Source organism: Vipera ursinii (assembly GCF_947247035.1).
Source record: "Vipera ursinii genome assembly, chromosome: 4".
NCBI classification, from domain to species: domain Eukaryota; kingdom Metazoa; phylum Chordata; class Lepidosauria; order Squamata; family Viperidae; genus Vipera; species Vipera ursinii.
In genome coordinates, this window is record NC_139514.1 from 27,081,886 (window position 1) to 27,153,974 (window position 72,089).

Consider the following 72,089-nt stretch of genomic DNA (forward strand, 5'->3'; position numbering starts at 1 on the left):
TTATGATTGCTAGATTTTAAGCTGTATTTTGCAGCCTGCTGTTTGGTTTGGATGAAAAACTGCATGTTGCTGAGAAATATGTGAATGTTAGAATTAGAAAAAAATAACCTGTGGTTTGGTTGGCATGCCTCTTTATGGTACGATAAAGTTAAAGTTGATGTAGATTTTAAAAAACCATTTTGTGAGAAGTGCCATATTAAAAATATGGCTTAAATACAAACCCAAGCTATTTCCAAGAATACCTTTTCTGGTCTCAGAAAAAAATATACAGAAAGTAAATAGCAAGCAAGAATCAGTTAACATACAAACATTTGTTAGCACAGGAACATGGAGAACCTATGATGAAGTCAGGAGAACAACTCACTGCAGAGGGATATAGTTTTCCAAGTTTTTCATATGCACAAAAGAGTACTACAATGATGCAATGTGACCTGGTTACATTGAATCATTAATTAATTAATTAATTAAATCTATTTGCCACTCATCTTGTATCCAATGATTCTGGGCAGTTTACAGCATAAAAACATTAAAGCATAAAAAACATTAAAATCAATAAACATAAAACACAGCAGATAAAATCATTAATAAATACAAACTATTAAAGCCAGATGGGAAAAAGAGGGGGCAGGACATATGGGGTATGGGGAGGTGTGATTAAGTTTTAATTAATTTGAAATTGAATAATGTAGAAATGATGAAATACAAATAGAAAATGTTTGCTGAGATATGAAGTGGTAGAAGAAGTTAAAAATGCATGATAAAATGAGCTAAGAATTTTGGTTATAGCATGGACCAATGGAAAGGAATATGGTAAAAGGATTGAAACTTATATTGTGTTATGATTTAAAACAGAATTTTTTTATAAAATGATGTACCATTGGTGTATGGCAGCAAAGGAATTATCTATAATGTATAAAGTGCATTTAGTCAATGCTGGAAATATAAAAGAACATGAAGGGAGATTTTATCATGTATGTGGAAAATTAAAAAAGAAATGAATACAAGTACATATCATGATGCAAAGAATTTTAAATATTAATATTAAGATGAAACCAGAGCATTTTTTACTGGAACTAATGGACAATCAATCAGAAAAGACTTATGGAAAATTAATTTTATACATATTACTGAAGAAAGATTATTCTATGCACAATGACAGAGAAAGACTGAAATACCCACAATGGAGAAATGGATTGTGAAGGTGGCAGAATTAGCAGAAATGACAAAACTGGCTTGCCTGATCAGGGATAAAAAAATAAGTATTTTCATGAAAGATTGGGAACTTTTTATGGACTTTTTGCTGAAAATGGAAAAAAATGAATTTGTGATTATTGGATTTCCTGGTTGATAAAAAAGGGTTGAATATAAGGCAGAAGGGATCTCTATAATGTAATTTGAATGAGAGGGGATATAACAATTTTTTTTGTAGTTGCTGCATATATTGGAAGTCTTTCATCTTTCTTTTTTTCTAACACACACAGATATATGTTCTTCCATATTTAAGTCTAGTAGTACAAACACACACACACACACAAACACACACACACACATACTTAAATATGTAAGGATTTGTAAAAAAAAATAGTGGAGCCATGGTCTTATTAATTCTGTTCATGCCATTAGCCATAAAACAATTATTAAAATAAAAAGAATATTGAATCATAACTCCATTAGGAATACTTTCCATCTTGTCTATATAACTGTCATCTGTATACAGTTCTTATGTTAAGCTGCCAGCCAAAACCGTCTCCATCGGCTCTGAAGCAATCCAAAATCACACACACACTGAGAGAGACAGAAATACAGATATATAATCCACAGGAGAGCTGAAATGAAAGTGATGAAACAACCACTACAAAAAGAAAAGAACATGAACAACCCCCACCAGATGTGCCAGTGACAATATTTGTTTAACAAATATTGGAATGTGCATGTGTTCTGATCTCATGATTAAGTAGTATCAACAATTTAATCACAAGCTCAATAATATTCTCTCCATTGTTTTTGTTTGCCTGGAGATGTAAAGTAGACTTTTCCCCCACCTTGACATTCTTTCTATTCTCTTAGGATTTAACTAGTACACTAACTTTTTGTTCTTTATTGTGCATCAATATATATATTTTTTAAAAAAATAAAATGTTTTGATATGCATATTTTGAGTGGAAATGCAATTGTCAGATAAGGTATCTTAAAACATTTTTCCCTTCAAATATCAAATTTAATAAGAACACAATAATGTTGGTGGATCAAAAGATGTACCTCTGGGTATGTTTTTCAATTCTTTAATTTAACTCTCTGTTAGATTTATTTTGTTTTTATTTATGCATACATACAAGTCTTGTTTGGGATATTATTCCCCATTAATTGTGTTTAATCTTGTCACAAAATTAATTCAAGAGACATAATGAAGCATCATAACAAGCCTCAGAATTAGTCAATTATGCAAGCCAACTTGAGATCTTCAAATGGTATCAGTTCCTCTGTAAAATAGAAATGGGATGGTTGTGATTTGAGTAGTCAGGAGACAAAGAGGAAAACAGAGGAGATGAAAAAATGAAATGAAGGGTTAAGTTGGTGGAAATAACAAGTAAGAAATAAATGTAGATCCATTCTTATGGATCTTTTGGAAGACAGAGACAACAGGGCTAGGGAGGAATATGGAAACAATAGAGAAGATGGAGACAACCCATATTGGATGAATGGGGGATCTGGGGGTTAGCAAAGTATGGTTAACAATGCAAGAATGTGATTTGATTGGATGGGGCTGATATTTTTTAGCCTTTTGGGTAGATGGAGTTATGCTTTATTTTAGTGAATAAAGTGGATCAATAGCACTTCCAAAAAAAAAAGACAATGAGCTATGTATTGTTAATTATTTAGCCATCTGAATTTCTCCAGATGTTGATAATGCTGATTTAATGTTTGCATTGTAGATGTTTTCCTGTAATGACAATCTTATTAAACAATAATTGAGTCAATATCATTGGGTAGTTTAGAATTAATATAAGTAAATAATAAAAAAACATTTCAGCAGCCACAAAAAGAAAGACAGTGACGGGGCAGCTGCGGTCTATGGTTCAGCAATATCTGAAAGAGGACTAATTTCCTGTTCCTGAAATGCACCCTACAGGTAAACTTTCTTAGAGAGCACACCCTCCCCCAACATCATAAGTTATGTAGGTTAAATTATTAACAGGTGTTTATGTTTTATTACATTTCATTTAGTTAACAGATGAAAATTAAATTAGTATATCACTGTTGGCTGATCTGAAGAGTAAGAAAAATTTAGAGAGGTTTGTAAGTTAGGTGGGAAGCAAGACAAACTGACTAATTTTTGAGCCAATTGTCCCTACCCAAATATTCCAGGCAGTTTAATTTCACAGAACACTTAAAGCCTTAAAGTTGCTGTCATCAAATACAATCCAGTTTGAACAACAGGTATAAACAATTTTGGGAGAAATAAATAAAGAACTAAAACTTGAGTTTAAACCACTCCAAATTATCTCATATGTTCCTTAAAACAAAATTGTGCTGCCACCACGTGGCTGTTTTGGGAAATTATACATTATGCTAATTTGGTCATCCAATCCCTTCCCCTTTGTCATGTATTTCCCCTCTTTCTGAGCTAAACTTCCTGCTGCTTCTTTGCTCCGTGCCTGATCTCCTCCATAACTGGCAGATACACGTGCTCCTCCATTTCACGTGTAGACACTGGGAGTTGTAACTGTCTTTTGACCTTGAATACCGTCCATACATCATCTGTCTACACCTTGTCTGCTGTAATCTCATCTGCATGCAAATAAAGGTATTTCTGGATGATCAAGGTATTTCATGAGTTCTGCTATCTGGAAGAGAGCTGTTAACAGTGATAACATTTGCTTATAGAGACCAGCACAGGGGTCTTAACAAAGGGATCAATCACAATACAGCAGTTTGATCCAGAATAGTCAAAAGACAATTAAATTCCTTCTGTCTGCAATCCATATGTGTGCATGTTATCTGCAAGCAAGCTTAGTCAAAGGCATCCTTTGCCATTCAATTTTCTATCCAGCATCTTAAAGTAATTTGGAGATACTTTGAAATGCAAATGAATTTCTGCTCAGATCTACTTTGAATGTTTACAAATATTCCTAATTGCAAAGAGAGACTGTTTGTTTGTAATCTTCAAGCCTTTGTGAAATCGAATGCAGGATCAAAATTTCCCTGTCTGTCTTCTCCAAACTGCCTTTGACAGGGAAGATCAGAGATATCCTGTGTTGCAAACCCAATTGTGTTCAGAGCTGAATTTTACTCAAAAGGGGAGAAAAGTTTGTCAGTTTGCTAAACTCCCTTTAACAGAACGCTGAGAGAAGCAATAAAAGGGCCATAAAACAATTAGTTACCTTGGTAACTAAGACCCTGGTCCACTGCTAAGTGAAAGAGGCCCCTACCCTTGGAATGCAGAAAGTATACAGCAAGCTTGGATTTATGTCAAAGCAGGCAGCAACATCTGGTGGCCAAACTGAAATGTTTATACTGTCTGCAAATTTAAACTGCATGTGAAGCTGTATAGACAGAGAAATATATTGATTCACACTTATGACAAGCCATGAAAACATCTTTATATGGAAAAAAAAACAAGTGATTTAGCTAACAATCCTAAAATATATGTTTTGAATCTCCAGAAGGGAGATTATTCAGCAAGCTTACAGTTAATTTTCCTGCAACTGAATGCCTAAAGCAAAGCAATCCTACCCAGTCCTGCTAGCTCTAAACAAAGGAACAAGGAGCAAATTAACAGGTTTGCTTCCAAACAGCAACCTCTAGTGGTCAACGGGTGAACTTCGTTGAAGTACCCACTTATGCAAGCAGCACCCCGGTGGCTGCTCAGCAAATATAAGGCTTGTCCCCAGACACATGTAGAGTGCCCCCTAGTGGCTAAAGGGTGAACTTCCCTGAAGTCTCTCACAATGCAGAAGGTGTCCCCTGGTGGTCAAAGAGCAAAGTTCACTGAATTAGTTAAAAATACCTAGGAAGTTTTCTGTATCTATCCTAGCCATGGCGGAGTGTCCCATTGATTCAGAAGAGTTAGTTCGACCAGACAACCCTGATTTGTGCAAAGATTCTGCTGTAAAACCCAAGCGTACAATAAAACCTACCCAGAAACTCAGGGAAAATTATGAGCAACTAGAGATGAATTTTCCAGTAATCTGTCAGAACGATGCAACAGAACTGCATACAGCATGTCAGTTATCCAGAATAAAAATAGTCCCTTTGATATCAATGAACCAATAAGAAAAAACAGAGGAACTACCAGAGGACTGGAAAAGAGCTGATGTTGTTCCCATCTTCAAAAAAAAGAGAAAAGTAGATCCAGAAAACTACAGTCCAATCAGCCTGACCTCAATACCTAGGAAGATTCTGGAAAAGATAATCAAACAACGAATCAGCAAACACCTAGAGGCAAACAAAGTCATTACTAAAAGCCAACATGGGTTTGTCAAAAACAGATCATGCCAGACAAATCTTACTGCATTCTTTGACCAAGTGACAAAATTAGTGGACCAGAGGAATGCTGTGGATATAATTTACTTGAACTTCAGTAAGGCATTTGATAAAGTAGATCACAACCTACTACTTGATAAGATAGAAAAATATGGGTTAGACAGCATCACCACCAGATGGATTTGTAGCTGGCTGACAGGCCATACTCAGCATGTGGTCCTCAATGGAACTGTATCTACATGGAGGGGACTGTGTAGTGGGGTGTCCCAGGGCTCTGTTCTAAGCCCAGTGCTCTTCAACATCTTCATCAATGATTTCAATGAGGGGATAGATGGGGAACTCATCAAATTTACAGATGACACCAAGCTGGCAGGAATAGCCAACACTCCAGAAGATAGGCTGAAGATACAGGAGGATCTGGACAGACATGAACACTGGGCACTATCTGAAATGGTATATAGGGTTTCCTGCCTGAGCAGGGGGTTGGAATAGATGACCTCCAAGGTCCCTTCCAAATATTATATTATTATTGTTATTATTATTATTATTATTATTATTATTATTATTATTATTATTATTATTATTATTATTATTATTATTATTATTATATTAGCTGAGTCACCAAGTGAGCTCAGTGAATGAGCAGGACATGAACCTCTTCCAAGTTCAGTTCTAAATATGGGCTGTTCTTGTGCTTACTTTTCTTCTGCGTCAGAAAGTGTAATATATTTCACAAGCCAAAGTTAACAAGCTATTGTTATGGAGAGTCTCCTTGCAATTATTAGAGAGATACATAATTTTAAAGATTATGAAAGCAGTCCATTGAAATATTTGTTAATATTATTTCAGTAATTTGTTACACCAAATGAAATTTACTGGACAAATGGTGTGTATGTATGCATGTGTGTCCTTGTGTGCATGTAAACATCCATACACACATGTTTATACAGACATATGCATAGTATACTCACGTATGCATGCATATACAAACATTCTATATTAATTTGGAATCACTGAGACTTAATATCAGAGTTAACATAATAAACATGTTTAAGATTCAAACAATTGTATAATTGGAATATAAAATTCTGGAATATTGTTAAATAATGTTTAAATATATGTCTGTATGTCTGCTTGTATCTCTGTTTGGGGAGAAAATGAAACAGAGAGACACCAATGAAGTATAGCACAGCAAATGAAATATAAATTTACAAAAAGTGAAATTATTTAGTGCAATAATATTAACTTTAATAATCAAACAATTTACGCTGATTTTTCATATCAGATTTTCAATTATTTATTACTTTAAATTGGTGTCTTCTTTGTTTAATGTTAATATTTCTTAACATTTCAACATCTTTTGCCTCTAAGAAATTCCTTTTTTAAAAAAGTCCTGTTGACATAAAATTAATTAAAAATGTGATTTAAAACTAAAATACTAATGATAATAAAAATGTTTCTTGCCCATATCAGGCCACATCTAAGAAGGCTAGGGAGGCAAGAACCTAATTGGAGTTAAGAACAATATAACTAAACAAAGCTAATTAGCCGATTAAAAATACCTTGTCATGCACTCTTGGAAGTCAAATAATTTAAAATCCTGTTGGTTAATAAGAAAGGCCAACTAAAGTATATATTCAATTTTTATTTCATTGTGATGTGACAAAGCCAATCATATAGAGCTGTAAGACAAAAATCAGCATCCAGAAGGATAAGATCTATCTGATCAGCTTTATTATGCATTTATATTATTCACAGTCTTTTTCCCAGATGAGAAAAATAATTTATTTAACAACTGAGCTAAGAAAAGTGCCACAATAGTTTCTTTTGCTTGCTGACTTGGGAAATAGTCTCCAGGTGCTATTCCTCTTAGTTGTGCTACAAGAAGGCTATCTCAACATCCCTATTAATTCCTGCTTATTGTCACATTTATCTCTTGAAAAAAATAAAGAGCATACCTTGTCATTCTAAGAGTTTGACATTGTCCTTGTTTCCATGTAGCAAGCCCATACTGATTCCTGAATTTGACCTATTGTTTATTTTCCAAGAAACAACATCACATTTCTACTTTATGGTCTGTTTCTCACCTTTTCAACAGTACTTCTATACATTTGCCTATTGCAACTAGATTGTGGATAATTGTCAACGATTTTCCCTCTTCAGAAGTGCTTATAAAATGGAGGGGATCCAGATTGATAATACACACAAAGAATTATGGTCAGTAGGAATTTGACACCTTCTCTGACAACAAATATTTTAGCAGACATCTGCTGTAGCAGAGTAGCAACAGAAAGAAATTTGGCTGAAGGTTAGCTTCTCATACACAGGGAGGATACCTGTGGTGCATTGTAACCCCCTGAGGCATGTTGTGTGCTTTGGAAAGACTGAGATACCTGTCCAGTAACTATCAATTCAATCCTTTTGATTTGCACTAGGACTAAACTAAACCATTGTGTGAAACTATTTAATCTCTTCCCCGTTACTTTTCACATTAGTAGGATTCTGTCATTTTAGGTAATATCAGTATGTACAATGAACAATATTGTTGATTTTATCTGCATCCTTTTGTGCCATTCTATTCATACTAAAGAAAAGACAGTTGTCTTGTTTCTTTTATCTGTCTTCACTCAAAAGTCACAACATTATGCTACATGGCTCTGAATATTTAATCTAACAGAATATTTAATATATTTCAATTTATAATGAATATATGAAATAATTTCTACACGAGCAATGACAATTACCGTATTTTCCGGCGTATAAGACGACCCCCTACTTTTCCTGTTAAATTATAGGGTTTGGGCTATACTCGCCGTATAAGACTACCCCACTGCATACAAAGTCTGCTTGGATTGGGTGGGTCAGCTCTCCCTCCCTGCCTGCCCAGCCCTCCCGACGATCCAAGCAGTCGTACGTAATTTTTTTTTAAAAAAATCCCATTTATATCCTGCCCTTCTCCGAAGACTCAGGGCAGCTTACAATATAAAGCACAAATCAATGTACTTAGCAATGTACAAAGTACACTTCCGGCATCCAGAGCCTGCCTGCATTTCTTTAACCTCCACATGCTTCCGACTCTCGACAACTTCAGCGTTGTAAACCTTGCTGCTGTTAGTATCCTGGGTGACTCTTCTCCAAACCCCCTCTACCCCAACCCGGGAGAAAATGCTAACGTGCTCCCAGTATGTGCCTATCCCTCTCCAACCAACTGCCCCCCCTCATCCGTTTCTGGCTCCAGCAGGCTCATCCACATGTCCCAGGGCCGCCCTCCAGCAGTCCCCAGCTCCAGTCCATCTGACACCGACGGAAAACAGCCGGCCCTTGCCTCCAGCACGCAGGCTATAGCATGCAGTCCCGGCACAGGTCAGTTGGCAGGCAAGGGAACAGCTAGCATGTTTTGTAGTGCCCAGGCTCCCTGTATGGCAAGGCAGACTGGGCTGTCCTCCTGAGTGCCTGCGGGGTCCTCAGCAAAGCACTGCGATGCAGGCACATGCAAATGCCGTGAAGCAGCTGGTCGTTGGGTTTGCAGAGCCAGGAACCGACGATCAGCTGATAGTCGGGCTTACTGATTACGGGCGACCTCCTCCCTTGTTTGTCGGAGCACCAGGTCATGGAGCGAGCCATATGCAGTGGGGGGGGTGAGTAGGTGAAGCAGGGCTTGCTTTTGGAATGAGACCCCCTGCATAGTGTCGGGCCCGCAGGACTCGACAACGGACAGCAATTTTGTGATTCCCTCCCCCTTCCTCCCCCCCATCAATGAGGTTGCCTGCGTGTGTGTATGTGTGGAGGAGTGTTGCCTCTGGTTTTTCCTGTAACATCGGACAATAAAACTGCCCCTAACCCTAACACCTGGCGTATAAGACGACCCCCGACTTTTGAGAAGATTTTCATGGGTTAAAAAGTCATCTTATATGCCTGAAAATACGGTATTGATTTTCTATTTGCAACCAACAAATCTCAGGCTAAATAAAAGCAACAAATATCCTAATTATGGTGAGCCTGTCATCATAACATGGAGGGTATGCAAGGTATTCTGAAATGGATCAACTTTAAGAACCTTGACAGTACTGAAAGTCAGATTCTGGGCTTTTGTTCTAACATTAATAATAGTGGAATATATCCTTAGTTAATCCTGAAACTGCTGTAGTGGTCTATCTTTTAAAAAAATCTATTACCCAAAAGTATGATATCTGATTTTTTTTAAAGGACTAGCATTTTATTATAGGGACTGTATTAATACTTTAATATTTCTTTTTTTAAAGAGCAAGCTTGGTGAAGTGGTTAAGACATTAGAAGTTGGGAGACCAAGAGTTCTAGTCTTTCCTTATAAAGCTAGATTCGTGACTTGGGGCCAGTGATTCTCTATTAGTCCTTCTCTATTAGTGCTTCTGAAATCTTTCTAAGAGAACTGCAAGGGCTCATTTAGGCAATTGCCAGGAGTAAAGACTGACACAAAGGAACCCCCTCTCCCTTCAAAAAAACTCCCTATAAAAACACAACAATGGTAAAAAAGGTAAAGATAAAGGTTCCCCTGCACATGTGTGCTAGTCATTTCCGACTCTAGGGGCCAGCGCTCATCTCTGTTTCAAAGCTGAAGAGCCAGCGCTTGTCCGAGGACATCTCCGTGGTCATGTGGCCGGCATGACTAGACACCAAAGGCACACGGAATGCTGTTACCTTCCCACCGTAGTTTTTCTGCTTGCATTTTAACGTGCTTTCGAACTGCTAGGTTGGCAGAAGCTGGGACGAGTAACAGGCGCTCACTCTGTTACAATGGTACTACAATTCATATTCTTTTTTCTACATGAACTTGTGGTTTTTATTCACTTTCCTATATTGGATCAGTGTATGGATCAGTAGATATTCCAAACAAGACTTACAATAGTAGTTGTTAAGGAACTCTTCTTAGACACACAGTATTGGCTAATTAAAAACACACTAACTGTTGAAAATAAAGTTCCATAACAAGTTCCTTAATCATACTGAACCAATAAAATCAGGGTGATGAAATTTAGAGGATTTTATGGATTTCAGTATATTTTCACCACATCTTGCTTTATGCATATGAAAGGATTTTCTTTTGTTATTTAAATGGTAAAGTAGAAAGTAGAAGCATGAAGTTGACATTGATCATCTTGATTGTATACTGCTAAATAGATACACGTTATATGTATAAACCTGGAGTCATGTGTAGAGAACAGTGAAATTTTAAGATCAATTCAAAACACTTCCTGGGTCAAAACAAAGGCTTAAGAACGATTCATTCTATGGAGCATGAAGGTGGTTGACTAACAAGACTAATCTGAAGACAAGTTTCTGAATGGCCAAATGAAGTGCAGCATTTTCTATTGAAGCAATTAGGGTTAATGTAATTCTGGATAGTGAGAAGGTGATGGCCATGATTGTAAATTAATATTTTCCAGTGGCTACCCATGTACTCAAGTGTCAGTATCGATCAAACTTACCTCTGCACAATTAATGTTGATAGATTCAGCAGCACTACACACTTGCTCATCTGTTAGCCAATTAAGATAAGCTCTGGATTTCTCCTAATAGCTGTATTTATTGTCATCAGAAATATTGATATGTCTAAGTGGTAAGCTATAACCAATACAAGCTCAAACCATGATAATTCTCCAAGTTTCAACTTAGGCCTAATAAGCCTTAATGAGGTGAACAGCTGTCATTTCCCTTCCACTGATGAGGACAATCTTGACCAGCAACAAATTTTCCTGAATCTTCCTCCTCCTCTATGCATACTGACAAAACAGAATAATTAATGAATTATGTCCAATATTGTCAATGACAGGGTTTTGCAAATAACATGACAGAGAAGGCACCACATTTCAGCAAGTGAAAATATTGGCAGCCTTCATAGTCCTTTCTGTCATGGTTCTGATAGATGAAACCAGTAAAAGATCATCAAGGCAAGAATTTTTCCTTAAAGAACCTTAGGGAAGTATCGTCACTTACATAGTTGAACCCAAAACTGAGATTCCCTCCTCCCAGATACAAAGTAACAAGTTGCAATTCCCACCCCACAAATGCTGTCATAAATCACATTTCTCAACACGTGGGCTTTTCTCACTGGACCCTCAGCCTGCCAAAACCTTATCAGACCGTGTCCTTGAGTTCCCACACTTCTACATTGTTATGGCTAGCTAAACCCTCAAGCATTTACCCGATCCCCATTTCTACATCTGAACTCTAAAAGAATAGAAAAGGCACATTAGAAGCAAAAGTAAAAATGGCTGCTGATTCTCAGTTTTCAGTGACGACATCCATTGTCACAGCGTTGACACTTTCATAATTATGCTGTACCTAGTTGCTATGTTTTAATGAACCTCATTTGTTTATTTATATACACAAGCATATATACACACACATACACAAAGATACACATATATATTGTGTACACACCTCCCCGTATATTGTTGGGGGTGTAGGCGTGGGTACCAAATACTCTGTGCAAAGTTACTATATATACATATAATCAGTGTTATCAATACAATGGTGCAACAATTATTAATCATGGGCAGTTTTTTTCCAAAAGAAAAAAGAAAATAAAGCTTCAAATCAATAATCCTCCGAGATTCCTGTCTTTCTTCAATGCACATTCTATCACAACATTGTTTTTATTTTTTTGAAAAGTTTCTGTCTGAAGATTTTATTGCTTGAAAATTAACTTTTCAAAAAGTATATAATAGTTCCTGTTTTCATTTTTTATCAACTAATGTAAATACCAAACACTAGCTGAGCCAGCTATTGAAATCCTCTATTATCATGACCTCTAACTGAGCTATTATGCAAGATATTAGTTTGCCTGAAGGTTTGGGGAGTGGAGGAGGAAAAGCAAGGAGCTAATAGTTATATGTTGATTAAATTTTTAGGTCAAACAATAAGATAATAAAAGTAGGCTATTCCACCAAAATCAATGGTCCAATAAATAGAGTGTAGACCTAATGCAAAGTACTGAAATTACTCTGGGACCCAAGGTTATATTTTTACTGATCAGTATTACTAGTCTGTCTTAGAAGATAAAGAATGTAATCATTTCAAATAATAAAACAATATAGATAGATAGATAGATAGATAGATAGATAGATAGATAGATAGATAGATAGATGGATGGATGGATGGATGGATGGACGGACGGACCGATCGATCGATCGATTGATTGATCGATAGACAGACAGACAGATAGATAGACAGATATATAGAGATAGAGATACATACAAGTGTGTGTGTGTGTGTGCATGTATGTATATATTATTACATACCAGGGGTATTACATGTCACAGTACATTTCTCCATTCTCCAATATACGATCACAAATGTGGGCTAGTATGAAGAAAAACAACCTCCCAAATTTATGTCAAAAAAGTAAGGGTGGTTATTTTTGACAAAGTTTTAGAGCAGAAACAAATAATTGGCACCAGTTCATGTGGATAAGAGAATATGGTAGTTGTCTTCTTCTTTTCATAGCTCCCATATAAATGTGTATGTGAAATTGAGACACCTTACCATGGATATGCTTCCTCCAATTCTACCAATATATACTGAGCTTGTTGATCAGAAGGTCGGCAGTTTGGCGGGTCGAATCCCGAGTGCCACGTAACAGAGTGAGCGCCTGTTACTCGTCCCAGCTTCTGCCAACCTAGCACTTCGAAAGCACATAAAAATGCAAGTAGAAATATAGGGACCACTACGGTGGGAAGGTAACAGCGTTCCGTGCTCCTTTGGCGTCTAGTCATGCCGGCCACGTGACCATGGAGACGTCCTCAGACAAGCGCTGGCTCTTCGGCTTTGAAACGGAGATGAGCACCGGCCCCTAGAGTTGGAAACGACTAGCATGCATGTGTGGGAGAACCTTTACCTTTACCTTTTTATGCTTTTTATGCATGTATAGTAAGGCCCAAAAGGGAAAAAAAAAACAATTCATTCCCATTTTAAGATAAAAAAACAATTGAAGTGAAGCATATAGAGTTCACAACATCTTTTATTAAGTGACCTCATCCCCCACAACCATAGCCACCTATGTTTTAACAGGCACAGATAGTTTACTGTTGTTTCTTTAATTTGATTTAACTCAAAAAAATGTGTAAAGCCAATCATTGGCCTCCAGCCTGCAAACTGGTCATGACATAGGCTAATATTTTATACCCTGCTGTGCCTTATTACTTAACTAATGACAATATTTGCCCAGGGTTTTCAAAAGCATTTTAGACATGTTTAAAGAAATCTTGATTAAAGAATGACAGCCAAAGTATTAGATACTAAATATAAATAAGAATAATATGAAGAGAGCTTAAGAATTGGGCTGTTGTGGTTTGCAATATATCAGAGTAATGTGCAACTCAGTTTTCTACTGAGGTTTCTCAATTGCTTAGGCTGACAGATGCTGCTGGTCCCTTTTTTCTCTCACCTAGAAAGAAAGATATTCTGGTGAGACATTTTTTTAATCCAAATACTATCTTCAGTTCTAAATCAGATTGCAGAATTATCTTACTGGAATCAGTATTAGACCTCCAGCTCAGCCTTCAACCAGGACACTTCCAGAAAGTTAGACCTTTTCTTCTAGTGTCCCCCAATCAACATGGCCATTTGTATATGATTATTGAATGTAAATGGAGGAAGGAAAATCTGATCAAAGTAAGATTGCTAGTAGATAAAGACAGTAGAAAATGTTAGGAATTAAAAATGGGTGGGGGGAACACTTCCCAATATTCAATCCTAAACAGATTATTGGCAGACACAGAACACCAGAAATTAAATGAAGGCAAAGATCAGGACCATCAAAAAACAGACTAACCACTTTTTTTTGATTACTTCTTTTTATTGCCAAAAAATTCCAGAAGAATAAAAGTAGTAATAAAAGTAAAGGCGGACGATATTGAAATGGATTGTGCCATCAATTAATTTTCATTTAAATTTTATTATAGCACTTGCTATTCCCTCCCCCCCCACCACTTTTCTTGCTGGCATTGTTTGAATTGCTGTATATCAAGATGTAATGTAATTCAAAAGGTCTTGTTGAGAAAATTTATGATGTCACACTTCTCACCTAAGTGATTACTATAGATTTTCTGGCAGTTTTAAACCAACAGTTAATTTTCCTTTTCTTTTTCTCTGTAGTCCCACAGTTGACAGTGACAGTTGCAACTGATATGTTGCTGCCAAAAAAGCCAACACAGTGCTAGGCAGCATTAACAGAGGGATAGAATCAAGATCAAGTGAAGTACTAATACCACTTTACAATGTTTTGGTAAGGCCACACCTGGAATACTGTATCCAGTTTTGGTCACCACGATGTAAAAAAGATGTTGAGACTCTAGAAAGGATACAGAGAAGAGCAACAATGATTGGGGGACTGGAGGCTAAAACATATAGGGAATGGTTGCTGGAATTGGGTATTTGTAGTTTAACGAAGAGGAGGGTGAGGGGTGACATGCTAGCAGTGTTCCAATATCTCAGGGGCTGCCACAAAGAAGAGGGAGTCGAGCTATTCTCCAAAGCACCTGAAGGCAGGACAAGAAGCAACGGATGGAAACTAGTCAAGGAGAGAAGCAACATAGAACTAAGGAGAAACTTCCTGACAGAACAATTAACCAGTGGAACAACCTGCCTCCAGAAGCAGTGAATGCTCCAACACTGGAAGTTTTTAAGAAGAGACTGAACAGCCATTTGCCTGAAATGGTATAGGGTTTCCTGCCTGAGCAGGGGGTTGGACTAGATGACCTCCAAGGTACCTTCCAACTTCTTCTTCTTCTTCTTCTTCTTCTTCTTCTTCTTCTTCTTCTTCTTCTTCTTCTTCTTCTTCTTCTTCTTCTTCTTCTTCTTCTTCTTCTTCTGATGCTATAATCAGTTTCCATCTGTAATAGATCTAAAGCAGACATGTCAAACACAAGGCCCAGGGGCCGGATCCGGCTCGCAAAATGGTTTCCATCCTGGAAACAGTGAGGGAACGGCCCCCACTGCCTTGGCCCTGGCCCAGAGACCCTCCTTCTGCCAGAGACCCTCAGATTTGTCCCACTCCTGCCCAGGCCCCCATAGGCACCCTTGATGTGAACGATGTAGAGCTGGCCATACCCACCCAGTAGGCCATACGCACTCTAGCCACGCCCACCCAGTAGGCCACGCCCACCCTGGCCATACCCACCCGGCCCCCTGATGGCAACCGCAATGCTGATGCAGCCCTCAATGAAATTGAGTTTGACACCCCTGATCTAAAGGCACCTTTGTACCATCTGAATGCAAAGGTAGAATTTTACTTTGTGACTTAAGCCTTTTCATTGTGTAGACAAGATTCTAACAATAGCCATACTAGTTTAGGAATTCTGGAAGTTGAAATCCACATAACTGGATAATTATTCTTGTTTGGGAACACTTATGCAAATCATGTTCTGTACTTCATTTTAATTCTTGACAAAGTGGTCTCTTAGCTTAAATGGGTTGCAAAGGTGCAACATGAGTTGCACATTAATAATCCAAAGTAATTCTATCCTGTTGTTGTTATTGTGATCATGATAATTAGTCAAACTTATGACAGCACCTCAGGGAAAAGGAGTCCTGGGCTGCGTACTTTCCATAGGAAATGATGTCTAAATACGCATTTCCCAAGACACCTAATATCCAAAGTCATCTGTTTCAACCTTGAAGGTAGCAAAGGACAGATGCTTTACAAAGAATCCCTTCAACTCTAGCTACAGTCACAGAATTTTCCCTTGCACCTAAACATAAAACAAAATGGTCTTGGCAAGTGTTTTTTCTGCCTTGTCACATGTTATTGCATTATTTTTGTCCCCTCCTAATTGGTCAGACAGTTCTTAGTTGCTGTCCTTAATCATCACAGTGTTGGGTTATTTTTCCCCTTAATCTGTTGATATTAAAGAGCAGCTGTGGGGTGAATCACATTGCTTAGGTTTTGCAGGCATTTGGAACACAGGAAAGGGGGCTAGAAAGATAATACAAGGGGACAGAAACCTTCATGCTGACATTGTTTTCTGTTTACTGAAGAATGAGTCGAGAACAGTTCAACTCAATAATTGGAAAAGCTCATAGACATCTGAATTTGGGGAGAAAGAAAAAGGTAGCAGTAGAACATTGTGACAGCACATGGTACATAGGTATAAACTTCTGGGTTTCATTGCCATCATCAACTCACATGGATTAAGGTATTTCCAATATATACTTAAAACATATAGACTTAAACTAAACCAAACCTTTTAGATGAATCAGACAAGGATTCAGATTATCAATGCACAACTTTTCACTCTCTACTTTGGCCTTCTATCATACTATGACTTTATTTACAATCTCCTTTTTATCACTTCCCTAAATGTAAATGATATCATTTTTTGTTTTTAATTGCATATGTTTCCTTAACACAGAATGTATATCTTTGTGATTAATTATAGAGTTAGAGCAAGAGGGAAAATCTATACCAGGCAATTTCTTTTTTAAAATCAGCTTGGTGTGCAGTGAATATACTGACAATGAATAACATTATTTCTTAGATTACATTATCTCCATTACACTTTATAATATTTATCAACATTCTAAAAATAGAAGTCCCAGTGCAGAAAATCTAACCTAATGTAAAAGTCTGAGATAAATTTTTTAAACTATAATGCAGAAATATTTATTTTTTCAGTTTATGTCCTATCTAGTCACTTGAGTACTTAAAGCTTCTAGAATAAACTTAAAAAACAATTTAACACCCAGGTTAAAACGAAGACGTGGTTGAAACCTTTACCTTTATTACTTATTTTTGCTCATTAGTGGCAAAGAACATATGCTTTTCATGTATTACTTATTTTTTTCAAAATAAAATAATTAGAATGATATATGGTTCAAGGTCAGCAGCTTGGAATGAGAAGCAGTGTTGTACACTGATATTTAATAGGATATTCTGTGGTGCAAAACATCTGTGAGAATTTCTTTAGATATTTTTCAAGTTCTACTGGGCTTTAATTCATTTTGTGATTTTACTTTAAAAAAATTTAGAAGTGGGCACCAATGACTTTCTGAAAAATTCCACCAATGTTCTACATTTGAGAAATATTGTGAAGTTTCTCAATGGCAGGACTCACTTTATTAGTGAATGGGCAATTGAAAAACAGAAAGAGAGAGCTCATAATAATTTTGATTTAATTGCAGTGTAGGAAGCTTAGATAAGTAATGGAGAACAAAGGCAAGAAATTACACATATATCACGGTCCTCTTTTAATGTGCATGAACATCTCAATGTACCACTGATATTTTTTCAATATTTTCTTCTGCTTTAAAAATGATGTTAAAATCATTTTCACCAAAATCAATAAGAATTATTAAAGAAAAAAATAGCAGAACTTTTCTGCATGGTGTTTTGTCTCTCAACAATTGATTCTCTGAATGCCCTTCCTCAGACCTATTAGTTGCTTTGGCAGTGGCATGGTGAATGGTATGAAGGACAGGATCTTCTTTTCCCCAGCATGCTGTTATGTTGGACACCAGGTTGTAAGTACAATGTACTTAGTCATCCTAGTGTGGAAAATATATGTCTTTAAGGAATACCATTAGACAATCTAATTTCGAATTCAGACTTAATACCTAATTTAGTTCAAAATGGTAGAAATATGTTAAATATTAAAAGTTTTTATACTGAAAAATTCTAGATGACTTTATCTTAGCAGTGGTCTCAATGGAGCAGAGATGTTTTGTCATTGCTTGAGCTTACATAACTACAATTGTTAAGCATCTTTGGTTCACTATGATTGCCCTCTAACAAATTATTTTCCATCATACTGACAGAGCAGGAACAGAACTGCAGGGCGAAAAAAGACCTACAGTAGCTTTCATTTCTTAAAACATACTAAACTATGATTACCACAGGCAAGTAAATACAAATTCTGCATCTGGATGGGAAGAGAGATATGAGTACACATATACATTCATTTTTTTTTACTTTCTATGTTTAAAAGAAAATAGGATCCATTTTATTCAATTAACTAATTATATGTCATCTAGTTGGTGTTAATTGCTAGTGACAACACTGATAGACTTTTTCCAGGATGACTTATCCCCTACCTTGACATTTGGGTTTTCCATCATCAATATAATCAAGTTTACCCCTCTTTTGGCTGGTTGGCTGGTTTTTCCTTCTTCTTTCTGTCATCTTTTTCAGCATTATAGACCTCTCAAGAGAACAAGGTCTTTGTGTAATGTGTTCAAAATATAATAATTTGATGTCCCTCCAGTCAAAATTCTGCAATTATTTATTTATATCCTGGCTATCTTCTGTATTCTCAAAAGTTTTCTCCAACAACAAAGTTCAAAAGCATCAATATTTTATCCTGGTTCTTTAAATTTTTCTTTCATATAGTATCACAGGAAAAAAAAATCATTTGATCTTTTTTTCTAGACAGATTCTATCTAAATATCTAAATCTTTTTCAAGAGCTCCATTGCTGTCCTACTAATGGCTAGTCTTCAATGTCTTTGCTGATTCCTTTATAGTTGATAATTGATTTTGAAAGACAGAAGCTGTACACTCCTTCATGTCTCATTGTCAATTTAAGGCTGATTATTATACCTGTTGTCATTAGTTTGATCTTCTCTGTATTTAATTATAGTGAAATATATTTTAAACATGCATGTTAACTTTCATTATAGAGTTTACAGATCATTTGTATTTTCAGGTAACAGTAGTATCATCAGCATATTATACGTTATTCATACTCCAATTTTAAAAGTGTAGCCATCTTATTCCAATCCAATCTTACTTAATATGTATTCAACATATAGTTTTAATAAATGGGGACGTTTATACAGCCTGGCATCACTTATATGCCCATGTTCTGACCAGGCTATGGATTCCTATCATGTATACAGGTTGACATAGTCAATCAATCTAAGGCCTTTCTATAAACCATAGATTGACTTCCTTTTGTTTATTGACTTTTCTTAATTATACCATCAATAATATATCTCCTTCCTGAAGCTTTTCTAAAATCAGCTCCAAAATCTGGCATCATGCTACCCATGTAGGCAGTGGTGGAATGCAAATACCTGAACAACCGGTTCTCTTATTTGATGCAAGCCTGGGACTCCGAGGCGTAGAACAGACTTCTGGAAGTGGCATCCATGCACTTTCAGTGCACAGTTCTAGGCCTGGGAAGACTCCATTGGGCCTCCAAAGCCTAGACTAGACTTCTGGAAACCAGCCGGCTCTACAAATGCAGCAACATTTAGTTACCGGTTCTATTGAACTGGTGGAAACCAGCTGAATCCCACCACTGCATGTAGGGCTCTAATATGTTTGATTATTCTTAGCACAGCTGTCTCTCTCGGTCCTTGCCTCACGCTAGTTCACTATTTTTCTTATATGAAAATTAAAAATAGTTTATAATAACTTGTATACTTCACTAGTCATTTTTCTTTTATTGGCAATTTCCATATTTATTCTGACATCTAGTTTTCTTCTAGGTCTTCTTTCTAGTCTTTTTTCACATTCATCCTTAAAAAAATTCTTTGATTTTATTCTACAATTTCTTGGATTACTTATCAATTTGGTTTAGAACTTCAAAGCAATTCCTGATATTCTTTTTCATAATGGTGGTATACAAGGTCAGATCATGTAAACTGGTTTTCTTTAGCTCAAACTGGAACTTGCACATGATATGGTCAACTGTCAGTCCTTGACATGTCTTTGCTGTTGTAACTGAGCTCTTCCATGTCCAATCATGCTATTAATTTGATTCTGAGTATCAGTGTAGTGATGTGCAAGTATGTATATGTGTGTCCATATTTTGCTTGTCTGAATAGCTTGTTAACAATGAAGAAAACACTGGATTGGCAGAAATTAATGTTAGTCCCCTACTACATTCAGTGTTCAGCCACAAACAACACATCTTCTTTGCATGTTCTATAAATTTTAGATTAAGCTTGATGACAAAACAAATCAATTCATTTTCTTCTGCATCAGTAGCTGCAATATAAACTTGGCTATTCATCACATTAAAAGTTTTCTACAAAGTCTGAATAATATTGTTGGATTATTGGCTGCATTATATCCTGTGTTCTTTATATCTTGCATGACTATGAAAGTAGCAGCATTCATTCTTTGTTTATCATGTTCTGAGTAGTAAATAATATTATCTTCTGATTAAAAGTGTCTAATTCCAGTCCATTTCAATTCTCTGATGCCCCAAATCCCTGTTTATAATCATTTAATTTCATCTTTCATGTGTTGCTTGTGTTTCTTAGATTCCAGGTTGCCACTATAATTCCTTCTTTGCAGCTTTGGACTTTCTTTTCCTGCATAGCAGCATAAAGTAACTAGACATCTTGAAGGCTTTAATCTGGCTATATTATAGACATGATACTATTCCAAAAATATCTCAGCTTTTCCTCTGTAGTATGTTGAATGTCACCCAAAGTGAAAAATCCATATCTGTTGTCAATCACTTTATACTGTCTGTTCATGTGGTTTGCTTGCTAAAATATAGTAGTGGTTTACCACTGCCTTCTCCTGGCACAGTGTTAATGGATGCCTTTGCTATTGTAATTAACATCTATCTTCAGCATTTTCCTTTAATGCTACTGCCTGAAATGTGTTGGGATAACCTTCATGTCTTAGATGTCCCTGCTGAATGTACAGATTTTTGGCATAGGCTACTGATGTTCCTCACTTATTCTTCCAGGGAGAGTTCCTGCCACAATTCTGCAATATTGTTGGGTCTGAGAAGGATCTTGTTTAAAAGTTTCATAAAAGCAAAATAAAACAAAAACTTTTTAAAATCTAGATCCATTTTTACTTTCCCAAACCTGTGAGACATGGTTTTCCTTAATGTTTTTCTCTTGTGTAAACTCCCCCCAACTTTTTTTAATAACATGTGGAAAAAATAAAGGTAGTAAAAATGATTTTTGTGATCAATATCTTTGCTGTAGTAGATTCTATTTTGGTGAATCTTTCAGATATTTTTCCATTTGATTCCATGCTTTTCTAGATCTCTACAATCATGCTCCCACAGATGACCTAGGAAAGGCTAGAAGACTGACAGAGGTCAAGAGCCAGAAGATCAAATAAGGAATTGGTCCTTGTTAGTGGGAAACCTGAAGCTCTAGATTGTGAGTGAAACTCCTATGAGCATCCTCCAGATCCCTAAGAACAATGACAATAATACAGACGTCTGAGTTTGAAATGGCAGAATATGGGAATAACATTAGGAAATTTCTGTTCCTCCTGTATAGACCTGCATTCTGAACTGAAAAAATGCAATCCTGCGAGGCTATAATGAAGGTTTTAAAACCCAGTACATTTAGCTTACTGTTTGGAAATGAACCACATTGGAAATAATATCTTCATTTTGTAAGCCATGATCTGGCTCTTAACTAACTTTGGAGTCAGACTAATGACATGGACCCAGATCCAGCTTGTTCCCTGACTTGCTCTTATCTTTTATCCTATGATATTCAAACACTCTTATATTTTGCCTGAAGCCAGAATTATTGTTAAACCTTGTCTCAATTTGCTAATATTCTTTCCTATTTGGCTAAAAAGAAGAGTCAATATAAGTGAGCCCTATTTGTCTGCCAAGACTCCTGTGATATAATACTTCTGTGTAGGGCCACTTACTCACCATTAAATTATATTCAAATGCTACATCCTGTCATTCAATATTTCCAGAATTATCACTCAAGTATTTGCAGGGTTTTTTTTAGTACAGGAAAAAGCATAGCCCATGTTCAATGTTCGATACATTTTATGTCTTGGAAAACATTTACAAAATGTGAGCTTGACATCTGAAGGCCAGATCATAGGCCTCTGAACTGGGACTTCTATTATCGCAACCCAATTTGAGTTTGACAATTCAAATTATACAAATTGACTAGTTGCTTCAATTGTAGAATTACTAAGTGGAATCCATTCCAAGGACAAATGTCTCCTTAGAGTGACAGAGCACAGCAATCAGAAGCAGCAGGCTTCAAATACCCAGCCACATTGCATTAAAGGCAAAGAAGACAGAATATATATATATATAAGTGAAACTATTTAACAAGGAAAAATCATCTTCTGAAGCTTTATTAATAAGTCTAAGACACCCATCTGCACTTTTAGAAACACTGCATCAGGAGACCCACTTAACATATTGCTCCATCTGGTCTTGTATATGGGATTCCAGCCATGTTTCTGAACCATGCCAAAGCCTTGGACATGTTCAGAGTTATTGCATATCTTAGGGATATAGCTAATGCCTCTTGGTCCTATCTATGCTATGAGCCAAAGCTGCCCTAACTAGATTTTCTGGTACATCTGCAAAGCAATGCACTGATATTATGAAGAAAGACACAAAGGTAGTTTCTCCAAGGGTGGAAAAAGGAAAACAACTGAGCCTTATAACAGCTGGCATTGAAACAGTATTTTCTGAATCTTGCCAATTTTTTTTTTAATTGCCAAAGAGTTCCACGTTACTATTGGAATAAAATGTCTTGCACCTAGGCTAAGAGTGTAACAGCATTTTCAACTCTGTCATATATATATTCTGGGTGCCTTATTACTATCTCAACAGAACTTCCTCCCGACATTTAGAAAGGGAATAGAAACTCTCCACGCTTTGCTGGTTGTTAAAAAGTGTCTCTTTTCTCCTTGTTTAGAAAGATATATAAAGTGCACATGGGGCCAGATGCTGTTTGAGAAGCTGTTGGATTCCTCGTGGAGGGATCTATCCCTTTATGGAAACAGACCAGGTGATCAGGCTAGGGATGAAGATAATTACCCAGCTGAGAAGAATGATTGGATGCAGGAAGCAACCCTATGTTAATTGCTGAACTAGCAAGGAAGTTAGAAAGGAGAAGATACAGTTAGCAAGAGGAAGCTTAGAGGTGGCTCTCTAAATATGCTAATTAACCTGGATGGCTTCTGGGAGGAGAAGATGCTGACTGGCATATATGCATATTAAACTATTAGAATCATTGCAAGAAAAGGCTCTCTCAGGGAGGCAGCATGAGAAATTACGCCTTCGGCTTAAGTGGCTTGGAATAATGAGTCCTGTGCAGGCATTTAGTCTGCAGATGTGATAGCTTGTAGGGGGCAATAGTGTACATTCAATCCCAGCCCCATTAGCTACCTCTCTATCCTTCTTGTTCATTATATCATACTGAGCAGCAAATTCTAGATGGGAGTTATTTTTCCAAATGTTTAAATGTGAGCAAAGTACAGTCATTATGAATTCGATGGAAAGGTCTATTTGGTTCAATGGTGAATAGGGCAAGGCCAGCTTATGTGTGTATGTGTGGGGGGTGTTTGGATAGGTCTAAAGTATAAATGTGCCCTCATCCTGATTGTGTCACCTTTCTAGCACCTGCTGTAGAGGCAAAATGTGGCAAATGGATATTATTTCCAGAAAAGGACTGTTCAACCTCTCACGATGATATCTAACTAGAGGTTCCTTCATGATGATGATAGTAGGGTAAACAGATATTCTTGGTAACTGCTTGAAAATGCACAACACAGTTATGTATAGTTTTTATCTTGAATGGGGCTAACCACGGAATTCCAGGAACTCTAGGCTGAGAAATTTAAAAAAAATCTTAGAATTTAATGGCAAACTATCTCTTTAAAACTACATGGATTAGTCCATGATATCATCAGGAGTCAAGCTTCACTTAAAATTGGACATCTCCTTTCTAAAATTGTCTGTTAAAGAAAAATATGGTGAACAAATTCTAAGTTTTTAAAAACATATTTGGGCAACAGAACATCATAATTTCATGCCAACATATAAGAGCTATAATACCATATGACCGTAAGAACTATAATATATTAATCATCAATATTTTTTAAATTATTCCAGGTAATTCTTACCTGTGGAACCCCTTCTCCTTGAAGGTATCTGCCCCTCTGCCCATCTTACTGAGAGAGATAGATAGATCCCCTGCATTAAATGTTGCCATCTGATGAGACCTTGGAGGCACACTTTCTTGGTGGCTGCCTTACCCCTTTAGAATACTAACTGACCCTTTTATACTTCTGAAATGCTGTGGACAACAGGCTCTCCTCTCAAACATGGGGCTAAGATGGGGATTGTATTATGAGGATATTTGGTCTGGTGCTTTGGGTAGCATTCAGTGAAGCAACAGCAGAAATATTCAGGAATAGCATTGTGTATGTCTTGCAGATTATTCTATACTGTTTAGGCAATGCTGAAGAGTGCTGTTACCTTGCAAGAGCTGGTTCTGAAGACAATATTGTTATGTACTGTATTGTAAATATGCTAAGCCATTGACCCCCCCCCCCCCTATTGTGGAGAAGCTAAGCAGGTATTTCCTGCCAAGCGGAGGCTAGCCCTCAGGGGACCCTGACAGTTAGTCCCAACCATTTCAGCAGGAACATTTGTATTTGGGTGGGAGATTCCAGGCAGGTAATTGGGTGAACTCCTGAGGGCTTAAGTGTATAAGTACCGACCATTACCTGTCATTCTTTTAATTCTGTTCTTGTTGAAATAAAGCTATGCTATGATGCTCTGTTGCTCCTTGCTTATCGAAGTAACCCACTACATAAAAAATATGGTTGGACTTTTGTTTGTAATTTTTCCATTGAGAGCAGCTTGGTGTAGTGGTTAAAGATATTAGTCTAGAAAATGGGATGCCATGAGTTCTAACCCTGATTAACCATGAAACCAGGTGAGTGACTGGCCTAGCCACTCTCTGTCAGCCATAAAAAAGCAATGGAAAAACTGCTTCTGAAAAATATTGTCAACCATAAAGTTCTCAGGAGTCTTATTTGAACAAACACAAAGCATTGCCAATGGTTTTGCTGTGGGTTTGACCCCAAAAATTGTAAGTTCTAAGAGTATTAGAGAAATTGGTAATCATTTTTATCATAGAAGGGCTATTTCAGTTTTAAATTATTACAAAGTTGGTTTAATGAGGCATATATATCTATTTCTGAACAAGACAATGGAGGCTGATGCATGAAAAGCATGAATTTTTATATGGAATTTCTCTTAGATTCTGCAGTTCCTTAATCTTGACATTGCCATGACCTGAGATGGTCGACTCTGTGTAAAATTATACTGAATAATATTCAGATCAAACTGGTTCACCTGTCATCATCTATTAAGAAATGCAATTCTCTCTCGTTTGGTGATGAAAGAGCTTATTTTATATAACTGATTTAAAAGAAAAGATGTATAATGTTTGCTCTTCCCTTGAATCCAAAGCATATTTACATAGTGCATAGATGTTTTGCTTTCAAATTTAGGAAGAAAGATTAGTGCAATCTTTCAGGTGCTCAGATAAACACCAAAATAGGTTTCCACTTTAGGTTTCCACTTTCTTTAAAAGGATTTTTAAGTTTTGGATTTTTGAGAACTCTGGAAAGAAGTGCTCATGCAGGGATGTCTGTTTTATAATCAGTTTAGATATATGACTGGAAGACTATGTCAATGATCTACTATAAGTAAATCACTTCTGCAGAAGTCAATACTAGTATGATGCATTGTATATCCACCAGTTTCTTTCATTAAAGATCTCTTTATTACAAAAAATGAGGTTTTAGGGTTCTAAAATATGGACGATTTCATCCTGATAATGAAGTGAATCAATCTTTAAAACACTTGTCTATTTCTTCAATGTTTCCATTTAATATTTTGGTGCCCATAAGATTCTCTGACCTAAGTGATTTAAAAGATGGTGGTGGCTTTTAAAAAATTAGGAAGTAGTAGTAAAGTGGTATGCCACCAAACTGTTCTTTCACACTTTTTAACCTCCTTGTTTATAGGATTGCATTTTGACCATGTGTAGACCCCCATTGATATTTCTAAAAAAATGAAAACTATGAGTAGCTTTGTTTGGAAGTCCCTTGTAGGACTGGGTCTGGAGAAGAAAATCAAAATTGAATTTGAATATTATAACATCCCATGGAGTTATCAGGGGTAAGATTAATGAATTCTATTGGTTTGTTTTACACGTAATGGATGTTTTATCATTATACATGCCCACAAAGACTGCCATTTTGCAAATACCTTTCTTGTACAATGGACAGCTCAGGACGTGTTATGAAAATTCCATAACTGCCAATTGCGTATAGACAGTTGCATATGTTTGTTTGGTTCTGCATTAGAAAGAATACTATAGATCACTCTCCAACTCAGTTTGGAATGATATGACTGGAACCTAACAGCAAAAGGTATTGATAGTCCTTCTTTTACTGCCTTGTCGTGGCGAAGGGGCTTGCGTAATTCAATGAAGCTATGAGCTATGCCGTGCAGGGCCACCCAAGACGGAAAGGTCATAGCAGAGAGTTCTGACAAAATGTGATCCACTGGAGAAGGAAATGGCAAACCACTCCAGTATCTTTGCCATGAAAACCCTATGGACAGTACCAAAAGGCAAAACGATATGACGCTGGAAGATGAGCCCCTCAGGTTGGAAGGCGTCCAATATGCTACTGGGGAAGAGCAGAGGGCTAGTACTAGTAGCGCCAGAAAGAATGAAGCGACTGGGCCAAAGCCGAAAGGACGCTCAGCTGTGGATATGTCTGGTGGTGAAAGGAAAGTCCGATGCTGTAAAGATTCTTTCTCCATAGGAACCTGGAATGTAAGATCCATGAATCAAGGAAAGCTGGACGTGGTCAAACAAGAGATGACAAGACTAAACATCGACATCTTAGGTATCAGCGAACTAAAATGGACAGGAATGGGTGAATTTAATTCAGACGACCATCAGGTATACTACTCCGGGCAAGAATCCCTCAGAAGAAATGGAGTAGCCTTCATAGTCAATAAAAGAGTAGGAAAAGCAATACTGGGATACAACCCTCAAAATGACAGAATGATCTCAGTTCGAATGCAAGGCAAACCATTCAATATCACAGTAGTCCAAGTCTATGCCCCAACCACCAGTGCTGAAGAGGATGAAATTGACCGGTTCTATGAAGCCCTACAGCACCTTATAGAACTAACACCCAAAAATGATGTCCTTATCATCATGGGAGATTGGAATGCTAAAGTAGGAAGCCAAAAGATAACTGGAATAACAGGCAAGTTTGGCCTTGGAGTACAAAATGAAGCAGGGCACAGGCTGATAGAATTTTGTCAAGAGAATACGATGGTCATAGCAAACACTCTTTTCCAACAACCCAAGAGACGGCTCTACACATGGACATCACCAGACGGTCAACACAGAAATCAGATTGACTATATGCTCTGCAGCCAAAGATGGAGAAGCTCTATACAGTCAGTAAAAACAAGACCAGGAGCTGACTGTGGCTCAGACCATGAGCTTCTTGTTGCAAAGTTTAGGCTTAAATTAAAGAAAGTAGGGAAAAGTGCTAGGCCAGTCAGGTATGAATTAAATCATATCCCTGTTCAATATACAGTAGAGGTGACAAATAGATTTAAGGAATTAGATCTGATAGACAGAGTGCCTGAAGAACTATGGACAGAGGTTCGCAACATTGTACAACAGGTAGCAACCAAAACCATCCCAAAGAAAAAGAAATGCAAGAAAGCAAAATGGCTGTCTGAGGAAGCTTTGCAAATAGCTGAAGAAAGGAGGGAAGCGAAAGGCAAGGGAGAAAAAGAAAGATATGCCCAATTAAATGCAGAATTCCAAAGAATAGCTAGAAGAGATAAGAATGCCTTCTTAAATGAACAATGCAAAGAAATAGAAAAAAACAATAGAATAGGGAGGACCAGAGATCTTTTCAAGAAAATTGGAGAGATGAAGGGAACGTTTAATGCAAAAATGGGCATGATAAAGGACCAAAATGGCAGGGACCTAACAGAGGCAGAAGAGATTAAGAAGAGGTGGCAAAATTACACAGAAGAACTATACAAGAATGAGCTTAACGTCCCTGATAATCACAATGAGGTGGTCACTGACCTCGAGCCAGACATCCTAGAATGTGAAGTGAAGTGGGCCTTAGAAAAGCTGAGCAACAACAAAGCTAGTGGAGGTGACAGTATTCCAGCTGAGCTATTCAAAATCTTAAAAGACGATGCAGTAAAAGTGCTACACTCAATTTGCCAGCAAATTTGGAAAACTCAACAGTGGCCACAGGATTGGAAAAGATCAGTTTACATTCCAATTCCAAAGAAAGGCAGTGCCAAAGAATGTTCAAACTATCGCACCATTGCACTCATTTCTCATGCTAGTAAAGTTATGCTTAAAATTCTACAAGCTAGACTCCAGCAGTATGTGGATCGAGAACTACCAGATGTACAGGCAGGATTTCGAAGAGGCAGAGGAACTAGAGATCAAATTGCTAACATACGCTGGATCATGGAGAAAGCTAGAGAGTTCCAGAAAAACATCTACTTCTGCTTCATTGACTATGCTAAAGCCTTTGATTGTGTGGATCATAACAAACTGTGGCAAGTCCTTAAAGAGATGGGCATACCAGACCATCTTATTTGTCTCTTGAGAAACCTATATGCAGGCCAAGAAGCAACAGTGAGAACTGAACACGGAACCACTGATTGGTTCAAAATTGGGAAAGGAGTCCGGCAAGGCTGTATACTGTCGCCTTGCCTATTTAACTTATATGCAGAGCACATCATGAGAAAGGCAGGGCTAGATGAATCAAAAGTTGGAATTAAGATTGCCGGAAGAAACATCAACAACCTAAGATATGCAGATGATACCACTCTAATGGCAGAAAGTGAAGAGGAACTAAAGAGCCTCTTGTTGCGAGTGAAGAAGGAGAGTGCAAAAGTTGGGTTGAAACTAAACATTAAGAAAACCAAGATCATGGCATCTGGCCCTCTCAATTCCTGGCAAATAGATGGGGAAGAAATGGAGGTAGTGACAGATTTTATTTTCCTGGGCTCCAAGATCACTGCAGATGGGGGCTGCAGCCAAGAAATTAAAAGACGCTTGCTCCTGGGGAGGAAAGCCATGGCAAATCTAGACAGCACACTAAAAAGCAGAGACATCACCCTGTCAACAAAAGTGCGTATAGTCAAGGCTATGGTCTTCCCAGTTGCAATGTATGGCAGTGAAAGTTGGACCATAAGAAAGGCTGAGCGCCAAAGAATTGAAGCCTTTGAACTATGGTGCTGGAGAAGACTCTTGCGAGTCCCTTGGACTGCAAGGCGATCAAACCGGTCAGTCCTAGAGGAGATCAACCCTGACTGCTCTTTAGAAGGCCAGATCCTGAAGCTAAAACTCAAATACTTTGCCCACCTAATGAGAAGGAAGGACTCACTGGAGAAGAGCCTAATGCTGGGAAAGATTGAGGGCAATAGAAGAAGGGGACGACAGAGAATGAGGTGGCTGGATGGAGTCACTGAAGCAGTAGGCGTGAGCTTAAATGGACTCCAGAAGATGGTAGAGGACAGGAAGGCCTGGAGGAACGTTGTCCATGGGGTCGCGATGGGTCGGACACGACTTCGCAACTAACAACAACAACAAGAGGATCAATGAAATTGTTTACTGTTTTCCCTAATGAGAAAAAAAAACAACCCAACAATTATGATGTATTCTTTCTCTCCTTCTCTATATTTGTAATAGCCAAAGATTATTCTGGTAAATCAAAGCAAAGTAAAAACATTGAAATAAAAAATAAAAATAACAACAATCAAATCCAAAGCCAAAAGAAAGAAAAAAAAGAAAAAAGTATGTATGTGAATATCAACATTATAAAGACACATGCAGATATTTTAAACATACAATTTTTCTATTCTAAATTGACATTTGAGTAAACAAAAGCTTAATTTATCAATTGTGTAGTTAATAATGGAGATCAGATTTGAATGAAATTCTTTGTCATTTTTTTCCTAATTCTTTGTTATATAATTTTTTCAGCCAGAGTAATTTCCTATACTTTTCAAAAATGTCATTTTAATGGAATATGTATTTTAGGTTCCCAGTATTTTGTTACAATAAAGTCCCAAATCTCTTAAGCCTACTATAACAACAGATACAAGAATTACATTGATGCATTTACAAAGAAAGCCATTTAGAAGAAATGTTTACTCCTTTCCTGCAAAACTAATATGTCTAGCTATACAGCAAAGCGTAATAATTTAAAGTTTGAAAAAGAAGCATAATTTTAGGCAGCACAATGTGGGACTTCCTATAATTAACAGTAGTGTTTGGAATTGTTAAAGCAGAATATAAAGATTCATGGTAGATAAAGTCGTCAGTGGCTTCTTGATCTGAGAATATTACAGTATGTTTATTTCTGGTAACAGAGAAGACACAATGTCTTTCAATAGGAGCTGTTAGAAAGTGCAATTGCATTCATGATGCATTTGCATGAACATTTGATTAGCCTTGGTGGGACCAAAAGCCACTAAGTGATCCAGTGATCCAATTGCCCAAGGCTGAATGTATATTGTTTTAATCTTAATAGGTGACAGGTTATTCAAGTCTGTGACTCCTTTGTATATATATTGAAAATTCTCCTCATATATCTCCATTAAGCCATTAGTTTGACAGTTTAAGAGTTCTTGAAGAAATATAATCAAAATTTCCTTGATAGCAGTCTCATATATACAGCATCTATTTTTAAATGTTATGAGGCAAAATGTTTTTTCTTTACTAAAATATAATTCTATCACATTTTTAAAGGCTATTTGCAAAGTAAGTATAAAAGTAATTTAGTATGCAGGATTTATAGAGTGAAATTATTAACAGATTTCTGTACCAGGAGTTTTAAAGTATTTGCTTAATAGGTCAATCTGAGCTAAATATATAAAAAAATGTCCTATTCTTTGAAGCTAATGAAATAGATGAAGTTTCTTCAACATGATTTTTTCTCTTTTGTTGTTGTTAGCTGTGAAGCCATGTCCGACCCTTCGCGACCCTATGGACAACGTTCCTCCAGGCCTTCCTGTCCTCTACCATCTTCTGGAGTCCATTTAAGCTCACACCTACTGCTTCAGTGACTCCATCCACCCACCTCATTCTCTGTCATCCCCTTCTTCTATTGCCCTCAATCTTTCCCAGCATTAGGCTCTTCTCCAGTGAGTCCTTCCTTCTCATTAGGTGGCCAAAGTATTTGAGTTTCAACTTCAGGATCTGGCCTTCTAAAGAGCAGTCAGGGTTGATCTCCTCTAGGACTGACCGGTTTGATCGCCTTGCAGTCCAAGGAGACTCGCAGGTTGAAGCACATGTGCATGCAGTGATGAGCAGCCCCAGAAGAAGGGAGCCAGTGAGGTAGATATTGGGGCATGGGAGGCCTGGCTGCAGTAGTAAGCAGGTATGGGATGCGTAGCTCCACCCCCCAACCCCTCCCTAACTTGAGTTTTAGGCATGCACCTCACCCCAAAATATGGCTTATTTTGAGGGTAGTGCTTATATTAGGCCTACCCCCCAAAATCAAGGGTTTATTTTTGGGGTAGATTTTATTTTTGGGGAAACATGGAAGGTGAACCCTCTGTGACAGTTTCCAATGGAATTGGAAATGGGACTTCACATTTCTCTTTCTCCAGGTCACTTTTAATATTAATTCAGCTTGGCAGCTTGGACTGTAATTAATTGATGATTTACTGATGATTTACTGAACTGATGATTTCCTGGTGTAGGTTTTTATTCTTCATCATTCTGCAGAGGTCATCCACTTTTGTAGACATCATAAAGAGTTTGATGTTTCTTTTTATTATTATTGAACATTCTAGGAGGAAAGAAAGTAACCCTTTAGAGCTCCTCCCTCAATGACAGAATGTTTGGCATCAAGAATCATGGGAATAAATGCCAAAATGGTCTGAATAAGAAATCTCAGTGGGAAAATAGCTTTTGAAGCTATTATAACTGGGGCCACATGTAAAATGAGGCTCTTGAAGGTCAGTCTTAGGATGACATGCAATAAATTTAAATGAAGTTACTTAATAGAAGTTTTTTGAGTGGTCTGAAAAAAAATAAAACTGTAAATAAAACAATATAAACATGTTTTTTGAGAAAAAAATAGAGAACATCATGTATATATAAGATGCAAATCAGAAGAGCTGTAATAAAAGCAACAAATGTAGCATAGTCATATAATGATTATATGTGGTGAGAGAACAGACTCAACACTGTTATTTCTGCAGTGGTCATAGGTATTCATCCAGAAGAATAAATTGGGTGAAGTATAACTAAACCTGACATACAGGAGCCAGATTACTATTTCTGGGCATCAGTTGTCACTTTTATTAAAGGATGTCCTCATCTTAAAAGGGTTGCTCTTCTTAACATCATTGTTTCTTAAGTCTACAATTTTAGAGCACACAATAATTGTCAGTTACTGCAGCTCAGTTCAGGTGCATTCCTTTTCAGTAAGTGGATAATAATTAGATAATCTAATAGTGGATTTTCTGTTTTGCAAAATAGAGTTGCAGAGATTTTTTTTTTTTAAAAAAAACGTGGCTAGTTGTGCATTCCCAAGAAGTCCATAGGTTTGGGTGAAAAAGGGAGACAAAAAGTCAAGTTGGTTTCTGTGATGATGCAATGGAAACTACATCCAATTTTACATGCATCTCATGTAAAAAGTGGTGGGGCTTCAATTGTATTTTCACAACTTTTTTTTAAATGACCCTCCCCAACGCACACCCTGCCAATGGGTACTTTTAAATATGCCTCTGAATTTTTCCAGTGCAGTCTAGGAGGCTTTTGAGAAAAGTACTGTTTAAAGTAGTTTTGCCACTCTAACATTTGCCTGAGCTTCTGATATAATCTCTCTATATAGAATTAGCACCAAGCCATTTTTACTCTCTTTTTAAAAAATAAAACAAGTTGCTGTGAAGGGAAAAAAAACAACAACGCTGGGTGAATGAAGCAAATAAAAAGGATAAAAAATGATGCGGAAATTTATTTTGTATTCCCTTCCCCTCTCAACCATATACTGAATCATGCAAGCATGAACAAGATGTATTGAGTCTCAAAGGAAAGGAAAGAAGTGGAAAATTAACTACAAATGAAAATACCCTCAACGTACCCCTGAATTCCTGCATATTAATAATCTCTTCCCTTCCCTACTTGGAGTGATATAGATAAAGGGTCAGGCATGAATACTTCAGAATGTGGTAAGGACAGAACTAAATTGTTAAAGGGGGCAAGAAAAAGAAGCAAATGAAAAATGAAAAAGAAGAGGCAGTTTCCAGGCAGGACTTCATGCCTGCATCTACAATAAGCATAATGCACTCAATATATTATCATTCCTTCCTCCTTGAGCAGCAGGTGGAATTCCAGCAAATCTGATAAGCAATCAAAATGTCAGTACGAACATCAGCTGAATCTTACTAAGATCACTTTAAGACAGAGAACCTCAAATTATGACCTTCTCATCCAGTTCTGCTTCAGAGTCCTGCATAAATCCTAGTCTGTGCTCAACAGCACAAGGTGGGAAGCTGTCTGAGAACTGGTTCCGGATCAGACTGTGCTCCTTTATGTCTCTATTATTATGGCTAAATAACAATCATCAGAAACTTCAGTTCAGTTCTAGAATGTGTGAGCTGCCACCTCAGTAACCAATTATGTCATCATCAGCCATGCTATTTGGTGACCAATTGCATGGAAAGGATTTACATTTGGAAAGCAGTTTACATTTCTATAATGCAGAGTAAAAAAAAAATCCCTATGTGCCATTTGTGTTCAGTGAGTACTTGCTGTAAAACTATTTTAAGTTTCAAATTACTGAATTTGATTTTGCTGAAGTAAAATTTCCAGTGTACTATCACTATTTATTACCACTAGTACTAAAGTGATTGGTTTGGAATATATTTCTATTATTCATATTGCAGGGCAGACTCTTTGCTACCATCACACTCCTACCTCATTTTCTGTTTATTTCTTCATATAAAAATGACTCATCATTTTTGCTGAAGAACATTTATTCTAGAGTTGTACAATGCACAAATCATGAAAGAAACATCTTTTGTTGTACATTAAAGCAGCTACAAGGTTTATACAGCTGCTTGCTGACTATTCACATACATGGTCATATTCCTGAATTCAGAAAATAGCAAAGTGAAGGAATCAATAAGCAAAAGCAACTGGATAGTTCCAAGCCAAAAAGGAGAAAAGGCCATAAACTTGGTATTTAGTTTCTCACATGATAGTGTAGAGAAGAAACTCTTGGTGGAAAGTTAGACTCTTTTTAGTGATAGTCATCAGCACATATTTGTAGGAGGTTCTGACATGGTGTATCACTTCCTGAAGAAAGTTCTGTGTCACCAGAACTCCTGAAGGAAGTGTGAAGCTTCAGGGATAGGCAAAGATCAAGAGGGGGTTAGAAAAAAATGTTAGTGATATCTATATATGGATGTACAATAGGTCATCCATCCATCCATCTATCCATCCATCCATGATCCTGTTGGTTCTAAGACTTTTCTGAGGAGAGGAAGATATTAGAAGAGACTCTCAATTTTTTATGCCACAGAATATACATATTCTGGCATCATTTTCTTACTTATAGAATAAAATAAACCTGATCGTAAAAACAGGAAAAAAAGTATTATCCTAACCTGGCACAGAATGAAAGTGTTCAAGATTCTTGTGATTTCTATGAACTACACAATATTGTCTTCTCTTGTGTGCTTGCTCGTGTGCATCTGCTTTAGTGAGAGCAATCCCGCTGCTGTGCCTCCACTTTCTTCAACTTGGATGGAGCCAAGGAGCCTCTGGTGGCAGCTTGACAGGGGAGGACGAGCTTTGCTGCTGCTGTTGGGCCGCACCTGGGCTACGCCCTGCTGCTGCCTCCCAAACTCCACCTTTGCCACTGGGTGTGAGCAGCGGTGGGGTGCTCTGACTTGAGGGGAAAGCAGCAGCAGACTAACTCTAACCCCTGCCCTTCCCCCTGCCTCATCTCAGCTCACCCTGCAGGGCAAGCCTCCTGCCCACTGCCCCACCTGCCAGAGATCTCCTGGATCTCCCCCAACCCTGCCTGGCTCCCATAGACTTCCCTCCCCATGAGCAACATCGAGGTGGCCATGCCCACCTGGCCATGCACACCCAGTCTGTCGTGACCACTGCAGCCATGCCCACCCAGTGGGCCATGCCCACCTGGCACCCAGTGATAAATAAGTTGGTTTCGGGTTGCAGTTTTGGCACTAAGTCTCTAAAAGGTTCGCCATCACTGTCTTAAGTGATATCTTTTGGTGCTAAAGAAGTTATTTTAATGAGAAATGGATTGGATCCTGTGATTACACAAGAGTAAGTCCATCGTTACATTGCACATTTAATGCTAGACACCAAATGGAAAGCCAAATTTATTCAAATTTACTTCATGAATTCTCAATATGGGATAGAATTGAGAATGGATGTACTCTTCAGTGATGGAATTCAATATAATATTGGTGAATTATTGGAAGGGGAAGGAAAGAAGGAAGGAAGGAAGGAAGGAAGGAAGGAAGGAAGGAAGGAAGGAAGGAAGGAAGGAAGGAAGGAAGGAGGGTCTCTGCTTTTTTGCCCATTGGTGGTCATTCTTTTTCTCTGTTTAGGTAACAAAATATGTCTGAAATAATGACCCAATAGTGCACAATCTACTATCTTAGGAGTGGTGGTGGTGCAGTGGTTAGAATGCAGTACTGCAAGCTACTTCTGCTGTCTGCTGCTTGCTTGCACTTTGGCAGTTCAGTTCTCACAGGCTCAAGGTTAACTCAGCCTTCCATCCTTCCAAGGCGGGTAAAATGAGGACCCAGATTGCTGGTGGCAAAATGCTGACTCTGTAAACTGCTTAGAGATGGCTGTAAAGTATATAAGTACTATTGCTATTGCCATATAATTAAAAGGTTGATAATCCAAAGTTTTGGCATCTTAGTGTTCTGATTTGGTGCTTCTAAGCAAATGAATAAATTCATTATGAGCATGTTCATTCCACAGTTCTGACAATACTTAATCATTGGCATTGAAAGAAAGTTGCTGCTCTCATTTTTAAAGTAAAAACATTTAAACTTTATTTATTAGTATCCTGTCTTTATTATTTTTACAAATATCTCAAAGCTGTGAACATATCCAACACATCTTCCTTCTCCTATTTTTTTCCACAAAACAACACTGTAAGATGAGGTGTGTTGAATGAGAGTGAGTGATTGGCACAAAGTCATCCAGCTAGCTTTCATGGCTAAGTGAGATTAGAACTCATGGTCTCCCATCTTCTAGGTTGATAACTTAAACATTAGACCAAACTGCCTCAGTGAATTAAAATTGAATTTTATTCTCAGAGTTCTAATTCTTGCACGTTCAAAAGTTTCACATGGACAATGTATTCAGTTACTTCAAATTACACTAATAAGGAGAACAGAGACTAACCTTTCAGCAGACAGGATTCAGAACTCCAGCAACATGTACTAATATGTTAAAGGAATACTCTTGCTAGGATTTAAGAGGATTTTTTTTAATCGCTCAGGAAATACTGGCAGAGAAATATATAATACATAAGTTAAACAAGTCCAGCAAATTATTAAGTTTAGTTTAGTTTAGTTTATTAATATTTCTATACCGCCCTTCTCCCGAAGGACTCAGGGCGGTGCACAGCGCAAGAATAAAATACAAAATTACAAATATTAAAAGAAGATTAAATAAATGCCCATTAAAACAATTAATACACTGCATTTATAAAAACCCCAAAAATACAACAATAAAAATACAAAAATAAAAACCCCACCAATCCCCCATCAGGCCAGGCCGGCTTGTTCGAACAAAAACGTCTTCAGATCGCGGCGAAAGGAGCGAAGATCGGGCGCCATCCGGAGCTCTACAGGTAACTGATTCCATAGTTCCGGAGCGCCCACAGAGAAGGATCTCCCCCTGGGGGCCACCAATCGACATTCTCTGATCGGGGGCACCCTGAGGAGACCCTCTCTGTGGGAACGCATAGGGCGCAGGGAGGTTGATGCCGGCAGCAGGTGTTCCCTGAGGTACTCCAGACCCCTGCCATGTAGGGCTTTAAACACCATTACTAGTCTCTTGATTTGTATAATTTCATTCCATAACAGAGAAGATCTATTTTATGAAATACAAAAGGCAAAGCATAGCATCCAGCTTAGCAATGCATTACCAATGGGTTTATTTGGAAAGCCTATAATTATTGCCTGTTAATAAAGCACCAAACAGATTGAAGGTTACAAATGATTTATGTTAAGCATAGAGAAAGCTCAAAGAATGGTTGTATAAATTGATTGCAAGATGATTTAAAGAAGGAACAGCATAAAACATTTGAAATGCATGCATAAATATCTCTTCCTTTGTTTTCTGTGGAGTAGGGGAACTTCTCATCCTTCTTATTACTAGAAGGTATCCTGTAAGGCAGGGGTGTCAAACTGCTGGCCTGCAGGCCAGACGCATCATCCAGAAGTCGCACCCACCCCATTGCCAGCAATGGCAAAACCATCCTGATACGTTGCATGATGTCACGTGACATTACAAGTTTGACAGGTCTGCTGTAAGGTATAGGCTTTAAAATTCCTCAAAGTTTTGGAGAGATACTTTAGAATGGTAAAGTTTTGAATGAAACACCCCTTCAAAGCTATTTCATGAAGCATGCTTGTGATCCCCTCAATCCGCAAAGCAAACATGTTGCTTCTCCTTACTCCATTTCAGAGCCTCTTCAGTATTCTCTTCTACTGTTTTCATAATGAGAGAATGCTTGGGGGAGACTTGTTTATTGAGAGTATTTGGAGAAGGTTCAATTCTTCCTCAGCACTGGCTACCCAACATTGGTGCATGCTTCAGTCATTCTGCATTGAAGTTGCCCAGTCTGAAGCTTCTCAATGCTACTGGCCAAAAGCTTAGTTGAGCACTTTGGAAGAGAATAGCAGTGCATCATTCAAAGCTTAGGCCTGAAGCATAGCATTGTGGATGACTTGTGGCCTGAACTGCTTTGTTGAAATGAATTAGCATTAACAGAGGTTTTATAATCTATGACTAATAAGTAATATTTATGCTACATATGTGTATAGTTGCTGAATACAGTAGTTGATAATGTCTAGCTCTATTACCGAAATGTGATTCTCAACACCATATCATTATATTTCTAGTTATTCTGTGTCAAAATTTATACTTAGTACATTTCTATGGGACACTGGTCACAGCAGTTTTCAAAAATAAAATTGCTGCTCAGAAGGCATATGGTGAACAGAATAAGACAATATCTGCTGTGTTTTGAGCATGGGCATAAGGCACATATCTCACAGCTTGAGTTGTATGCAGCATGTGCTTTATTTATTTATTTATTTTATCAAAGTCAATTTATATCTGCAAGTTGGTACAGGTTTAAAGCATTGTTCCTTTATTAGCATTTGAAATAGCATTTTTTTTCATCCATTCCCCTCCTACCAAACCCTTGGGGAAATACAAATGCCCTTCTCTTTTATTGTTAGCTGGGCTCACTGCCCATTCTCTAATCAATTTCACAATTGGATTTCAAAGGGAAAACCAATCTAGTTAATTTCATAGCTTCTCAGATTCACAATGTCAACAGAAAACTCCACTGTTCAAGTAGGTAGGAACATTTCCCCCTAGTTGTATTCTACAGATAAAGTTGAAAGTACTGTAGCTCTCAAGCACATCAAGCAGTGTAATGCAGGATTAAGAGAGGAATGCCTTGTATTCAAATCCATCCCCAGCTGCAACACAGGGTTGGAGGAAAGATTATTATGTAAATACTTCAAATCTTTGAGTGAAGATAGGGTATAAGTCCAAAAAATTATTTATTTGCACAGAGCAATACATCTTGAAAGTCCTAAGAGCAATCAGGATTAAAAAAGGCCTTTTGAGAGAAAAAAAAGTTATCAGGATGAAGAGTTGGAAGAAATGTGCAGTTAACATACTGATCTGATATAATGCATATGTAGGTGTACCCAAGATATTTGCATGCATTATATGTCAGGAGGTTGCAATTCTGAGTGACTGCAGAACATTGTAACTAGAACACAGAGAGGAAGGTAATGGAGCAGGGGCCTGGGTCATCATGTAATCACTCAAAACTGCAGCCAATTTCAGGGGGGAAAATGCTAGGAAAAAAATAGAAATAAAATAATTATTTCTACGCAGTGCATATAACTTAATGTATTGGCTTTCAATCATTTTCCACACAGCTTCATTTGAAAATGCATTTTATCTCCAAAAGCAGAATGATACCAAAGCTATAGATTTAAGAGGGGGAAAAAATTAAATGTGCTGGCCTAATTTTATGATGCAATACATATGGATTGAGATCCTTTAAAATACAGGGGCCCTATTCATTAACCTTTTAGGAGAAAAATATTCAATGTATCCATTGGGAAATGAAATTCAATCCATGGGTATAATTTATTCAGAGTGCTATAAAAATAAACACTCACAAAATGAAAGGAAAATAATAAAGGTGAAAAAAAACAAATGAGGCTAAATCATAAAAGCCAATTTTCCCCAGAATAAAGGATATAAGCACAGTTTGTGGAAGCAAGAGCATTATTCATTTATCCTTCTCAACCTCTCTCTTCAGCCACAGGTTGTAGAAGAGGTCAGCTGTCAGGTAAGATAAATATCCCTTTGGAATCTTCCTATCACAGCACAGATGTAAACATCCCTGCAGATGGCAGGGCTAGGTCTGTCAAGTTGGATGAGAGAGAAAGAAAGAGATGATCTGTCTCCTTCTTTCAAGCTTCTTTCATCCATTCAGTCTGAATCCTGGTGCAGGGGCTGCATTGACTTGCACTCATTTGGCGGATGTTGGGAGTGAACTAAACTTACCCAGTATTTTATGGTCCCTTTCTGATTTACAGCCAGTTCAGCATTTTTGTAAACGGCCATAAATTGGACTGAAGTGATAAATCATAGCCAAAGAGAGGCTCTGAGCCCCTGTTCCAGATCAGCTTGCATTTATGAAAATAACCATAAGTATACTTCTTATCCAAGTCCGTAAAGACCTATAGTAATCTATAGGTATTATTTTGATGGTAGACTACATTCTAATGGGCTCTGACTTTCAACAGTCAAGACAATATCTTCCTGGGAGATATTTACATTTGATTGCCACCCTGAACTTACAAATCCTTGTCTTGCACAATAAATGCACAACAAAACTGGAATCCCCCAAAACAATTCAAGGCATACAGTAGATGTATCTGTTATATGCGTTTTGGCTCCAAAAACTGGATTTTTGTAAAATTCTGTTCCAAAATATCTTAATTTATACATGAAACTAGGACTAATTCATGTTTTTGAGGTTGTTGTTGCTGATAATTTTTTTTAATCAATGCAAAACTTTTATTAAGAGTGTATAAAAGCATTTCAGGCAGATTCATCCACCCCGATTATGCACTGCATCCTAATGTCAAAAATCAAGAAATGAAGTTTCATTAGTCTTCAATAATACTTCTTAAATGTTTTCCAAATATTAATTAAATAGGCACATTTAGAATAGTAAGAAAACAAACTTTTTGTATTTAAAGTATTTTTCCCAGGAGTATTTGGGAGAAACTTCTAAAAAATATTTTATTCATTATATTTGTAATCTTCCTAATAACTGAAATGTTTTATTACATTATTTCTCTCTCCCCCTTTCAAAACAAACCCATATAAACCCCAAATGGAAAAGAACTCTACAAATGAAGACAAATAAAAGAGAAACAAAAGCAATGTAACTAATATGCATTTATGGTAAGAGTGTCAAGCAAATAATAAAAATATTATTAATAACAATAATAAAAATAATAAACTTTTTTTTAAAATGAAGGACTAGTGAATTATCCTGAAGAACTTCATATTTTGATTGGCATTTCTACAAAAGTCCATCGGAGCTGTACATACATAGGCTCCAGACAGAAGAACTAATCAATGAATAAAGGTCAGAATTAGGGTCAGGAGAACATCTTGCCTTGCACACATATTGATTTTCCCTATATTCAACTTCAGATTTCAAATGAATTCATGGAAGAGGGAACCAGTATAATCTATACTTCTTTGAAGATTTAAAAAAATCTGCAACAGATTTGAATGGAATATGACACAGACTTCAAAGTAGAGTTCCATGCATTCAGATTAGTGGTAATAAATGGATCCAATTAATATCTGTCATTATCAAAAATTCAGGCAAAACACTTGTACATGGGTATGTGTGTTAAAATCTCTATTATCTATCTATCTATCTATCTATCTATCTATCTATCTATCTATCTATCTATCTATCTATCTATCTGTTTTAATAAGATGAAATTGGTTTGTCATTGCCTTCATCCATTCTTTTTTTTTAAAAAAAAAATCCCTTCTAATCTATAGTCCTACATTGTCTGGAGGTCTTCCATCCAAAGATTAGTTAGTCCCAAAGCCTGTTAAGATTCCTGGCATAGGAAAAGTTAGTTAAGCATTGCAATTGCATTTTAAAAAGTGTTTATTATTAAAAGTTGAATACAAAAGTTTTTTATGTTAATGAAAGGTATGTAATATATATACTTCATTAATGGAAGTTGTAAATTACGATGTAGACAGTTTCTGTTTTCCCTCCGATAATGCTCTGTTCTTAATATAATAAAATAAGAGAAAAATTTAAAACTAATCCAGAACAGATTGAAACTGATCTGCACATTCCTTAGCACTATGTAAGTTCTGAAAGCCCATGTGTGGACCTTAGCTATTTGCTAAAGCTATTGGCCTAGGTTAGGATTTTTTCTTTCCATTTTTGAAATTTTCATTCAACTTTCATACTTACAAAAATAAAAGAATACAATTTTTTAAACATACACATTACCCTTGACCAACAGTATTTAGAAATTTATTATTCTTGTATCTGAACCCATGTATTAGCACTTAATTACAACTAAAAGTTACAACTAAAATCTTTTCAGTGTACATGAACCAATTTGAAATTAAATTACAACATTCATTATATGAAAATAGCACTTTCTGGTCCTTCTAAAGTTCAAAGTCATAAGTCATTTCAAAAGAGCAGATAAAACCTGGTTCAGCTTGCTAATTTTATTTATGATTTATATTGATTTCATGAAACTTATACTCACATCCATTTAAAATAAGTACCTTTGCCTGACCATAGGGCCTTGCTGTGACAATTCTAAAATACGAATCAATGGCCAATTCTCAGCTTAAAGACATTTTGATACTCAGAGCGTGGAATCCAAAGAATCTGACCTTAAGGTCTGATTGTGTGTGTGTGTGTGTGTGTGTGTGTGTGTGTGTGTGTGTGAGAGAGAGAGAGAGAGAGAGAGAGAGATCTTTTTATTAGGTTAGAATAATTGATAATAGAACTTATTCTATACTTTTCATCTATTCCTCAGAATGATAGATGTCTATGGAGATTCTCAGTCATCCTGGTCATGGTTGTCCCAAAGGTGCTTTTTCAAGAGGCAACTGGATTTGTTTTTCTTTGAAGATGTTTCGCTTCTCATCCAAGAAATGTCTTTAGCTCTGACTGGATGGGGTGGCCATGCATTTATGAAGTGATTGTTTTCTTTCCCTAATGTACAGATATGCACATATCTCGCTGCATTGTACTGCATATACCACATTGCTTAGTTGGTGTTTGGCTGTTTTATCCTTGGGGTGGACAAGCTTCTGCCTTAGTGTATTCTTGGGTTTAAAGTGTGCACTTATGTTGTGTTGGCTGAAGATCCTCTTGAGCTTTTCAGATATTCCTGCAATGTATAGAATGCAACATAATGCCAAACAGATTAATGCTTCATATGAAATAATGAGTTGCTATTGTGTACATTTTTCTGTCCCAAAGTATCAAGGTCTTTATACCAACCCTGGAATATTGTAATAAATTGAACTTCTTAAAGAAAAAAATACCTTCTTAAAATAAATTAGGCATTAGACTTTGCATCTGTATCCATCAAATGATGTGGATATTTGAATTCAGGTTATTACTATCTCTGACTCACAAAGTGAAGCAGATAATGAGTTCTGCCTTGGAATCCATCATCTTATTTATCATTTTTGCAGAATTTTTAAACTTTCAAAAAACTTCTAAATAAACTATTGTCATCCATTTAGTAATGGTGAAAATACGAGCATTCTACATTGTACTTACCTATTCTGGTTAGGTAAGAGTTAGTCATTGAGAAAAATAGCAAAATAAATCAGGGCTCATGCAATACATGAGCCCTGATTTAAAAAAAAAAAACTTTTAGTCTTCTCTTTTCAAGACTAAACATCGCCATTTCTTTTAATCTCTCTTTATAGGTGTCAGGTCCCCATAGATCCCTATTGAGACGCTGCCATTCTGGGGGGAACTTTGAGACTTCTCTATGATGTATCCATTTTGCTTTATTCCTCTTTTGCTTTGATGTATCTTCCTGGGAACTGGCGGGGTGGTGGTGGAATGAGCCATCTGCTTTGTCTCATCTCTGGAGAATCAAGGTTGCAGCCCTTGGGAACAACTTATTATCACCTTCTCAGCCAGGAGTTCCCACAACATCTTTGGACCTTTCAATTGTCTCTCTATGGACTGGGCACTTGGGCGGGATTTTGAACAATGGGGTTTAACCTAATGCTTTTGGGCAGGAACTTTAGATCCTGCCTGCTCTCTCTGCAATAACTTTTTCTTAATAAAAGACCCTTTTTATATAATATTTTATTGGTTTTCCAATTGTACATTTAAGTATTTAAAAAGCAATGTGGTCACTGGGTTAATCAATAATTCAATAACAAAATCTTTAGTACAAATCTCAGGTTACATAATCAAATATTTCTTCTCTTTTTGCCTTAACATTTACTACCTCATATTCAAGCTAGTACATTTCTGATTGTATGAACTCAGGGAAAACATCATTATTACATTTATCAATACATTTTAGCTTATACATATCTTAATAAGTCTTCATAAACAATCCATATCCTGTTATTAATTTTACCTAATTTTTAATTTCTCATCAATATTCCAATTAACCTTTAATATCCATAATTTTCAAACTTTGGGTAACCAAAATTTCCCTTATCTCACTTCATACCAAACTACTGTATAATATCCAAAATACACATTTTACCTATTTAAATGTAATCATGTTCTATTTCCTAAAAATTATCTGTTTCCCACCATATTAGATCATTTACTTAATAATAGAATATCCCCTTTGATAAATCAAAACCATTATACTGTATATATTGCCTGGATTAATCAATAAATATTCCTGATAATTAATTTTCATTTCCCTTTTAAATCTATTTTTTCAATATGAAGCAAGTCCAATCCTTATTTTCCACTAATTTCCAATTATTTTGAATCTAATAACCAAAATTCCCCTTATGTCAACATCTTCCTTTAACCCTCAAATTGACAATATAGAATCCCCTCTAATAAATCAAAACCCCAATTTTTTCAACCTTATTCTAGCTTTGTTCCTTTGCCAACTAGGCTTCCATATCAATGCTTTTAACTCATCAAATAAATCTCCCTCCATTTTTATATATGTTGTTTGAATTAAAGGAGACCATTTGATTGCCAGTTTTCTGGAAGGACTGGTCCATTTGTATTCATTAAATTGTCAGCCTGTTATTCTGGTATATATTTGCTCTGGTATATTTTTCTTCAATTCAATCTGTTCTTCTTCTTTCTCAAATTTCTTCTGGTTTGCATAGAAAGTCATTTCCATTTTCAGTATTGTCACTTCCTTGTCTGGATTATCCACAGCTGTATTTGTTGGTCAATTGAGTCTTCTGTCTTAATATTTGGTTGTTCCACTTCTTCTGTTGTCTTCTGCGTTGTTGATTCTTTAGTTGCAATCAAAATTTGGCTTTGTGCATCTAAGCTGGTGTCTTGGTCTTTTATTTTAGGTCTCATTTTATCCCAAGCTGAAAGGGTAGTTTCATGTATTGCTTTTAGCATGGAAATGATTTTGTTCCTGGTCTTCATCCAACTCTTTCTCATGTTTGTAAACAATCTTTCTAGTAAAAGTTGTTTGTTAAGCAAAAGGGTGTACATTCACAGTTCAGGGAGGCCAATTTCACTGCTCAGCTGTTCTCTTACAGTTGAATCTCTTGCAGAGGGTGCCAAGGTCAGGGAAGTCTTATCTAGGTCTGGGCTGTGAGCCAAGTCACATTTTAGGACATAACAAATTGCCATACCAAGCTTCACCACAAGATGTCACTGGTACCATTTAAGATTTTTTAAATCCCTAATTTTTCTAGGTTCTTTTTCCAATTTTCTTTTTTGTAGATAATAACAAGTGTCTCCAGTAAAAATAGGACACTTTTTAGTCACCAAGTTTCAGAAGCATATAAATCCAATTAAATTAAAATTGTTCTGTTTGATGCTTGATTCCCCTGGGTAGTCAAATGCCACTATTCTTAGAGGGTGGGATAGAAATTCCCTTCCCTTTCTCCTCATAGGGGGAAGATACTTCAAAAAGCTTTTACAGGAAAGTACTTAGGGTAAAGAGAAAATAAAATCTCACCCAATTTTATCCACGTTGCTTTCAATGTGCTTGGTGGTAAGTTTGACTTCAGCTATCAGCAGCTGAGTGATGGGCCATATTTCTATGGTCGATCTTTTTTCCCATCAGTTTGAAGAGCTGCCCTGGATCGAGCGGAAGGGCTATTGCCCTTCCACGATCAAGTGAGGGTCCTTTCCTTGCTCATCGCCCCTACAGGGCATATTTCGACCCTTTCCAGGGTCCCCTAGTGGGATAAAACCGGGCACTGGAGACAGAACTCACCTCCATGTGTGCACTAGTGCCGCAATGGCAAACCGGAAGTCTAATAAAAGATCCTTTTGAAATGCTGCCTGCTTCGAGAATTCTGTTTTCTTGAGGGAATAGCTGAGGCGAGACCTTACAATATGATTCATTTCTGGTTCCTGATCAATCTTGTTGCTTTCTCTATTCCAGTTGGACTAAGTTGTTCTAAAGTGTGGTGACCATAAGATAATATTTGATGTGGGTTCTGAGCATAGCTAAACAAAATGGATGAGTTACTAGTTTATATTCAGAATGAATATGGGACTGAAAAGTTCCCTTTAGCCTATGAGTAAATTTTAGAGTATTATTATTATTAATAGTTTATTATAGTGGAATTTTTATTAGTTTTAATTATATGATATTATTATTATTTTAGTATTAGTATTGTTTAACAACTTGGATATTGTATTATTTAATAATTAGGATATTAATTTGTTAATGTTTTTATTATTATTATGTTTACTTTTAATCTGTTTATGTTAAACGGGAGTTAAAACGCATTATGGACTTGGTTATTTATATAGTTGGCTAATGTTAGTTAGATTATGATTATTATATTTGTAACCCTGTACTCAGCTCTGGGAAGTGGGGGAGGGAGAGGGGGGGTTTAGGGTGGTTTGGTTTTGGGGTTTATATTGTAACTTTTATAAAACTTTTCAATAAAAAAAATAATGGATGAGTTACATTTCTACATCTGATTTTTCTTTTAATTTCCAAGAATTTCTCTTTGCCATTCTTATATATTGGCCTATAATTTTCAGTTTATACCTCTAGCCTTCTATGACTGAATTTAATTTTTACCTTCAAAATATTAATGCTTCCTAATTTTATGTCATCTGTAACTGATAAGAATTTATTTCATCTCCTCATTCAAGTAATGAATAAAGATCTTGAAAAGTAAAGGACTGACATTTGAACCATTTAATACCCAAGCTGATGTCTTCATTTTGTTCTTTAGGAACAGCTGATATCTAATTTTTATGTGTTTTTTTAGCTAACTAGTTATCTACTTAATTGTCAAGCTATCTAGCCAAAATTTAACCAGCCACTAATCAGACTGTAGGTTTCTGAGTATAAAATGCTTCATTAAAATAAAAATAAATGACATTTACGACACTCCCACAACCAATTAAGGAATATACCTTTTTAATAAAATCCTCAATTAAAAATGATATAAGATTAGCTTGGCAAGACTTGACAAATCCTTCTGGTTTATAATTACAACACTGTTGTCAAAGTGTTTGCAGTTTAATTACTTTATGATCAGCTCTAAAAAATTTCACATACCACTTGATCTGATTCTCCTTTTTGGAAATAAAGATGATATTTACCATTCTCCATTTTTCAGACACTTCAGCCTTTCTCTATGCATTCTAAAAAAATAATACCTAAAAACAGTTACATACAGTTTATCAGCAAATGCTTGAGATGTAATTTATCTAACCCTGGAAATTTACACTTTTTCAAAGTAAATTTATATTCTCTGGCCAAATTTTCTTCTCAATGTCAGATTGCAGTCTTTTCTGTTTCATATGCCTCTTTTATTTATTTTTTTCACATATTCTGGTGAAGCACTTGTTGAAAATGACTGAACCAAGTAGTTAAGCAATTCTGTCTTTTCTTTGATGCCTCTTAGCATTTTCCTACTTTCATGAAGTTGGTTATATATCAATTATCTTTTCCTTTAATTTAACATCTTGAATGTAGTCTATAGGAATTTCATTTCACTGACCAAAAGCTCCATCTTACAGTCTGCCAATTTTGAGTGTTTGTGTTCGGTGTTGCCAATCACACCCACACAGAGCCAGTTCCTGGTACAAACACAAGGTATTTATTGCAGTTGTAAATCCTTAACTGTAATAACATAAACACTTTGCAAATTGCAAGTTTGACTTAGAGAATGAAAATATGAAAGCCTACTTTTTAGAGAGTTGAAAGTCCAAAAAAAACCAAACACCCACACACTAGCTATGATTCCCAGAATGGTCAGGACCCAGTGCAAGGTTTAAGTGAATATTCCAAAGCAGTATGTAGATAGGATTAAATATATACAGTATACGCAGTAGGAATAGAACATTAATCACTACAAACAATCTATCAAGCTGCAGTTCCTTTTCTATAGCCCTTATTAACAGCTTGACTAGTTTCCTTAGTCACACTTTTTTTCTTTCAAGTAGATGCTTTGAGTTTGTTTGATCTCCTTTTCTTCATTTCTTGATTTTAGGTTTTGTCTAGCTCAGATTGTAGATCAATCTGCAGCTGTGTCTCCTCAGGTGTCTTTTTTCCAGCTAATTCCTGGGGTGCCAGCTGATACTCAGTCTGGTGAAGTTATTCAGATTCTGAAACTGAAGACTCCTTAACTCTTCACTACTGTAATTGGGTAGCTTCAGTGGTGGGATTCAGCTGGTTTGCACCAGTTTGGTGGAACTGGTAGCTATTTTTTTGTTGACTTTGGTGATGCCCTAGCCCTTTTTTACAAGGCCCAGAACATCTCACCGGAAGTGCGTGGATGCCACTTCTGGAAATCTGTTCTGAGCTGGGGACGCCTCCTAGGCCCAGAATTGCTTGCAGGAAGTGCATGGACACCACTTCTGGAAGTCCAATCTGAGCCATGGAGATCTCCCAGGCCCAGAGTGGCCCACCAGAAGTGCGTGGATGCTACTTCCAGAAGTGGCGTCCAAGCACTTCCGGTGGGCCATTCTGGCCCTGGGAGTCCTCCATGGCTCAAAACAGACTTCTGGAAGTGACATCCATGCAGAGAACTGGTTGTTCAGGTATTTGAATCCTACCATTGGGTGGCTGGCACTATCTTCTTGAGCAGACATGTCAAACACAAGGCCCGGGGGCCGGATCCAGCCCGCAAAGTGGTTTCATGTGGCCCGCGAAGCCATCCTGGAAACAGTGAGGGAACGGCCCCCACTGCCTTGGCCCTGGCCCAGAGACCCTCCTTCTGCCAGAGACCCTCAGATCTGTCCCACTCCTGCCCAGGCCCCCATAGGCACCCTTCATGCGAATGATGTAGAGCTGGCCATGCCCACCCAGTAGGCCATACACACTCTAGCCACACCCACACAGTAGGCCACGCCCACCCTGGCTATACCCACCTGGCCCCCTGAGGGCAACCGCAATGCTGATGCGGCCCTCAATGAAATTGAGTTTGACACCCCTGTTCTTGAGGCACTATCTTAAGATGATCTGTAGTGTGGCAATAGAATACCTAGATTTTTTGTCCTTGCTGAAGTTCCCTAGTGAATAACTCAGGATTTCATGCCCATAATAATCACTATGGATCTGTCCCAACAGGAGCCACACATTGTTGGATTTAGTATTCCGATCAGCTGGACTGGGGAATCAGAAAGTGGGGGAGCTTTGTTCATTTTATTAATTCTAATAATTGTTAATAAAAAACAATCTTTATGCCCTTTAGTGTTGGAAGACCCAACTATGTTTAATCCCAAATGCTGTAAACAAACTAGCAAGCAATATAATGGAAGTGATCTGAGAGGCCGACACTTTCTGTATATAATGGGCTATCCATGCTTTTAAATTTTATAAGGCAATTTTTCCCATCTGGAAAATGTTGGAAAATGTATGGAAGAGAAGCTTTCCATGAACAATTCACTATACTTTTCAAAGCCAATGATAGTCATTTTAATTTGGACTCCAGTATATCACAGGAAAGTAGTTTTGAATTCCTGGATTTGTTAGTTTATAGGTCTCAAGGATATAGTGATAGTATATAAAAATATGAAGGCCAAACCTTTGCCTTTCTCACATGAATCAATCAGGTTGGAACTGGCCCCATGGTTAAGAGAAACAACCAGTATTTCTTTGAATGTGGTAAATACAGTATATCCAGCCCTGCCTCCCTCTATTTAAAATGATAGTTATAAGATCTTTATTGAAAAACTCCCCCTTGATCTGGAAGAACTGTGTAATTATAGGTTGGTCTCAGATATTCTATAGTAGAGAAATAGCAGCATCACAGATCCAAATATTCTACATTTGGTTGAACCTGCTTATCTGGATCCATTCTAATTATAATTTTATTTGAAATATGATACTGGGATTGATTTGTTTGCCTTGATGAGTAGCTATCCTCATAGATAGCCAGTAACTACAGTAGATGGGGAGCATTGAATCTCTGAATTCTTTTGATCCTCTCATAATTTTTCAGTATCATAAAGCATGGTATACCTATGGGCCATCTGGAAGTACTGAGTTTTGATGATACTGTATTACAGTGGTTCAAGTCAGTGCTTTCAGGACATGGCCAGAATATTTATTTATTTATTTATTTATTTATTTATTTATTTATTTATTTATTTATTTATTTATTTATTTATTTATTTATTTATTTATTAAATTTGTATACCGCCCTTCTCCCGAAGGACTCAGGGCAGTGAACAGGGCAATACATATCAAAAACAAGATACAAAAATTAAAAATGATTAAATAAAATGCCCACGAATAAGTTAAAACACATTAAAAGTAGGTTAAAACACATTAATAAAACCCAACCCCATCCCATCAGGCCAGGACAGCTTGTTCGAAAAGGTAGGTTTTGAGATCGCGCCGGAAGGAGTGGAGGTCAGGCGCCATCCGGAGCTCGACCGGAAGATGGTTCCATAAATCCGGCGTGCCCACAGAGAACGCCCTCCCCCTGGGGGCCACCAGTCGGCATTCTTTGACCAATGGCACCCTGAGGAAGCCCTCTCTGTGGGAGCGTACTGGGCGGAGGGAAGTCGACGCCGGCCGCAGGTGCTCCCCAAGGTATTCCGGACCCATGCCATGTAGGGCTTTGTAGGTCATTACCAACACCTTGAATCTCACCCGGAAGACAACTGGAAGCCAATGCAGCTCACGGAGCAGAGGTGTAACATGGGAGTGTCGGGAAACTCCCAACACAACTCTCGCGGCTGCATTCTGTACCAGCTGGAGCCTCCGAGTGGTCTTCAAGGGTAGCCCCATGTAGAGAGCATTGCAGTAGTCCAGACGAGAGGTCTTCTTGGGGGACAACTGCTTGACACTTAGATAACTAACAGTGTCCCACAGGATTCAATCTTGACTTTATGCAGTTTAACCTCTACTGAAACAGAGAAAAACATCCATCAATTTAGAATAGGTTGCCATTAGTATGCTGATGATATCCAGTTGTTATGCTGTGTATCATCTGACTTCAAAGTAGCAAAGCATAAATACCTTTGAATGCTGTTTAAACTTTATAATAGCCTGGATGAGGGAAAACACATTGAAGATAAATCTTCACAGAACTGAAGTGCTACTTGTAAGAAGAAAACTAAGTAAGAATTTAGGTAAAGCCTTTCTGGGATATGATTATATTTTACAAAAAAGAGCAACCTTGCAGTTTAAAAGTGCTCATTGACCTCTCACCTGTTTCAAGAGATGCTCTGATGTATGTGGTATTTGTACGATTGCAGCTGGTGTGCCAGAAACAACAGATTGTGCAACAGCCACTCATATCTTGATTTTAATTCTCTTATCAATTGCAATTAGTTCTACGGGGCCTACTCTTGAAAAGTGTTTGCAAGTTGACTCAAAATTTGGTTGCCAAGCTACTAACTATACTATACAGTGCAATTTACAGGAATTACATGATTCTTGTATTAAAAGATTTTATTTTAAACAATATATTTTATTGGTTTTTTATAATAATCTTTAGTGCTTAGTAAACAGCGTGTTGTCTGGTTCATATATTTTAAAAAAATCAGTAGTGATTAATTCCCATAATTCCATAATAAATATATTCAGTGCTTTTTTTGTAAAAGAAAAAGGTGCCAGAACTCACACATGTCATACAACCCACCTTGCCTACCCTACAAGGTTCCATCCAAAAAAAGGTGCTGGAACTCCGTTCTGAGCGTTCTATGAGGAAAAAAAAGCCCTGAATATATTCATGAATAATGTATTTCCTTGATTTCCTTGTATTAAAAGATTTTAACTGGTTGTGTTTTCACATACAATGTAAGGGTTTGTATTCATGGATTCAATCTGGATCGGTCACCAAGACCAGAGGTTTAGTCTTCTGAGCTTTGAGACTCATTTGAGACTCAGAGAATGTCGGCTGGTGGCCCCCAGGGGGAGGGCCTTCTCTGTGGGCGCCCCGGCTTTATGGAACCAACTGCTGGTGGAGCTCCGGATGGCACCGGATCTCCGCTCCCTCCGGCGCGGGCTAAAGACCCATTTATTCGAACAAGCTGGCCTGGCCTGATGGGGGAATGTCTGGGTTTTTATGGGTTTTTATATTTGATTGTTTTAATTGGGCAATTTATTTAATCTGTTTTTAACTTTTGTATTTCTATTTATATGCCCTGTTCACCGCCCTGAGTCCTTCGGGAGAAGGGCGGTATAAAAATCCAATAAATGAAATGAAATGAAATTCTGGAGCCCATCTCTCTCCAGCACAAGTCTGAAAGCTCAGAAGACTAAACTTCTGTCCCCGTGACCGACCCAGATTGGATCCTGCAACATTTTCCTGGGGCATGTGCAGTATGTTTGCCTTATCAAAGTTTTAAACAGATTGGATTTTATTTTATTATTTTTTTAAAAAAAATCCTCTCCAACAGGAAAGCTTTAAATCAAAATGATTAAAAACATGCACAGAGAAATGAATAGTGCTATGTGAAAATTAATTCTCAATATTTTCTGCCCTAATTTGGGCATAGGGTTGGAGAATCAGTGAATATATATCCACATCAAAGATAGGTTTTCCAAAAGTAGAGTATACTTTTATTCGCAGCAAGAGTACAACTTGTTGGTTACTCCTTTTCTTTCTTTCTTCTTTTTTAAGTGTAACTCTTTTATTTTTAGAAATAACTGCTGCAACTTTGTTAGGAAGTTGACCACCATACTTTTGATAAATTTGGGTATTGGAGTTAGAAATGATGTTATCAGAAAAGGAGACAATTCTGTCGGAAATATGAAAGTGGTATTGTTTTTAAATGGATAAGACACAAAAGTACAAAAAATCTACAGAGAGAAAACAGTTCTCAGAACTAACATTACCACATTTCAGAGATAACTATAAGCAGGACAGACTATTCAGCCACAGTTATAGATAGATATAAGCTGTATTCCTTTCTTTATCAAATTATAATTTTTAGTTTCTAAATAGATGGAATCATCTGACACTTTTGTGACATAGAGCTTCATTATATATCTTCTAGTCTTTAGTCGTTGTCCCTTCTTTTCTTTCTAGGTCCTTATGCCATTTTTCACCCTCCCTCAAAATGTTGCTTGTAGGAATTTCTTCTGCTTTCTTTAATGAGCTTTACAGATTTATCCTTTTTAATCTTCCCTTATAAATCAATCCCTTCAACTTCCTGATAATTTTGGTTGCACTCTGAGCAGCTTTGGTTTTTGTCAATAATTTTTTAATAGATATTCCTTATGAAGGGGGGGGGGAAGTGTGGTAATTCTGCAAATACTATTGTGTGCTATATCAGGGCTTTTCACCTTTTCACCCATTGTACCACTTTTAGGATATGGCAACATCAGAGTACCACCAGTCACCTAGCAAGGTGTCAAAAAGTTGATGACAAAAAAAAAGGAAAAAAGTGATGAAGTACAAGTAGTCCTCGACTTACAACAGTTTGCTTAGTGACTGAAATTACAATGGCACTGAAAAAAGTGCCCCAAGTCACAGTCGAGCAAGACACCTGCCTGCCTGCCCGGCAGCGCTCTTCCTTCTGTCCGAGGTTTTCATTGTGACCATTTCTGTTGAGGATTGGCAGTGGGGGTGGGGTGGGGTGTGTTTGGTTTTTTATTCTCCCCGTCTGCTGGGTGGTTGCAGCAGGTTTTGGTCACTTCACATGACCCTGGGACACTGTGACCTTCGCTCTTTCCGCCGCAACCTGAAGACTTGGCTATTCGAACTTGCCGGCCTGGACTGAGGGACTGGGATTTTAGATTTAAAATTTAAAATTTTAAATTGTAGAATGTGTTTTATTGTTCAGGGCTACTTGTTTAATTTATTTATATATATTTATATATTATGTGTTGTATATAGTGTTTTAATTGCCCTGTACACCGCCCCGAGTCCTTCAGGAGAGGGGCGGTATACAAATCCAAATAATAATAATAATAAATATGAATCAGTTGCCAAGCATCTGAATGTAAATCACAAGACCCTGGAGATGCTACAACATTCCAGCTGATCGGTGCTTCTTCTGGACTCAGAAGTGCCAGAATCAGTGCCGAGCTCCAGCTGGTGCCTGGTGCTGATCCTGGTGCTTCCACTGAGCCCTGACAGCCCCAAAGAAGCGCTGATCCTGGTGCTTCCGCTGATCCCTGACAGCCCTGCAGCTCCAGCCATCTCTCACTCAGGCTTGTGCAGGGCTGCCACCGGTTCAGCTCATTCCCCTCCCACACTACCACTTTTCTAGGATGGTCGCATACCACCTGCCAGGTGCCAATGTACCACAGGTGGTACCCATACCACTTGTTGAAAAGCCCTGTGCTATATATATATAAGGACTTTCACAATTCATATGTGAATTAACAGGAAAACGACAAAATATTAGGCAATTATGACATTATGTCAGATGTTCAAATACTCTTGATTGATAAGCGAAGAGGGGTATACAACATTATTAATAAAAGACTGAAACTTTCATTAAATCTAAAAATCTTTTTGAAATGTCTTTACAAAGACAAGAGTGAGACCGTAGGCAAAGGTTCATAAGTTTATTCGGTTCAGCTCCGGGCAGCTGACTGTCAAAACAATCCTGGCTTATATAGTGAACTGTCAAACATTACAACCAATCAGGTAACAGTAATTTTCCCGCCGCTCGGACAGCGGCCAATCGGCGAGCGGCATTCTGACAGCTCGGCGGCTGTCGGGGAATTCCTCTCAGCTGAGCGCTTGGCTCAGTTCGGAGGACCAGATTGTGGACTGCGGATTTGACAGTTCCGGGAACTGTCAAATCCAGCGCGTGCGTGTTTGGTCCCGGCAGCTCGTTTGACAGCTGTCATCGGTAATGGCGGCCGGCGGGGCGGCGTGCATGCGCTGTTGCTTTTGGCAGCCATTTGACAGCTGTCAACTGTCAAAAGTCTGCCGGGCTGGTGCTTTATTTGCTGTTTGGAATCCCCAGGTTTCCCGATATGATTCACCCCCTTTCCCCCCCCCCTGAACTGGTACGTTATTTGTAACAACAGTTGAACTTTTAAAACAAGTATTGTTAACAGGGTTTCTGACAGTGGGCGGGTTTCCCTCCCATTCAAAGTCCGCGAGGTATGCGGGGGGTCTTCTGGCTCGGCTGGACCGTCGGAGGCAGGGGGTGCTTCCTTCGGATTGTGCTGCCGGTGGAGTTGTCTCTGGAGGGATTTCGGCAGTCGGTTGTGGGTCCTGGGGAAGGGGAAGTTCGATGGGTCCGGGGGTGTCGGGTGGCGCGGGCTCCTCCAGAATCGGTTGCAGAGTGGGGTTGGGGGGTGACCTGGGTCGGAGCTGATCTGCGTGTCTGCGTTGTGTAAGTCCTGTCCCTGTGTCCACTGTGTAAGACAACGGTCCTGTTTGGTCCAGGATAACCCCTTGAGCCCACTTATCCCTTCCCCCATAATCCCGAGACCAGACATTTTGACCCCTGGAGAATGTTTTTGGCTGGGCGATGGGGGTCATTTCGGCTGCGGGTCTGTCAGGGTGGAGTCTGTCAAGCCTTGTCACCAGGCGGCGGCCCCATCGTAGTTCAGCAGGACTTTTGCCGGTGGAGGAGCAGGGCGTAGCGTGATGGGCTAAAAGAAATTGTGCCAGGCGATGGTGCCAGTTCCCCGTGATGATTCTTTTGAGGGCGTCTTTGGTGGTCCTCACCATAACTTCTGCAAGGCCGTTGGACGATGGGTGGAAGGGAGCCGACGTTGAGTGCCTAATACAATTGCTCCTCGTGAAGATCTGAAAGTCATGAGAAGTAAATTGTGGGCCATTGTCTGATATTATAATGTCGGGGAGACCGTGTGTTGCGAAGATTCCCCTGAGGGCTTGGATGGTTGCAGTGGATGTTGTGCTGTGAACCGGGAGAACCTCCAGCCACTTGGAATAACTGTCCACTACTATAAGGAAGACCTGCCCTTGGAAAGGTCCAGCATAATCAATGTGGATGCGGGACCAGGGGTTTTTTGTGAGTTCCCATTTGTGGATCGGAGCTCTGGGTTGGAGCGGGCGGGATTCCTGGCACAAATAGCAGCCAGCGATGTGTTTTTCTATGTCTTGGTCTATTCCTGGCCACCAAACGTAGCTGCGGGCCAAGGCTTTTGTTTTTACGATGCCAGGGTGGTCCTCATGTAACGTGTGCAGTACCTTGGGTCTGTGTTTGGGTGGCACAATTACCCTGCACCCCCAGAATAAGCATCCCAGGTGAGAGGTTAATTCATTTTGCCTGGAAAAATATGGCTGGAATTCTGTGCCTGGACAGGAGGATTGCCAGCCAGTATGTACCCATGCTAACACTCTGCTAAGCGTTTTGTCTTGGGATGTTGCGGCAGCGATATCGTTCGCTGTCAGTGGGCATTCCAGGAGTTCCTGAATTGCTAAGATGTTGCTTGCTGGGGCCGGGTCTGGTTCCGTGTGGGGTAAGGGCAGTCTGCTGAGACCGTCAGCGTGACACATTTGGTGTCCCGGCTTGTATACTAGTTGGTAGGAATATGCTGCGAGGAATGTTGTCCAGCGCAGCATCCTGGGGGACAAAATTTGGGGGGTTTGGCGGTCCCAGGTGAACAATCCTAGCAGTGGCTTGTGATCTGTGTAAATCACAAAGGGGCGGCCGTAAAGGTAGTCGTGAAATTTTTTTATTCCCGCCACTATTGCCAGGGCTTCCTTATCTATCTAGGCATAATTTCTTTCCGTTTTGGACAGAGTCCTGGAATAATAGGCCACCGGGGCTTGAGTGCCGTCGCTGTCTAAGTGGCTTAAAACTGCTCCGATCCCGTATGGGGATGCGTCGCAGGCTATGCAGAGAGGTTTGTCCTCTTTATAGTGGGAGATGGTGGCGTTGCTGGATAGCATTTGTTTGAGTGCTTTGAAACTGTTGTCATGGACTGTTGTCCACTGCCAGGCTGCCCCTTTGTCGAGCAACCTGTGGAGAGGCTCTGCGATGGTTGCCTTTCCAGGTAGGAAGGCGTGATAAAAATTCAAAAGCCCGAGGAAAGCCTGGAGCTCTGTTTTATTTTTGGGTGTGGGGGCGGCTTTGATTGCGAGTATTTTAGAGTTAGTGGGGTGGATTCCTTGCGAATCAATTTTGTAGCCCAAAAAATCTGTGGATGGGACGCCTATGGAACATTTTTCTCTTTTGAGTTTTAACCCCGCTTTTCGAAATCTGGATAGTACCTCTTGCAGTCTGGTTGCTAAGTTGTTTTCTGATTCCCCTGCGATGAGCACGTCATCGAAATAGGGGCAGACCCCTGGGATTCCCTTTAAGGTTTTTTCCATGACTTCCTGGAAGATACCAGGAGCCACTGTAATACCGAATTGAAGGCGGTTTACCTTAAAGGCGCCGCGGTGTGTAACAATGGTTTGAGCCTCAGCTGTTTCTTGGGTGACAGGAAGCTGAAGGAAAGCGTGCGCCAGGTCGAGTTTGGCGAATATTGAGCCAGAACCTATTTCAGAGAGCACGTCCCTAACTGCGGGGACTGGGTATGCATGGGGATTTAGTGCGCAGTTCAGAGTTGCCTTATAATCTGCGCATATTCTCACGTCCCCATTTGGTTTAACTGGTGTCACGATGGGTGTCTCCCAGGTTCCCCCATCTGTTGGTTCTAGGACCCCGAGGCTGACTAAGCGATCTAATTCAGCCTCGATTTTTTGTTTCAGCGTGAAGGGGACCCTTCTTGCCTTAATGTGGATGGGACCCACCTCAGGTTTTAGTCTGAGGTCAATAGGGGTGCCGGTATATTTGCCAAGCGTTCCGTCGAAGACATCGGTGAACGTTTGGCAGACCTGTTCTAGGGTTTGGGACTGTATGCGGTTGGTGCCCTCCAGGCGGATGCCCAGAGCCTCGAACCAGTCTAATCCAATGAGGCTGGTTCTGGGTGCCTCTGTGATCTGTACTGTTAAGTGCCCAAGGAATTTTTTGTATTCTACTTTTAATTGTGCTTGTCCCTTTAATTGGATAGCGGCCCCCTGGAAGTCTGCAAGGAGAATTTTGGAGGGCTGTAGGGAAATATGGCGTCTGCTTTTAAACCCAATTTTTTTGAGGGTGTCCCATGACATTATCGAAACGGAGGACCCGGAGTCGACCTCCATTTCACAAGGCACCCCTTGAATCTTAACCCAGATCTTAATCTTGGGCTGTAAATGGTGGATGGTCGAGATTTTTTGTTTGGCCCGAATGGACAGCACTGAGGGCTGGGGATTTTCTTTGGCGGGGGAAGGGACCTTGGTCCTACCTGCCGGAATTTCCTCAAGCTCGTGGAGGGTTTCCTGGTTCAAGCTGCGGCACGCGGAGCGAATGTGCCCGGTCTTCCCACATCCGTGGCACTTGGCATTTCTAAAGCAGCATGTGGCTCTGGCATGAGCCCCGCCACAGCTGGCACACTTCGGTTTGGGGCCGGTGGAGGTGGGTCTTTGGCCTGGACCGGCTGGTTTGAATAGCCTGCGGTTCCTTCCATGGTCGGCGCTCATTTTGTTGAAGCGGGACATGATGTCGTCGACGCCGGTGTAGGTCTCTGGTTGCTCGTTGTCCGGCTCCCAGGTGTGGTGGACTGACCCGGCCGGGCTGCTTCTGAACACAGGGGAGCCCTCGCGGTGGCTGTCTTCGTAGGCCATGATCTCTAGTATGAGTTGAGCGAGGTCCATCGTGGCCTTGGCTACCAATTTCTGCTGGAGCCGCTCGTTGGAGAGACCGGCAATAACCTGGTCTCTGATGCGGTCTTCCAGGTCTGGAAATTGGCACCTGCGGGCAGCGTGACGTACCCCCGCGACGAAGGCTGTGGACGTTTCACCGGGTTGCTGGCGGCGGTGGGCGAAGTGGAGGCGCCAATACAGCTCAGACCGACGGGGCATGAAGTGCTTGCTGAGGCGGTCGGTCAACACAGTGTAGGGGACGGTCGCGACAGGGTCTGGGCTGCAGAGCCCTACAGCGATGTTGTAAACGGTGGGCCCGCTGAGACAGAGAAGGGCTGCGGCTTTGTGGCGGTCCTCCGTTATCTTGTTGACAATGAGGTAGCCTTCAATTTGCCCCCAGTGCGACTCCCATCCCTCGGGATGGCGGACGTCGAATTCTCTGACGTGACCTAAATTTGCCATGGTCTGGGTCCACAGCACTGTTCAAGCTGCAGAAGGGTTCCTTTGCCCTCAAAGTGGCTTCAGCAGTGACTTGTCAGCGAGAGGGATTGGAACTCCTTCGCGGTGTGACTTAGCTCAGCAGGCAGCTCTATAGTACCGGGATCCCACCTTCGTCGCCAGGTGAAATGTCTTTACAAAGACAAGAGTGAGACCGTAGGCAAAAGTTCATAAGTTTATTCGGTTCAGCTCCGGGCAGCTGACTGTCAAAACAATCCCGGCTTATATAGTGAACTGTCAAACATTACAACCAATCAGGTAACAGTAATTTTCCCGCCGCTCGGACAGCGGCCAATCGGCGAACGGCATTCTGACAGCTCGGCGGCTGTCGGGGAATTCCTCTCAGCTGAGCACTTGGCTCAGTTCGGAGGACCAGATTGTGGACTGCGGATTTGACAGTTCCGGGAACTGTCAAATCCGGTGCGTGCGTGTTTGGTCCCGGCAGCTCGTTTGACAGCTGTCATCGGTAATGGCAGCCGGCGGGGCGGCGCGCATGCGCTGTTGCTTTTGGCAGCCATTTGACAGCTGTCAACTGTCAAAAGTCTGCCGGGCCGGTGCTTTATTTGCTGTTTGGAATCCCCAGGTTTCCCGATATGATTCACTTTTCAAATAATATTGGGGCTGAAATTGCAAGCAGATTTTTTTTTTAAAAAAGAGAGTTTAACAAAGAAGGTAAGAAATGAATTATGAAGATTTAAACTTAACAATATTCCTTCCATACTTTTTCATTTCTACAACCATATTCAATTCTGTGCTCAAATAGTTCAGCAATTTATTAATATCCTCTCAAGCTCTAAAAATGGCTGGAGTGGCCTCAATAGAAAGATGAAAGAGGTAGAGGTGATGGATGAATGGATGGATGAGAGGGTGGGTGAGTGGATTAGTGGAGTCAGTTCTGAGTCCAGGCAAGTACCTGGACAGGTCCTTGAAATTTTCTTGGCAATATTTTGTGGTTTGCCATTGAGTTTCTGGTTCTCATATTTTATAGCAGGGAACTCATAAAGCAGGGAATTGTTATCCTGTTCCCTGATGAAATATCTGGTCCTTGTGCCAGGATGCTCAATTCTCATATTGCTCTTCAAAACATCAAGCTGAGTTCCATTGGAACAGGTAAATTTAACTTAGGGAGTTCTTTTTGTAATAGCAGAAAATATATGAAGTTCTGGGTTGAGTTCTTGGTGTTGTGTGATTTGGTTTTCTTCTTGCAGCCATTTCATTAACAAGACTAGGTAAGATAATCAGTATTCTGACCTGGGGACATCATGCCCACTCATACAATGTTGGCAGGACAAGCTGCTATATATCAACTGGAATATACAATGAAAAATGGAGAGTACATGAGAGTTGTAAATATGGGTGACTTGTAACAGAATATGATAAGAAATTAAATGATAACCAGATGGTAATTTATGGAGGATATCGAATAAAGTAGCTGAGCAACCAACAGAGCTATGCAATGTATCATTAAAACCTTGTATCCTGAGAAATAAAGAATAGAGAATACTATCTCTGTCTCTGCCTCTGCCTCTCTAAAGAGTGAACCAGGAAATTATAAAGAAAGGAGACTTAACTCAGGAAGAAAAAAAAATGATTGGGGAGTGGGGAAAATAATTAAGAAGAAATACCTAAAAAGGTCCTTGATTAGTGTAATAAAGTAAGCATACAGAAAGGCTTCTTTTATTTCTTTGAACCTTGTCTTAGAGTAACCCAGTAGAAATCTGTTAAAGAGAAAGAATGAGTGCAGGTTTCAAAGAAAGTATAATACAATTTATTGAGACTTTTAAAGCCTTTTTAATGTAATACTTCACTAAACCCTATTAAGGGTATGCGTTACCCAAGAGGTGGGGGGTAAAGTCCAGATACGGATTTAAAAATAGATAAGACAAAATATAGAATTGGAATAAATGGCTAATTTTCCATACAAAAAGAAGTTAATAGTAGGGTACTCTGGAGATCATTGCAAGGAGCCAAAGTGTTCAATACATTCATTAATGGTCATAATGGAATTATAGTACACAGCATTTTGCTTAAAAAATCCTTTAAAACAGCACCTTTTTGAAAAAATTTGATCAAGAATGGAAAATCTTATTTACTGAAGTTGTTTTCCTACAATCCACAAATATATTTATTGAAAGTGGCAAATATTCCCATTTTCCCACAAAACCCTATGAAACAGTCCTATTGATCTAGTTGTTGTTGTTTTTTTGAACAGTCAAATCTGAATGCCCAAAACCCTGAAAAAGTTGCAAGTGAGCTGTATTGTGATTATAATGTGACAAATAAAATGTTATTAAGTATATTAGTTTTAATTATATTAATTTTATTTAAATAATCTTAATATACAGTGGCATGCAAAGGTTTAGGTAACCTTGGTCAATTTTTACGTTTCAGTGAATCCCTGAGTGAACAGGTGCTGACACAACTGCTGCATGGTACAAAGTTAAACATGACATCTTTCTGTAAATTGAATGCAAAATCAATACTTATGTTGTTTACAGTTTCAAAATAAGACAATAGTGAATATGGCAGGAGCATAAAATTGGACAACCTCTCAATCAGCACTTTGTAACATTTGCTTTGCCCCAAAACATATCTTCCAAATGTTTGTTGTAACACCTACGGTAAGTGTCTTTCTCTTCTTGCTTTTGAGTCTTTCTTCCAAATCTCTTCTAGTTCTAGTCTTCTTCTGTTCTTCCACTATTCTATTTCCTGTTCTAACAAAATCCATCAGAATTCTTCCAGATCAGAAATGTTCTTCTATTTTATTTTATTTCATTTTTATTTTATTTATATTGTGCCCTTGTATTTTTATAAATAATTTGTCAGAGACAAGAAGGCAGAGTGGGGGTGGAGTTAAACATGTCATTAGCTTAGAACTCTTATATTGCAACAAATGATCCAAATCTAGCCCCCTTGAATTCCTTTGACTCTTATCTGGCGTCAATTCAGCTTTGAATTTTAGTTGACTAGATTCTTGTTTATAGGCTTGAGTAATAAATCCTTCTGAATTACATCTTAATGCATGTTACTGGTCCTTTGCACCTGACATTACTCTTCCTATTTTTCCCAGAACAACAACCCTGTGAGGTGGGTTGGACTGTGAGAAAAACTGACTGGCCCAAACTTACCCAGCTGGTTTTCATTCCTAAGGTGAGACTAGAACTCATAGTCTGCTGATTTCTAGCTGGTGCCCTAACCACTAGACCAACCATTCTTGATATCCTTAGGTAGGATGAGAAGATCTAATGAGGGACTATATGTTGGAAGTTAAAATTTGGTGCCAGGTTTTTAATGTTTATGGTTTTAATAGATTCATTATGGCATTATGGTATTTTAATTATTGATTGGAATTGTTTAAACTGTTAATTGGGAGCCCCTCAGAGTTAAATGTGATGAATTCAGGATGGCTATATAAATATTTTAAATACAAAATAATAAAAAAAATCTTTCCACTTTCTATTAATTTTTCAGCAAGATTCAAATATAAGAACTGTGAAGACATTCCACGATCTTTATCTTTTTTTCTCCTAAATATTTATTTAATTCCATTTATATCCCACCCTTCTCCGAAGACTCGGGGTGGCTTACAAGCTTATTGTGTGCCTGACTTGTAGGTTTGCTTTAGATTTTTGTCTTATTGATAAAACAACCTTTTTCCAGCTCCAATTCTTACTCTTAATGAATCACAAATGGAAAATAAAAAGATTTAATCAAATGAAAAGTTAAACAATAATACATTAAAAAAGGAAAGAAATTGGAGCTGCTAACAAATTGTTGTATGTATTCCCCACTACAGTGCCTCCAGAAAATCAAAGAGCTAAAAGTAGAAAAAGATGAAATTATAGTTTCATTCAATGTCACACCACACTTTACCTCATTGATCCAGAACTAGCAAAAGAATCAGTGACAGCAGTACTACATAACACATTCCAACGTAACTAAATACACGAAGATCAAAAGTACCCTGAATCATAGACCTCATCAATCTCTGCCTCACTACCTAGTTTCAGTCTGATGGACAAACATACCAACAAATTATATCCACATCCACATTTCCAGATGCTTCTTTTAGCATTCAATGATTTGTTATATGGGCTGGTGGATTTTTGAATGGAGAAAACATCTTGCTAGCATTTTCCATTCAATACCGACTTCTTTCTTATAGGAGAATCCATTCCGGTGCATGTTTAATATTTAAAATTTATTTTCAAATTTCTAACCGTCCTTATCGTATGGTTCTGGGTGGTTTACAATAATTAAAAAAAGATAAAATTCATAAAACAAACAATTACAGTAAGAAATAAAGTTAATCAAGCAGCTACTAAAATACAATAGCATAGATTACATATTTAGTTCCAGAAATATCCATACAGTAGTATCTTTAAAAAAAATGAGAAGCTTGTAGAGAAACTTGTTAGCTGCGAAGTCGTGTCCTTGCTTCTTGGGAGGAAAGCCATGGCAAATCTAGACAGCACACTAAAAAGCAGAGACATCACCCTGTCAACAAAAGTGCATATAGTCAAGGCTATGGTCTTTCCAGTTGCAATGTATGGCAGTGAAAGTTGGACCATAAGAAAGACTGAGCGCTAAAGAATTGAGGCCTTTGAACTATGGTGTTGAAGAAGACTCCTGCGAATCCCTTGGACTGCAAGGCGATCAAACCGGTCAGTCCTAGAGGAGATAAACCCTGACTGCTCTTTAGAAGGCCAGATCCTGAAGCTAAAACTCAAATACTTAATAAGAAGGAAGGACTCACTGGAGAAGAGCCTCATGCTGGGAAAGATTGAGGGCAATAGAAGAAGGGGACAACAAAGAATGAGGTGGCTGGATGGAGTCACTGAAGCAGTAGGCATGAGCCTAAATGGACTCCAGAAGAGGGTAGAGGATAGGAAGGCCTGAAGGAACGTTCTCCATAGGGTCGCGATGGGTCAGACACGACAGTTTGATGCTTAGGAATCATACTTCCAGGGAGGGAGGAAATAAATTTCTGGTGTTACCTAGTCCAGACTGGTATATAGTGGGTTCACTTAAAAGAAGGACAATAAAGTTAGTTGTATATACTAACTGCAGTGTAGACATTCAATTAAAGCCATTGTGATACTATGTGCACTTCAGAATAGATGGAGGATACAGGAAATACAACAATCTAATAATGGAAGAACAATGATCATTTTCAAGTGATTAACAATAATGAGCATATTAACACAATTAAATACTTATTTCTCAGGGGAAGGCCATAATTATTCTTTCTCCAGATACTATGCACAAATTTATTGTGCAGAAGAAAGTATGCAGCTTGAGTCTGATTTGGCAAAAGCCCTAGTGTTGGTATTTCTGTTGAGAAAATTGTGAAAGACATGTTAATGAAAATCTGAAAGAATGGACTTTCACTAATCTTATACTATGCATTATTTAATGACAGAATTTGAAGGTTACTGAAATCCAAAAAGAACAAATGGATATTGAGATAAAATTGGAGCATTAGTGGAGAATGTTGATTTCCATTCTATATTAGTTTTTCATGTATTAATGTATTAGTCTGTTCCTACATTCCCTGACCTATTGTCTTTCTGATATGTAGAATATCAGCTCATATATTCTCCCAATATAGCTTTGAAAATCAAAATCCTAGACCTCTACAAACCTGAACCATGCTATATTATGACTATATTAAACTAAATGTTAAGGCAGGCAAAAAGCATGAATTCCCAAACACCTTTTTGAAAATATTAATGTTTAAACTTTGCCTCTGAGTTTGTTTTTAAGTACACATTCTTCTATGAATTTTTTAATCTGTGAAAATGATGCAGAACTATTTTCTTCCTCTCACTGTGTACATACATGATTTGATCTGTATCTCTCTCTCTCTCTCTCTCTCTCTCTCTCTCTCTCTCTCTCTCTCTCTCTCTCTCTCTCTCTCTCTCTCTCTCTATATATATATATATATATATATATATATATATATATATATATATATATATATATATATATATATATATATATATATAATGGACTCCAGAAGATGGTGGAAGACAGGAAGGCCTGGAGGAACGTTGTCCATAGGGTCGCGATGAGTCGGACACGACTTCGCAGCTAACAACAACAACATATATATATATACAGAGAGAGAGAGAGAGAGAGAGAGAGAGAGAGAAAGAGAGAGATGGGGGGGAGGTGTGTGATAGTGGCTGTTTTTTCTTCTTTTTTTACCAGTTCAGGTCTAAGGCTGGCAGCCACTATCACACACTACTCCCAGAAGAACGAAGCTGAAGTCACCAGCCTGAGGATGACGGATGAGATTTTGTCGAAACGTTGCCCTGATACCTCCAATTTTACGTGGGAAAAAACCTGAATGACCAAAGATCTACATACAAACACCCGCGAAAACCTCAGAAAACATATATATATATATATATATATATATATATATATGTGTGTGTGTGTGTGTGTGTGTGTGTGTGTGTGTGTGTGTGTTCATGTGTGTGTGTGTATCCCCTATACTTTCTTGACCAATCATAGCAATGATATTTCCTTGTAGTCCTCTATAACCCTACAGAGCTTTCTTATGTACAGAAGAAATGAAACAAACATTTTTTTCTGTCAACATTTATTAACAAATAAATGCAGTTTGGAGGTTCTGTGGCTGGATCATAGGAAGCTAAGATGTCAATAATTAGGAGTTATGTATTGTAAGCTACCTTGAAAATAAGAAAGACAAGATGGATAGTTGTTGGTTGGTTTGGTGTAGAAGTTACAAGGCTTTTGTACAAAGACTGTAAGGTGATGACATTTTTGAACCTGACTGGTAATTCGTATGAAACCTAACTGGAATGAATGCAAATTATTTAAATTGTTTTGTAAATTACTCACACATCTTGTTTGAATATTGCTTGGATATTCTATTACTATCAGACTGAACTTGATCATAAAACATTAGTAGTTGAAGCGTAAAGTTGAATTAAATAGTCGTCCATGAAGTGATTAGGTAAAGTTGGATTGTTAAACATATAACATAACATTATGCAACATGTATTTAAGAAGTTTAATGCATCTTGAAAGCAACATTTTAATCTATTATATGCAGTGCTTTTTTTTTTGTAAAAGAAAAAGGTGCCGGAACTCACACATATCATACAACCCGCCTTGCCTTTGCTACAAGGTTCCATCCAAAAAACGTGCCGGAACTCCGTTCTGAGCATTCTATGAGGAAAAAAGCCCTGATTATATGAGAAGGGAACTGATAGCTCTGAGAATGATGCCCTGTAGGACACAGGGCAATAGACTCCTATCTATCTATCTATCTATCTATCTATCTATCTATCTATCTATCTATCTATCTATCTATCTATCTATCTATCATCTATCTATCTATTTATCTATCTAATCACATTTAGAAAGCCACCATCTCACTCAGAGAAATATGCTGTATGGTGTACATATAAAATGATGAAACATAAAACTGAATGAAAATATTGTAAAAAAAATCTTTCTTACTGGATGACCCATGAAGGAGAAAAATATACCCTCTTAAGTTTATTGGCTTGTGCAACAAATCACTAGAAAAAGGAGAAAGACTCTTTCAGGAAATATTGGGGGGATCTTTTCAGGAACAAGAAAGAGAATATTTTAGGAAATATTGGAGTAGGATAGGATGCATCAGCACTTGAACTCAGGATCAACTTCTGTGTAACAGCAAATGCTACTTAAATATTATCAAAACATATTCTCAATGTTGAAATTAAGAATTTCTCTCATCTTCATTAAATGCAATGTGACCAGCATAATTCTAAGACCATATGAAATGGCCTGAAGATGATGATTATAAGAAAAAAAAAGTAAAATGAGAGAAATATTAACATTAAATAGAGTAGAATAATAAGTAATGAAATCACATTTTTTCTACAACACATGTCAATGTATGTATGGTAAGTAGACAGAACAAGTCCATCCACACACTGAAATGAAAATAACAATGAAAAAAAAAGCTTTACAGCACTATTTTCCTAGTCACTGAAGTAGCTCTTTATGCACAGTCACCTCACACATATTTCAGGAACAACCAAGCATAGCCACTCTGAGTTGGGTGTTCTAAATCATTTTAACTTTTCACAATGTTTTAAGTTTGTTACTTGGGGAAAAATAATCTAATTCTAGCTTTGATTTTCTACTTCTACACTCTGGTGCTTTCTTCATAGAAATAGGTAAATTGGTCTCTTTTGTCTCATATGCACACAAATAAGAAGACAGATATATAGCTGGGGATAAAAAATATAAAGATAAAAAATAACTGTCATAATCTTGCTTGATTAGAAATCTTGCTTAATTAAGGTTCCTATAAATTTACTTATCTTCATATTCCCTTGTTATCAGTTTTATCTTCCTAAATCTATCTATCATCTCTCTCTCTCTCTCTCTCTCTCTCTCTCTCTCTCTCTCTCTCTCTCTCTCTCTCTCTCTCCATCCATCCATCCATCCATCCATATCTGTCTGTCTATCATCTGTCTATCTATCATCTTAAATAATCCTGTATTATTCTCTCCTCTCAACATTTTTAAGCTTGGCTGGAATTCATTCTGTTCAAATCAGGTCAACTGACTAGAATAGACTGTTCTGAATTTTGCACTGGGATTACAGTAATGATGAATTCTGGAAAATCCACATACCTGCCTACTTTGCTATATATTTATTTCCTTCTGTGCTTCCTTCCTTTCTGGAAATAATATATGATCTTTTTATTTAGAAAGTTATTTATTTCGGTATTCATGGGAATAATTATAGATCCCACACTTTGGAAAGACCCTGTCCAAAATATGTTTTAAGTTTAGAATAATGTGATTCAGTAGCTTATTCATAGCAGTAACATTTCCATACCTGGATATTCTCATGCACTGCTATTTTCTGGGTCCTTGATTTCAGTGGACAGAAAACAACAGAGAAAACAATAATACTGACATGCTTCTGAATGAAAATGTATTTCCCATAATACAAAAAAAAAAAATCTGCTGCACCACAACACTAAGAAAAGCAGGAGAGAAAGGGCTACTTGATGTCTTTTTCTGTAACCACTATCCAAAAACCGTCATATTTCAACACACAGTACCCAAACCACAACACACCACACAGCTGACTGCCACACAAAAACTAACCCTACCATACACAAAAGGGGTGTTGGAAATGACAGCCAGAATTCTCCAAACCCTATTGCTAGCCCAGAAACCCACAGCTACACTCGGCCAGGAATTATCCAGAACAAATAACAAGACACAGAAGGATGAAAGAAACAATATAATCTACAAAATTAACTGTAATGACTGCAACCAATTCTACATGGGATAAACATTACATCAATTAAAAAACTAGAATCCACAAACACTGGCTGGCAGTCAAACACCATGATCCCAAATTCTTAATCTCTACCCACACCGACACTAAACAACACCAGTTTGATAGGAGCAACACTAAAATCATCAGCCACACTACTGCTATTCTCATCAGTTCATCAAAGCCTGGTACATCACAAACAATTCCATCAACAGTCACATTGACCTACAACCCCAGCCTACAAACCCCTCAGAATTCAAATCAACTGCACAGCCAATCTGAGACAGCACCAATCCTCAATCAACCCATGCAAGCCCCCTCTCCCCCCCAGTTCACCTTCCAATGAACCTGACCTGATGTAACCTCCCCATCACAAGACCCATCACAAGCATCTCACTGATGACTCATACCTGACCCATCACAAGACCCTCACTTGACACACCCACACCAGAGACCCTTATAAACAGAAGAACACTGACACAGACATTCCCCAAACGCCGCTGAAGATGTTACCTAGTCTGGTAACGAAATGTTTGGAAACCAACCCACAAGCACAGGGAATGAACCTTCACCCTCATCCTACATCCTAGCTACAGATATTCACCACTATTGCAAACAACTTTTCATGTGATGTGGCGTGACATATCGGAACTTTTTCCCCATTGCCGGCAATGGAGTGGGCATGGTTTCCTCGTGATGCATCTGACCTGCAGGCCAGCAGTTTGACAACCCTGCTCTAGGGGCATATTAAAAGGAGTAGTTGTTACTCTGTAATTTCATTGTTTTGCAGTAAAGATATCCCATAGCCTAAACATACTGTCTGACAGTGACTCAAAAAACAACAACAACACAAAGTTATTAGAGTGACCTAGGACATTTTGCAATGAAACATATGCCTTATAATCTTTTACTAATAAAAGAAATGGCAGCCATTTAAATCAGCTTTGTCCTCGAACAGAAATTGGAAAGATAAAGAAGACCAATAGAAGGGAATATATGTAGCACTATATGTTAAGTCAGGTTTGAGCTGTGAGTCCTTCGCCCTTTCAAAGCTTGGTAACAATCATGCTCAGAGCGCCAGGGACCCCCTCAAATAAATATAGATTAGAGTTATGTAATGGCAAATCAATACTATTAAACATGTCAGTTTATGGAAATATCACAAAAGCATTGCTCTGAGGGGTTGTGAGCTGAGACCCCACTAAAACCCCTAACCTGTGTGCAATTATACTTCACACATATAATAATAATAATAATAATAATAATAATAATAATAATAATAATAATAATAATAATAATAACAATAATAATAATAATAATAATAATAATAATAATAATAATAATAATAATAATAATAATAACAAAACAAAACAAAACAAAACAAAACAAAACAACAACAATAACAATAACAACAGGATCAGGCAGGAAACCCTATACCATTTCAGGCAAATGGCTGTCCAGTCTCCTCTTAAAAACTTCCAGTTTTGGAACATTCACCACTTCTGGAGGCAGGTTGTTCCACTGGTTAATTGTTCTAACTGTCAGGAAGTTTCTCCTTTGTTCTAGGTTGCTTCTCTCCTTGACTAGTTTCCATCCGTTGCTTCTTGTCCTGCTTTCAGGTGCTTTGGAGAATAGCTTTACTCCCTCTTCTTTGTGGCAGCCCCTGAGATATTGGAACACTGCTATCATGTCACCCCTCACCCTTCTCTTCATTAAACTACACATACCCAATTCCAGCAACCATTCCCTATATGTTTTAGCCTCCAGTCCCCCAATCATCTTTGTTGCCCTTCTCTCTACCCTTTCTAGAGTCTCAACATCTTTTTTACATTGTGGTGACTAAAACTGGATGCAGTATTCCAGGTGTGGCCTTACCAAGGCATTGTAAAAGTGGTATTAGTACTTCACTTGATCTTGATTCTATCCCTCTGTTAATGCAGCCTAGCACTGTGTTGGCTTTTTTGGCAGCTGCAGCACACTGCTGGCTCATATTGAAGTGGTTGTCTACTAGGACTCCAAAATCCTTCTCACAGTTACTACTATTGAGCAAGTTACCACTTGTACTATACCTGTGCATTTGATTTTTCCTGCCTAAATGTAGAACCTTACTTTTTTCACCATTGATTTTCATTTTGTTAGATAGCGCCCAGTGTTCGACTCTGTCCAGATCCTCCTGTATTTTAAGCCTATCTTCTGGAGTATTGGCTATTCCTGCCCGCTTGATGTCGTCTGCACATTTGAAGAGTTCCCCATCTATCCCCTCATCCAAATCGTTGATGAAGATGTTGAAGAGCACTGGGCCCAGCACAGAGCCCTGGGGCACCCCACTACACACTTCCTTCCATGTAGATGCAGTTCCATTGAGGACCACACGCTGAGTACGGCCTGTCAGCCAGCTACGAATCCATCTGGTGGTGATGCTATCTAACCCACATTTTTCTATCTTATCAAGTAGTAGGTTGTGATCTACTTTATCAAATGCCTTACTGAAGTCCAAGTAAATTATATCTACAGCATTCCTCTGGTCCACTAATTTTGTCACTTGGTCAAAGAATGTAATAAGATTTGTCTGCCATGATCTGTTTTTGACAAACCCATGTTGACTTTTAGTGATGACTTTGTTTGCATCAAGGTGTTCTCTGATTTGTTGTTTGATTATCTTTTCCAGAATCTTCCCAAGTATTGAGGTCAGGCTGATAGGTCTGTAGTTTCCTGGATCTATTTTTTCACTTTTTTGAAGATGGGAACTACATCAGCTCTCTTCCAGTCCTCTGGTAGTTCCCCAGTGCTCCAGGATCTTTGAAAAATATAGTTCAGTGGTTCTGAGATCATGTCTGCCAGTTCCTTGAGAATTTTGGGGTGTAATCCATCTGGTCCTGGTGATTTGAACTCATCTAGGCTGGACAGGTGTTCACTTACCATTTTCTTGCCTATCTTAACTTGCGCTTCTATTCTGCTTTTAATGGCACTGGTTTTGGAAGGTTGGACTGTTCTTCCCCTTTGTGTAAAGACAGATGCAAAAAATGAGTTAAATAGTTCTGCTTTCTCCCTGCTGCTTGTCACCTTCTTGCCATTTTCCCCCACTAATGGACCTATCATTTCCTTAACATTTTTCTTGGTTTTTTATGTTGAAAGAAGTTTTTTTGTTATTTTTTACTTTGGTCGCAAGCCTTAGTTCATTTTGAGCCTTAGCTTCCCTCACTTCATCTTTGCAGGCACAGGCTATTTGATGATATTCTGCCTTAGTTATGTGCCCCTCTTTCCACTTCTTATACTTGTCCTTTTTATCTTTCAATTTGCCAGAGAGTTCGTTATGCAGCCATGCTGGTTTCTTTTGAGAGCTGTTGTTTTTCTTCTTTCTTGGTATTGTGCTAGACTGGGCCTTTATTATCTCACTTTTCAAAATTTCCCAAG